Below are 72,089 nucleotides of genomic sequence, written 5' to 3' on the forward strand. Positions count from 1 at the left end.
AAAAAATGAATCTATGATTTCATTGGTGTGTATATGCTGTCTACTGATATAGACATAAACCTTTTCACATCTCCCTGTCCTGTATTATTCTTTCCCTTGTCAAATATACACATATATATGTACATATACACATACACACATGTATGCATATATATACACAGTATATATACATATATGTTATGTATATCTGGGGTTTGCTCTCCCAATTCCAACTCCATTGCAGATTGGGTTCCCAGATCAAGATTATATGTCTCAGGTTATATTCCAGGGATAACTTCAGTAGGACTTAGGATGCTCTAATGCTATATAGTTCTAAGCCCCCATTCCAGTGCTTTTTTCCAATCTTGGTCACCAGTCATTAGCACTCAAATATAATTCGCCAGAATCTATGTCTCTCTACTGTCCCCCATGGATAAATAATTAATATTAATTAGCTTTTAAAAAAGGGATATTTACTTAAGAAGATATAGCAAGAGGAGAAGCACAAACATATTCCTGGAACCAGAGGGTAGACTTTCTTCTCTACCCCCTTAGTCCCTGGAGAGAGTGGATTCAAGCTTAAAGTGACGGCTACAAAAATTCCTTTCATCAAGTTCATCTTTGAATGCATCAGTAAATGGCTAAGTCCCCTCTAGCTTCCATGATATGTCTCTTAGTTGCTGAATTCATTCACTGCTGGGCAGGGTTACAAGGACTACTCCTTGGGGCGGCACTGTCTATGGCCATCTCTGCTCTAGACCCCTGTCATTGAACCTCTGGTTATTCTCCTGCCCTTTTGAAACTCATAAAACCATTCCATCTCCCAAATTCCTTCATTTAAACTTAAGAAAAAATTAATGCCCCAGGGACAGAAGAAACTGTAGCAATATAAATTCATAGGCCACATGGCAGCTTATGGGGGAGATAAGGCAGTTGCAATAGAACCCGTTGCTTACTTTGATGCCTCTGCTCTCCCTACTGGAAGTTCATAACATTTCCTTCTTTTCACTAAAAATAAGAGAGGGGAAGGAGGGAAAAAGGGAGAGAGGGAGAGGGAAAGAGAAAGAGAGAGACAGAGAGAGAGAGACACAGAGAGAGAAACAGAGAGAGACAGAGACAGACAGACAAAGAGAGACAGAGAGACAGAGAGAGTGACAGAGACATAAATTCAGAGACAGACTTAGAGATAGAAAGAAACAGGGAGAGATACAGAAACATAGAGAGACAGAGATATAGAAAGGCAGAGATGAAGAGAGAGACAGAGACAGATGGAGACAGACAGACAGAGACAGTCAATGAAAAAGACAGAGAGCGAGTGCAGAGACAGGGAGACAGACAAAGAGAGATAGAAAAAGAGAAAGAGACAGAGAGGTATTGAGACAGAGACAGTAAGACAGAAAAACAGTGAGATAAAGACAGAGAGACACACATAGAGATAGACAGAGACAGAGAGACACAGAGAAAGAGAAATAAAAGTTTGCAGAGCCTTTTGTATGCATCCTCAGTTCAGACTCAGCAGCCAATTAAAAGACTTTGCTTTACCATGCATTGGCATACAGTAAAAAGTCACAAAGTTCATGCTCTAAATTGAGGACAGCTCCCTCTATTACTTGCCATTCTGCATTTCTAGAAGCAGCCTCATCGAATCCCTTACATAGACTGGTAACAGGCAAAGCATACTGCATGTGTTATGAAAACTGGTCCTCATTGGCCACTCTTGCTATACTTGTTACCCAATAAATTCTCCATAGAAGATGTACTTAACATACTGGAGGTATTCCTCTCTCCTTCCTTCCTTCCTTCCTTCCTTCCTTCCTTCCTTCCTTCCTTCCTTCCTTCCTTCCTTCCTTCCTTCCTTCCTTCCTTCCTTCCTTCCGATTATGATGATTATTGGAGGAGTGGCAGTGTCCCACTTGTGCCATCCATCTGCTATCTCTTATTTTCATTCTTTGATTAGCCCACTTCCTTTTCCTGTCATACATACTCTTGGATATTCTCTAGAAGGTAAAATGTTCCTACTCAGCTGATACAATTCAATGAAACAACACTGGACTAGATCTAATTTCAGTTTTTTCATCCCTCCTAGTACAGGCACTGACACAGCATGAGTCATGAATCTGGACCAATCCAGACATCCATGAGTGGCCCCATATTCTACACTGACAACATAAAGGAAGGGGATTACCATGTTCTCTCATACCCACAATTAGCCCCTTTCCACCTAGCACCAAATTCCTATATACCAGACCCCTTTCTACTTTCTGTCATCTGGTTTTGTTCTCAGCTTGGTGCTATAACTAATAAGCTATTGGAATCTTTATATAGTGGTGAGCAAATTAACTAGGACAAAATAAAATAATTAAATTTATTGACTTACACAATAACCCTCCCCCCTTTACATTTGTAGAAAACTTTTAATAAGCAATATGTTCTTCTTGTGTCACTGGTTTAATAGGATTTGGCCTTAAATTTAAATACATCTTGGCACATATTCTTTAATTCTCTATTATGGAACCACACTTTAGTCACATTAGATATTATGTATGCCTTTGAAGAAAAGTCCATTTTTCTAAGTCTATGCTTGATCCTAGACCATAGGTTTTCAAGAGAGTTTACATCACATGAATTCCCAAGCCACTGAAACATGTTTATCATCATTTATCATTTCTTGGTTACTTTTCTTAATGCTTCCTGATGTGTGTCATGATTCAAGGTTGGATCATGTTGCAGGGTTCCATCATGCTTCAGGAATTTTTATTATTCCAAAACAATTATGCTACTCAATTTATCAACACTTTGATCAGAGTTCATCATTCCCTAACTTGGGACAAGATTTTCAGACTGATTGGAAGTAAAAGAATCCATCAAACTGTTGTTTTTTTTTTTTGAGTGTGGTTTTTAGAGTCTGGTGAAGATGTCTAGATCTTACAAGCTCACTGGGATTTCTTATGACAATGGTTTTTGCTATAACCTGGAGTAAAAAAGTGAGTTTTATCTGTGGAAATTACCTTTTCACAATCTTCAGTATTTCAGTCTTAGCGTTGCCTTGCCCGTGACAATCATTTTTTTCTTTATAACAATGGCTAGTAGTTTATTCATTTTTATTGGTCTTTTTGTTGTTCTTCCAACTTCAAGAAGCTTATGCTGAACTGAAGAATTGATAACAATCCCTCTCCCCCAGCTGCTAGTTTCCTTGTAGATTTATTTTCTGATGATTAATTGAGTCATTTTGTAGGAATGGTTTGTCAGTTCTTGGAATTGTTTTTTTTATTTTTGATCATACTTTCCCTTAGTGTTTAATGTGATGGATCCTGTTGAACTGTGGGATTGAATTATTCTTGAAAGGCTTGACTTCCTCACACCAATAGGTTCGGAAATATCTCTACAGTCATTTAGTGTGCTTTTTAAGGATGGTAATTTTTGCATGTTACCTTGGAATAACATTTATTCTTAAAAACTAGATTTAAAAAAACAACAAAAGAGAGTGATGAACCAAGTATATGGCACAAAATCCAGTCCTGAACTTATTGAGAACTTACAGAAGAAGGTGAGGAAACCAGCCTAATATGGTTTTATCTGATCTATTTCAGATGTTCTGAGTTATTTTACTATCAGTAGAAGAAAACATACATTACTATCGCTGTTACAAAATTATATATATGCATACATACATACATATATGTATATATAAATATGAATTATTGCTTGCACATAATTTGTACATCACACTGATAAGGAGAAAGCATGGGGAGAATTGGAGTCTCTCTGGTCAATCTGTGATTCCCAGGGTTTGGGTAGAACACTGATGCATGAGGAGCTGCTGTTGTCTTCTGGGCCTTCCTTGTTTAGCTGCTTACTCATCAATGTTCATGAATCATCACCTTTCCCTTTTGCTTTATTCTATTATGTCAAGTAGACAAAAAGAAGTGTAGCGATTTTAACATAGTCCTCTTGTTCTCAGAATCAGACTGCTACATTCCCCTTTAGGGTTCCACAGGGTAACCTGTTGGGTTTGGGTATAATTCTTTTTCTGCCTTAGGCTTGAGTCCCCACTGGATGTGTTCCATTTATCATTTAGGGATAAATGACTAGTTCTCCAGTTCCACTTAACTACTTAACATTATGTTATTTTTACAAAAAGATTTTTACTTCAAAGGTATATAGCAAGGTGTATTAGGAAGCACCCTAGCATACCCAGGATGGCCTGCTACCATGTTTCCCCGATAATAAGACACTATCTTATTAAATTTTTTGGACAGAAAAACACCAGAGGGCTTATTTTCAGGGGAGGGCTTATTTTAATGAACATTGACAGCAATTTTAATAAACAGATAAATGTGAACAAAAAAATGTACCTTTATTCAATAATGAATTCAATAAAGAACAGGATGACGTGCTCACTGCTGCAGCTCTGATTGGATGCAGCTCAGAGCACGGCGTGCGTTTCACGGTGGGGGGAGACGGTGCATACAGAGGGTACTGTAATGTAGCGTGTAGCGCAGGGGATCACCTTCACTACAGTAGCAATCTCAATAGGGCTTATTTTTGGGGAAGGGCTTATTTTAGAGGAATCTTACACAGTAAGGGGAGGGCTTATTTTCGGGATAGGTCTTATTATCGGGGAAACACGGTAGCACAGGTTCTTTGATCTGCTTTTCTAAAGGAAAGACAGTTTTTGACCTCCTCAAAGAGGTCAGCAATCTTTAATTAAAAATATATGTCATTCACTAATTTGGGGAAGGGGCAGCACCCTGAACATGGAGAAAATACAAGCAGAGAAACATGGAGAAATTAGCACAGAGATCCAAAAGACAGGGCTCCAACTGTCTAAACAAAGTAATAGATACATAATCACTGGACCAGGGAGCACCAGCATCTGGGTTCTCAAAGCTGGGGGGCTCCTTAACCATGGCTCTCCAGAGTCTTGTCTGGCCAAATCACAAAGAGACATTTTTCTCATGAGTGAGCACCCAAATAAAACACCTACCTCCCAGTATATATAGTTTTCAACTAACAGGCTCAAAACCAGAAGGCATCACAACCTACAGGACTCAGCATAGCTGCGAATTACAAGGGTTCAAAAAAGATCGATCTGTCAGATGTTTATAATTTAGCATGAGCCTGGGAAACTGAACTCCAGAAAGAAAAACAACAAAATTCCACCTTACTTACAGAAGGAAAGCAAAAGATTTCCTTCCAATCGCTCAGAGGTATATTCTTCCCTACTCAGTCTCATTCCCTAGAGAAAGTAGGCTGAACTTATTTCCATTCCTACATAACATTAATCCTGCCAAATAGATGTTCAGACTACCAGATGAGTCCTCATTGCAGCTTCCATTGAATGGGGTTCCAAAGTTCATTCTTGAAGGTGCCATGTGCCAAAGGGCATCCATGCTGCACTGGGCCAATAACCTATACTCTTGAATGTTGGGATACTGAGGGGGATCTTTCAAAACTCACAAGTTGGTATAGGCACTACTTCTTCTACCCATAATAAAAAAGAACAAAAATGGCCCATGCTGATAGGCCTTTTTGAGTGTCTCCGTAGCCAATTCAGAAGCTTCCTCATCAATAATTGGTTAGCCAATGAAAACTCATCACAGAGTGTTCACAAATGCTCAAGCCTCTCCTAGGTACTCCCCTTCCAAGTCATTCTCTTTTAAAAACATGCGTTTTAGCTGCTGAGACTTCAAATTAGCCAAGCAAGTTGATGGGTACGTGTCTCCACGCCACGTTTACACAGCTCTCTCTTTTCTGTGGGTCATCTGGGTGTCCGAAGGATTAGCAAAGCAATGTTTGGGAGCCTCTTCCAGAAGCAGCTAGTAATGAATCAAATGTTAGGATATATTTTGAATGACAAGATTCTTTACTCCCCAAACAGCATTCAGACTCCTCCCTTATAATTTCTGAATGTCACTCTCACTCCATTAAGACAGTACCACAAGGGGAGTTATATGAATATGGGGGGTGCATCGTTACTCCTGACCTCATCTTCCAGTGGTCAGTGATGATAAACAAGGAAAAGGGATTTCCAAGGGGGAGGGCATTAATAGGGTAAGATTTCAAAATTAATTTTTCAAGTTAATTAAAATGTCCAAAAGCACAATAAAACTGTGGAAAATCTGGCAAGGGAATGGCAGCAAGGCTGATTAATGCAAGTCAACTGTCTTTGGAGGGTAATAGTAATAATGATGAGATTATGGATATGGAAGAATCTGCTAAAGAGAAATGTGATGCATGTGGAATACAAACTGTGTCCCAGTTACTATTTTATGGTGCACAATGGATCTTATTAAGGAGGAATAGCTACAAGAATTACCACCGAATTGCTCAATAAAAGTATTGTGTAATTAACAGTGCTACTGCGGCAGCTGGAGCAGTGCCTCCTATTGATATTCCACGACCTTCATTTACTTCTGGTTTACTAAGGGGTAGGTTTGAGTAGGCTGCAGTTTAATGAAGAGCTGTGCATGAGAAAGGGCAGAAAAATACCATCAAAGAGATGTGGGAGCAGAGAAGGAGGTGGGCTGGTCATGTAAGGAGACTGCGGAAGAGCCAGCAGATAACCAGAATGCTTCTGTGGTGTTCCTCCGTACTAGGGGTGACCTCACATCACAAGTTTATAGTAACAGCAATTCTATTTTTAAATGGGGATTTAATGTATGTATATGTGCATTAAAGGCACAGGCTCTCCACCATGCCATTTGAAAGCTTGTTTCCCAAGTCCTGACTCCATCCTAACATGAGAAAAGATGTTTAAAAATTTTTTTTATTTCCTCTGATCTAACCTCTGATGGGAGTCCCAATCAGAGAATGTTTATGACATAAGAGAAGTGAGGATACAATATGGTGCTCCTTAGGCATGCATAGAACATCTTCAGAGTACCTGAAAAGAACAGACTGTATCATCTTTGTACAATTTGTTCCAAGAAGAGAGACTAAAAGTTGGATCAAGCTTTTTTCTTTGAAGTTTATATACTGATGCATGCATACTGGGAGGAGCACATCCATGATGTCTCTGACCTAGAACTTTGCTTTACAGGCACCCACAAGATCATTTCCTGATCTCTCTCCCCCAGAACTGGCGAAGGTGATTCCTTGTCTCTTTCTCTTTCTGGTTGGACATATTTCCACAACCCAGAAGCCTTTTCTCCTGGCAGAAATAATGGGCACAGAAGCTGCTTTAGTTTGGAAGCCAGTTGATTTTCCAGAATTGCAATGAAAGCAATTTATGGAATTGAAGGTGAAGAATTGCCAAGAAGCTTCTGTCCAGGAGAGAGAGCGGTCTGCAGTCTGTAGAGTGCCAGACTGGGCTCATCACTGGCTTTGGCCCTTTGTCCCCTTTGCCTACTATATTTGATCCATCTCTAACTTTTGCTATTTCTTTCTTTGTATTATTTCTTCATTTGGGTGCACTTAATGACCTCAGACTTCTCCCTGAAACCAGTGCCCATTTTTTAAACATCAGTATTCTTCTAATAATCCTGTAGTGCTGTGAGAAATGTAATACCAATATCTCTGAGGAACTACATGTGCATGTTACCCAAAAGACAATGAAAAAATGTACAGTGAAAGCGAAGAGGCTGTAACATTTCCATGAGCAGTTATGTAGGAGAAGCAACGTAAAGGATGACAAAGGAGAGGAGGATGACCAGAAAGGAAGTAGGGCCAGTCCATGGGATAGTCAATGCACAAACTGGATGCCCCATTGAGATAAACAAGATGTCTAGAGATCAAGAAGAAAGCCCACAGCATAATGAGTGGAGGATTTATAGGACTTTGACAGTCACAGAGGGTGAGAAGGCATGGATCAATTATGATCTGCGGCATAGATTCTATGCTATTGGAAAGAGTACCCATATTGTTGAGGTCATAGATCAATAGAAAAATTGGCTTGTATTTCTTAGGGCTGCCTCTGTCTCCCTACTTCTGTAGTTATGATGCTGGTTTCGACCCAGATCATATAGGTGCTTAGCGCAGCTCCTGGAACATAGTAGGCACTTAATATGTGTTGCTGATTTATTGATCATGCGGGCATTCTGGCAATGGTCTCTGAACTGACTCTAATGGCTTCTGCTTTCCCTGCTCCAAACTGTCTTACATATGGTGATACAAATTATTTTCAATCTGGTCCCTTCTCAGAGGGCAAAAAATATTTTCAATGGACTTCAGGAAAAAAACCCTAAAATCCTAATCATGGACTCCCCTCAAAAAAGCCTTTTCATTTGCCTTTATTTCCTGATATGTTTCAACTCATACCCTCTATTCTAGCGGAGTAAATATATTTACTATTTCCTGAGCATAATTTATTCGCTCTTGTCTCTGAGATATATCCCATGCTGGTCTTTCTGCCTAGAATGCCCTTCCCTTTCTTCTTTATCATTTCATGTTCCTTCCCTCTTTTAAAGTACTACCTAGGATTTACCTCCTCCAGGAGCTCTTCCTTGTTTAACCCCTTCTGTTCTCAGTCACTTCTATCACGTGAGTGATCACACATTACTAATAGTCTGCCTATTTGACCCCTCCTTACATTCCTACTCTTTGGAGTGATATCAGGAAGGTCTTAATATTAGTGGCAGTGCTTCCATTCAGACGCCTGCCCTTGGGCCCCTGATCTCCTAATTAGTGAATGCTTAACCTGACCCATTATTTCAGGAGGGACCCTAGTCTTCCTTCCTTTGCCAACTTCTGGACAGATGCTTTGTTTCCATGTGGGTACGCTCTGCCCTCACCCCATTTCCAGTTCTGGAATCATAATATAATAAAATCAGTACTATCATTGATTCTGATAAGATATTCCCCTATAGCTCCACTTACCGCTCCTGTAACTTTCCACAACAAAATACCTCCCCCTGGCCACCACTCTTTATGTGTTTCTGTCTGTCCCCTGGACCTGGGACGCTCTCTCTACTCTGACTACGGACCTCCCTGGCTTCCTTATATCTCAACTAAAATTCCACCTTCGACAGGAAAACTTGCCCAACTCCTCTTAATTCTAGTGCCCTCCCTCGGTTAATTATTTCCTGTTCATCCTGCATTTAGCTTTGTCTATATTCGTTTGTGTGCAAACTCCTTGGGGGCAAAGACTTTTTGCCTCTTTTTGTATCCTCAGTGGTTGGCACAGTGCTAGGCACATGGTAGGCATTTAATGAATGTTTATTGATTGTTGTCTCTTCCTAGTAGAATGGAAGTTTCTTGAAGTCAAGGACTCTCTTGCATTTTGTATTTGTATCTTCAGCATTTAGCAGTGACTGGCACATACTGAGAGCTTAATAAATGCTTTTTCATTCATTCATTCAATTTCATGCAGAACTAAAAGACTGGGAAAACGGAAGGACACTTCTAGGTGGGTGATTGAATCAGAGAGATGGGACAGGTCATTCCTTACCTTCTTGACTGAAGTATACCCCAATATCTGGTCCAAATCTGGAAATCAGCTTGGAGTGTAGAGGATATAATATAATTTTAACCTCAAGCTTCCAGACATCATTTAGCAGAGTCAGATCACATCCCATAGGTGATATAGTTAGAATGGGAACATGGCTTTGTCATGGGTGCTCAACATCTGTATTACAACCCAGGTCATATCTTGGATTCAGGCATGCATATATACATTGGAGAAGTACTGTCTTCTTCCTGTCTTTCTCTCAGACTGTGACCCAGGTGGTCTCATTTCTTTGCTCCCAATCTCCCTTTTACTTCTTAAAAATAGTAGCCTTAAGTCATGTATGCTCTTCTATTTTCTCTCCTTTGGGATGTTCCATGGCAGAGCAGCTGCAGATTCAGGCTACTCTGACCTGGTCCTTTTCACCCTGTGTCTTTATATTCTTCTTCCTGAACTGCAGCTTGGCTTGTCATGAATGCTCCTTCTCTGCCTCTTCCTCTCTTTGGCATGGGTCTGAATTTCTAGACCTGATATTGGATGCTGACTATAATTAACTGGTCCCATTTTGTCTGTGTGCATATATATAGCTGGATTTGTAAGGATTGTAAGCTCATAGAACTTTAAACTAGGGACTTCAGGTCTCATTTGAAAGATAAGAAAATCGAGGTCCAGGAAATTAAAGTAATTTGCCCAACTTCACATCGATAAGTATCAAAGGCAGTGTTAGAAATCATTTTCTTGGAGCTGTCCAGGGTAAGGAAGTATCTGGAAAAGGGAGGTTCATGGTCCTAGCTTGGAGACTTAAGAGTCTTTTCCCCCAACTCTGACAAATGGTCTCTTGATGATCTGCATGATTTGGCCCAGTTTGGTTAAACCTCTGACATGACCCAGGGCTTCTGACTCTAGAGTCATTTTACTTTCCATTATAGAAAGCATATTCTTTGTTATATTCCATTATATTTTAAAATCCTGAATGTTCTTGTATATACACAGGTATACATGCACATATATGTACACATGTATGCATATATAGATATATATGTGTGTATTTTTTGAGGTAATCAAGGTTACACAGCTAGTAAGTGTCTGAGACCACATTTGAACTCATGTCTTCCTGACTCCAGGGCTCAGGTGCTCTATCCACTGCTCTACCTAGCTGCTCCCTTCTCCTTGTCTTTCAAAGAGATTCATGTAGGCATGTGGTCTATTTGGAGTCTGTGGTGGAGCAAAGAGGCTTGGGGAAAAGAAGGATGTCTATTTGAAATGTCCTTTCTCTGTTTAAGATCCCAGGGTGGAGACCATTGCCAGACTTGCTCCAAAGGAGGAAAGGAAATGAATGAGATAATAATTGCAAAGGGCTTAGCACCGTGCCTGGCACCTAGTAAGGGCTATTTAATAGATAATAGCTATTATATAATAATAATAGTTAACATTTATAGAATGCTTACTAGGTGTCAGGCACTGTGCTAAGTGCTTTTACAATTGTTATTTCATTTAATCCTCACAATAAATTTAGAAGGTAGCTGCTATAATTTTCCCATTTTTACAGATGAGGGAAATGAGGCAAACAGAGTTTAAGTGACTTGCCCTAAAACTAGTAAGAATCTGAGGCTGGAATTGAACTCAGATTTTCCTGATTCTAAGCCCAGCACTCTGTCCACTGAGCTGCCTATCTGTCTATATAAATGTTAGTTATTATGATATTTATGGTTAGATATTATGATTGTTGTTATTACAATTGGGGTAATGTCCCACTCTGAATAGTCTTTAAAAGGATATCCACTGTGTGTGAATATTCTTCTACAGCTGAAACTGGTGTTGGAATTTGGGAGAGGGGAGGTAGAAGGAGGGATGCCGCCTCATTTTCATGGAAGAAATACTAAAAGCACCATATTCCTGCTTATTGAGCTGTCCTGCAAAGAATTAGTTCATTAAGAAAGCATTCTGTTTCCCTCTTCTTCTTCTAAGCTTATTAGCCACAGTGTATCCTGTAGGAAATGTCTGATTCATTGAGAATCGATCTTGGAGCCCATGGAGCCCAGCCTTCAGAAGACTTTAGATCAGAATGGGCTTTCAGGGAGTGTGGAAACACTCACCTGATTGTTGGCAGGAGGCTTTCAGGAGAATGATGGGAATGTGTCTAGAGCCATCCAAAGCTGATATATTTTCAGAGTGATGCCCACTCCATCTGGTGTAACCGTTTCTTTTTGATTTGGAGTAGGATCGATAAGCATAGCTTTGCCATCCAAGCCCAGGAATGGAAGCAAGAACCCCTTTGAGTAATGGAAAGAACACAAGACTGGGAGCCAGGCAGCACCGGGTTCTAGACTCAGCTCTTTATCTACCTGGGCCTCAGGTTTCTCATCTATATAACTAGGAGGTTGGACTAGAATGTCTCTAAGGGAAATCCCATACTATGATCCAATGTATGAGAAGGACATGGAATATTACCAGAAACAAGGATTTCTGGGGCAAGAAATGCTGCTTCTTTGTGCTCACCTCTTCCCAGGTAACCGGTCCTTTGCCCCTCCCTGACACTACTGGATATCATTTGGCTCATTCTCCCCTCTCCTAAAGGCAGCTAGGTGCTTTAGTCAGTAGAGCCCTGGACCTGGAATCAGGAGGACCTGAGTTCAGATCTAGCCTTAGATACTTACTAGCTGTGGCACCCTGGGGAAGTCACTTAATTTTGTTGTAAAATGAGGATAATAATAACATCTGCCTCCCAGGGTTGTTGTGAGTATCAAATGGGATAATATTTGTAAAGTACTTAGCTCAGTACCTGGAACATGATAGGTTCTTAATAAATGTTTGTTTCCTTTCTGACACTGGGATTGAAAGCAAATATCCCTAGGGAATAGAGCTTTAACTAGGGCATGGCAATTAGGGATTTGTCGCAGGGCATGGAATTTAGAAGACACTGATAGGACTTGAAAAATTCCTTTAGTAGGCATTAAGCTTAGCACTTCATTAGCAAAAAAAAAATATTTAAAATAGAAAGCATTTAAAATAATTTATATATTGCATAATTAAATAATTACATAAAATTATTTAAAATCATTGAATTATTTAAAATCTCCTCAGACAACATCCTCCTGTTCTCCCACTTTTCACTCCCTACCCTAGCAGACTTCACAGAAATATTATCCTGGCATCCCAGGTCTCTGTCTCCCCATGGTGGGGATGTGTTCCTGGATCTCTCCAACCACCTTATTTTATTTTTATTTTTGGAGGAAATTGGGTTAAGTGACTTGGCCAGGGTCACATGGCTAGTAAAAGTCTGAAGCTGGATTTTAATTCAGGTCCTCCTGACTCTAGGCCCAGCTCTCCATCCATTGCTCCACCTAGATGCCCCAATTCCATTTCTTTTTTAAAAGTTGTTTAATGTTTTGCTCTGGACACAAAAATTACTCTGCCAGGGGGAGATGAGAAGGGAGGAGCAGAGTCCTATATGGTGAAATGCCAACCTCCTCATGAACCTGAATGCTTTACAGGTAGAGTATGGCCAATTTTCTGTGACCTGCTCAGTTCAAATTTGTACTGGACCTCCTCCCATCCAGGAAGAAAGAAACTGAGAACTACTTTACTTTATCCTTTGGATAACTCTGCTAATTCAGCATGGAATTTCAGAGGGAAGGCTGAAATAAGTATGTGTAATTCAGGTAAGGGATTTCAAGAGAATCCAATGACAGTCTTTATAAATATTGGAGGGGATTAAATACCAAGAAGGAAGAAGAATCCTCCACGGTGGCACAGTGAGGTGTGAATGGAATAAATGGGTAGGTTTAAGAGAAAGAAAATTTAGGTTGTATGTGGCAGATAATTTTTCTGACAGAAGTCCTGGAGAGTGAGATGGAAATCTTTTGATTGAAGGATCAGGCACTTTGGCAGCCCTAGCAGGGAACATACAATGAAGGGAATATTTGTGCACTTGTAGGGGGTAGAGAAGTCTTTCAGCTGAAATTTTTTCTTTAGCTCAATATAATACTCATAAAGTGGCACTGACGAAGTTTCAGGTGAATTGTCTTGTCATCTAGAGGAATCAAGGACCACTCCAGAGGAGAGGGGAACAATTGCAAGCAAGAACTATTTAAAGCTATTTGAGGTCCCTTTCAAGAGCTAATTAACCCCCCCTTTTTTTTTCTCAATTTATCTCTTTTCATGGAAAGGAAGAGTATCTATTATATTCCCACCCATAAATATGTTTATCAAGAAGCCTGTGGCATGGGTGAGCATTTCTCCATTTATTAAGAGGAACATGGCTGTATTTGAGACAGTGTCAAGCTGGTCTCTGACCTTGAATGGACCATTTGGAAACACATAAATAAGGGGTAAGATAAAGGCCAAAATGACACCTTCCATTTCTTGCACAAAGCATTGACTAAATGGATAAAGTTTGGGTTAGCATTGTCTGATATATTATATAATTAAATAATATATAATTAATATGTTAATATTAATAACATACAATTAAATAATTATATAAAATTATTTAAAATAATTTAATTATTCAAAATCTTTAGGTTAAGCCTGAAGAGCCTGAATGGGTGAGTATAAATCAGTATTGATGAAAATAGTAGGAAAAATTTGGTGAGAGTTATGAATCACAGCCTAGTAAGTGAATAGACATGGCCCCTTGTAGGTATCAGTGACAGTCCTCAGACGGCAGCATAGATTGCATAAAAATTTAGGAGTCTCTCAAGAGAGATGGCTCTGGAGCCCTCCTGCCTTCTAGTTGCTTTGAATTCCAGGCTCTGCTTGGAAGAGTTAAAAATCACCATCATCATCAACATCACCCATTCAAAGTCTATACCAGGAGGAGGAGGAATGATAAAGTAAGGGAATGAAGCCAGAGTGATGTATAGTGAGACTTTGGGGGCTCTATGACTGTTGAAGTAGTTATGAAAGTCTGGAAAGAACAAGGTTGTTGTTGTTAAGTCATTCAGTCAAGTTTGACTCTTTGGTACTCTACATACCAGCACATTGTAATGGGAATGCAAATTTTTAAGATCTTCCCTGCCCCTAGGCTAAAGTGCACCTGGAGCCTGGGGTGGGGGAGGCTTGTTTTTCAGTAGATACTTCTTGATTGGCCAGTGAGTCAATAAGGTTGTTACATTCTCTGAGCCAGGAGAAGGCTATATAAGTCCTGAGATGTAGCTTTGTTTTGGGGCTCACTTTGAGAAGTGTTCTGTGATTTGATCTGGATTCTGGGAAGCCGTTTTTGAGAGCCCCCCCTCAGCTTTGAAAAACCCAGACGTTGAAACCCAGATGTTGATTGGGTATGGATGTAATGGTTAGACAGTTTGAAATCTGTCTACTTGATCTGTTTCTCTGACTTGATAATTCTGCCTGTATATTCTGAAGTTCGGGGTGCTGACCTCTTTCCCCTGAACTAGGTTAATGATACATGTTTGACTGATTAAAGTAAGCTTGTTAACCCATTTTGAGTTGCTTTCCTTTATCAAAGCAGATCCAAGAACCTGTGTTGGCAGAAAACCCTGAGGATGCTTGGGGTGCTTGCTGCTACACACATGGGGCATTTTATCCTTGACTATCTCTCTAAGTCTAAGTTCATGTTTGCTGTTCCCATGACACTGGTAATATGGTCAAATGGTCAATGGCAATACCATCAAATGGGTTAGCTCACCAGCCAGTGCAATGCAACTGCTTCTAGAAGTCAAAGAAATAGCAGGATTAAAGGCTGGATATATCTGAAAGTGTTGTGATGAATGATCAGCTTGGCACCAAAGATAGTGGAGAGAACAATAGTCCATTGTATTTTGGAGCCACAAAAAGACAAGATGATCCAAGGCATATTGGAAACACCAAGACTTCATTTCCTGAAATGCTTCAGTACCAGAAGGGTGGATCCCTAATGCAGACAAACCTCTGACTGAAATGGACTGAAGACATGAATACTTTCAATGTGCCCTAGTGCCGTATCATAGCAAACTTGGGAACAACTTTTACCACTTCTAGCCAAGGACTTCCTAGGGATTTTTGTCAGCAGTGCCTTGAGTTACAAGTCACACAACAGATTGACAATGAGCACAAGGTAATAGCAAGACCTAACTTTGTTCCTACCTCTAGATTAGATAAAATTAAAGATGGAATTGAGGAAAACCTAAAGAGAAAGGATAATCATTCAAGATTGGATCATCACTAGCAGAAATTACAAAAGGCTTGTCCAGAAAGAATTCACACTTAGTGATGAATACAAGGAATTGTTGGAAACTGGAACCTAGAACCTCAGGTCACAAAAATTAAGCACCTATTGAATACCTAGCAAGACATGACCTAGTGGCTAGAATAGAAGTTTGTTATTTCTTGTGGACAGATAGATAACAGATCAATTCTTCTACTACAAATATGAGCCTTAAAAGATTTTTGGGAAATGGACCAATAAAGAATAATGGAACTATTGTCCTGACATGACACTGAACCACAAAAACTTATGAACAATACTTTGAATACATGTCACCTTACCAATACTCACAATCTTAAAGTAATGAGGAATTAAAAAGTCTTCAAAATGTAGAGACCAAGGAGTGGCTAGGTGGTTCAGTGAACAGAGCAGTGGCCCTGGAATCAGGAGTACCTGAGTTCAAATCTGACCTCAGACACTTAACACTTCCTAGCCATGTGACCTTGGGCAAAAAAAAAAAAAAAAGAAATGTAGACACCAAGCAAAGGAGATTAAAACCATGTAAGTACATGAAGGATATCTAATAACTAAATCTATGTCTATATTTATGGGCAGCTAGGTGACACAATGGATAGAGCACTGGGCTTGGAATCAGGAAGACTCACCTTCCTGAGTTCAAATCTGGCCTTAGACACTTAGTAGCTGTGTGACCTGGGCAAATCACTTGAGCCTGTTCACCTCAGTTTCCTCTTCTGTAAAATGATCTGGAAAAGGCAATGACAAACCACTCTTTACCAAGAAAATCCCAAATGGGGTTACAAAGAGTTGAACAAAACTGAAACAACTAGACAAAAACAATACTCTATACTCATATCCATACACATGCATATATGTATATATGCACGTGTATACATGTATGTGTATGTATACGTGTGTGTATATGTGCATATATATGTATATGCATCTATCTCCTGTCATCCTTAGTATAGTTATTCTGTACTAAGGATGTTTTCATTGAGTCTGTAGTAGATAACCATGGGTAATATTTTTATTCAGTGAGCGTCACCTTATCCACCTGTGCAATAGTCTAGAATATTATATATGAACGAATAATAGTCTGATAGTGACTTGTTCCAGGACCATTTCTGAACTCCATTGACCAAGAAGAAAAGACTGAAATAATACCATGCTGATGCTAATAATAATCTGGCATTTACATAGTACTTTAAAGTTTATAAAATGCTTTGCCTAAATCACCTCATTTCAGATTCATGACAACCCTGTCAGGCAGATATTACAGACCAAGATCTGTTTTCCCTTCTAACCTATGGCCTTCCTTGGTTCTGATGCTTCTACCTTGGCCACTATTTGGTCCCAGTTCTCAGGTTCAATTCGCTCTCTTTCTCTCTTTTTCTTCCTTCTGTTGGCTTGGGGAGGCTATAAGCACATGGCTATGACAGGTGGCACAGACTTGAGAAGGAGAGAACAGCCTGAAGGACCACTTTCTATTACATAAATATCCCGATGAAGGTTAATTTTGAAAAGCTGAAGTGGGGCCGACCTTGGAAACAGAGTTTGGCTTCTCAATTCTGGGACATCTGGCGACCTCAGATCGAGCTCAGCAAAAGCTCCCTCTGGCCTTTTTTGGGGTTGGGCATGGGGATGGGGCATGAGATACAACAGGCAGTTAAAAAAACACACCCACTTATGCTTCACCAAACTGGCTTGGATTTCTTCCTTTTATGAGATATTACTCAAATGGCAAAGTATCTCCACTCAAAGTTTTGTGGGTTTTGGTCATGAGTTCATTTCTTTCTTTTAAGTGGGAAAGGAGAGGACCAGGGTAGTTAATTCTTACGTTTAAAGAGTTGACCCTTCTTTCAGGAGAAATAACTTGACACACTTGCATTTATTTATTTATTTACCCATTCATCCATGTATTTCTTTCTTTCTTTATTTGTTGTATAAGGTAATAGCTTATGCTACTTACAGAGAGCCAGCTGTTTGCAGGATGCCAAGAGCAGGTGGTCTGGGAGGCCTCTGATGAATTGCAAAAGACACTCACCAGCTGCCGTCACTGTGTGTAATGAGCAAACCTGCAAAAATCTTTATTTTCAATTGGATTGTACCTTTAAGTAAGCAAGGGAGACAGCCAGTATAACTACAGACCATGACCAACAACCCACATAAACAGTGTGCAAACACAAGTGATTAATGTACCAGTATTTCAAAACATCTAAAGCTAATGAGTCAGATTTACTAGGTTGCACAAGAGATGGGGAGAGAGATGTGGGGGAGGAGGGAACAACTTAATGGGCCTTAATGGCCTTTATCCTATGCCTAAGAATTCTCATGCCTTCATTCCATCGTGCCATCAGAACTGGTAAACAAATACCCTGTTGGCCTATCAATGACATTTTGTTTCTTGCCATTCCATGGGGCGTTCCAGTTTCAGGGTAGCATTAGGGGAGTGAGCCAGTGACCACTACATCCTCCAGTGATCACTGATGATATGCGGGGATAATGGGTTACAAAGACAGACATTAATAAGGTAAGATAAGAGGGGGGAGGTTTATTAATTTTTCAAGTAAGTTAGGATGCCCCAGGGCATGGTAAAACTGTAAAGAATCTGGTGAGGGATGAGGGGCTTGGCTGATTAATGCAAGTCAGCTGTCCTCAGAGGGCGATAGCAATAATGATGAGATTATGGAAGAACCTACTGAAGACAAATGAGATGCATGTGGAATAAAAACTAAGTGTCCCAGTTACTCTTTTGGAGTGCATGGTGGATTTTTATTAAGGAGGAACAGGGGTATGAATGACTGTCAGAGGAGATACCAGGACTGGAAAACGGACTTTGCTTCATTCAAATGCTCTTCTCTAAAGTCTAGTCAGATTTCCAGGGGGCCTATCTACCCCACCTCCCACCTCCAAGAGGTTCTGAACAACAGGTTTGTTGTTCCGGGAACCCTTTCCCCATAGTCAGATGAAACACAGGACCTGATTCCTCCCCTTTGTACTTAAATATTCCATCTTCTTTCCTGCTCTCTCTCCCTCCTCCCTTCTCCTTCTGCCATTTCCTCTGGGATGTGGGGGGATTTGGGCTGGCTCCATTGTTCATTCATTTCCTCCTTTGGCACTTCTGATCCATGAACTATTAGTTCAAAGGAAAAGAGCTTTTAAATCTTTTTGTTTTTCTTTTCCTTAAATTTCTTGTCTTTTTTTTTTGTTCTTTCCATTGGCCTTTTTGTGCAGGTATTTTTACTTCTTGGCATGTACATTTTTTTTATTCTCCCCTGTGTTGCCTCTGTATATTTTTTCCTTTCTTTCTTTCTTTCTTTCTTTCTTTCTTTCTTTCTTTCTTTCTTTCTTTCTTTCTTTCTTTCTTTCTTTCTTTCCTTCCTCCCTCCCTCCCTCCCTCCCTCCCTCCCTCCCTTCCTTCCTTCCTTCCTTCCTTCCTTCCTTCCTTCCTTCCTTCCTTCCTTTCTTCCTTCCTTCCATCTCCACTTTGGTGGAAACAACACCATACACTGGGAGTCAGGAATCCCAGATTCTGGTCTTGGCTCTGCCATAAGCCATATGATGGAACCCAGGAAAAATACTTTACTTCTAAAAGGCTGTTTCTTCACCTGAAAAATGGATGGGGGGGGGGGAAGAATTTGGATTTGCTAAAAGACTCCTGGTATTATAATGATTTCTTTTTACCCTCTAACTGCTTTAAAGATGTATGTACATAAAATATACACCTCTCCCCATAGATACACACATATGTGTTTGTATTTACATATACACATACATATTCCCAGAGTTAGCCAAAATAATCTTAAGAAGTAACACTTAGTTTGGTGGTGTGAGTAGAAATGACAAAAGGGTACAAAAGAACTGGAAATTACAGGGATGCCCATCCATTGGGGAATGGCTGAACAAGTTGTGATATGTGATTGGGATAGAATATCACTGTGCTATATGGAAAAGAGATTTCAGGGGTGGAATTGATAGGATTAGGTAACTTATGGTATAAGAGATGAGGATTGGAAAGTACAAGGTGAGAAAGTAAAACCTGGGGAGAGCAAACTGGGATGGGGATGTGAGTGGGGAAGGAGGGAGAAGCCTGATAACAGGATGAGAGTATTTAAGTCTACTCATTTCTGCCCCTTAAGGTTCCTATATTCCTTCTGGACTCAAGTTAAGTGCTATCTTCTGCGTAAAGCCTTTCCTGAGCCCAATAGCTGCTAGTCTAATATTACTCCTCACGTAATTACCTTATATTTACTTTTGCGTATACAGTCTTAATTTGAGGGTAGGAGATAGAGGATGAACCAGCAAAGGAAACTGAGGAATGGTCAGAAAGATATAGAGAGAACAAGGTGAGAATGATGTCTTAGAAGCCACCGGAGGTGAGAATATCTGGGAGAAGGAAGTGGTCAGCAGTGTTAGGAGGGGCAGAGAAGTGGAGAATAAGGGGAAGGAGAGACAAGGGAAGGGAGAAAGCACTTATTGAGTGTTCACTATATGCCAGACACTGTGCCAACAATTTTATAAATGTTATCGCATTTGATCTTTACAGCAACCTTGGGAGATAGATGCTATTAAGATGCTCATTTTACAGTTGAGGAAACTGAGGCAGGCATAGGTTAAGTGACTTGGCCAGGGTCATACAACAAGAAAATGTTTAAGGCTGTATTTGAACCCAAGTCTTTCTGATTCTAGGCCCTTCTCTTGATCCACTGTGCTTCCTAGTTGCCTAGGATGAGGACGTAGGTAAGGTATATAAAGCAAGTTTACCTTCATAATGTGATTGCATCTATATCAATATTGAGATAGCACCACCCCACCCCTTAACCTTGCCTTGGGATTCATCTTGTACTTGCAGGTTAGGTCTTCCAGAGGGACGACTCTCCCCTTCCCATCCCCAGATACTAGGTACTCTGTGGTTCCACCCTCCTGAAATTAACTCGTAAGCTCCTGCTGGTACATTTGGTTTTAATAATCAGCCAGAGGATATTCATAATAAGATACTATAAGAAAAACAGTGCAAAAATATTCTCTCCATTAACCCAGGGTGAAATCTTCCGTATCACCCTGAGCCAATGGGAAGACGAGGCACGAACAATGGATCGTGTAAGCCACGTACCACCCAATCCAATTACACCTCCAGAGGAGGCACTTGACGTCCCCTACCTTCTTGTATTCTCAAGCTGCTTCCTCTGGACATGGCCATCTCTGCAAGCCTCTATGGGTTTATTTCCCTCTGTAACTTAATTCCCAACGATGACCAGGTCTGACTCTCTTCTCATCTCATGGAGTTGTTTACTGCCTAGACTTCTGGGTCTCTTTCCTGCTGGGCATGGTGTCTCCTATTACTAGGCAAATGGATTCACTGAAGAAAGATATGGATGATTGGGGGTGAGGAGAAAGAGAACCCACAGCCCTCTTTCCCACTGAGGATTGAGGAACAATCCCTCCTCAAGGTCTGGGTTCTTCTTCCATAGCTGGCACCCTTCTCAACTGCCAGAGCTCCTACTTGGCTCACTCCCTAGAGTGTGTGTCTTATTTTTAAAGGGTCAACATAGGAATGACCAACCCTCTGATCAGCCAATGGTAGAGGCTTTTTAATTCCATCAAATCTGGTTGAAGAATTTCTTTACACCTCACAATAAGGTAACTGAGTATTAACACTTTTATATTTAAGACCTCAATATATCTTGTCTTTGTTACCTGACCCTTACGTTCTGTAATTTTATCAACAGGGCTAAAATAAATTTATTAAGGATCCCCGGATCGATCCTTATGCTACCACTTTATCTTTATACTGGAAAGAAAAGCCCCTGTAGGCACAGACAAAGAGTCAGGAAGGGCAAGGGGAAGAAGTGTACGATGGAAGGAGTGTTTTTCTGATACCAGCACTCTATAAACCTTAAAGTGTATTAGTCCTTTTTTTTTTTCTTAATGAAAATGAAAGCCATAGAAAAGGTTAAGTTTAGGGTAAATGGAAAAATATTGTGAACTTAGGCTGTGAGAGGGAAAAAAAGAAGGGAAACAGGAGAAAAAGAGCAAGAATTCATAGATAGTAGAAGCAGCAGGATAATATTTAAATACCATCACTGAAATAATCTATGAAGTGTGCGTTGGCAGTCTGTTTGACTTGATTTCCCTGCTTAGGAAGCAGCTATTCTGATATGACTCTGTCTTGGTGATCCATTGAGGCCCTTCCATGCATTGGCACCTCACACAGGTGTAAGCTCGACTGCTTCCACCCTCTCTGCTCTCTATGGTCTCCTGCCTCTTCTCAGACTCTCTTCTACCTTGCCCCCCTCCCCCCAGAGTCCCCCCCAAGGCCTAACCATCCAAGGAGAACAAACTTTGATTTTTCTTAGATTCACACTCTGCATACTAAGCCCCTCTTGCCACTTCACTGGCTTCTCTCCACTTCCAAACACCCCCTTATCTCTATGGTAACCAGAGGTACAGCCATCACCCTGGTTGCTGCTAGGAGAATGGATCTGTCCCTGAAACTCCTTCTTGAAGCATCCATTAGTAAAGCTGAGATGCAAGAAGGGAATAGCTTCCTCAGACAGAATGGCCTCCAGATGTGGGGCATTTGGCAAGTCTGGACTGAATTGCTCCATGAAAATATTGCGTAATTAACAATGCCTCAGCAGCTGGAACAATTCAGTGCCTCACATTGATTTTCCATGTCTCCTACTTACTTTCAGTTCATTCACTGTCTGCAATGACAGGAAATCAAAGAAATATAACTGTCCACTAGTGCCATTGTGCTGGGCCAGCACTTCCAAGACAAGCCCTATCTTTAATGAATTTTCTGTAACTCAATCATCCCGTTTTACTCCTAGATTAAACCTACCCAAAAAGGAGGATGACAGACAAAAAATTATTTCTGCATGGTTAAAAAAAGATCAATTAGAACATTAAAATTCTAGGAGCATTAAAAAAAACCCAACATCCATCCAATGAGGCATGTTAGTTCTTTTAAAGAACCAGGTTTTACCTTTAGGCCTCAGAGTGATATTTAGCTGGTTTGGATGCTTTGCCACATTCTTTCTTGGCCACTTACTTCCTGTGTGATCTTGAGCATGTTACTTAACTTCTCTGGGTCTCAGTTTCCTTATCTGGAAAATGATGGGGATTTGAACTTTAAGCTTCCTTCCAATTCTAGCACTATTATCCTATCATTCATTGTAGAAGCACTGTTTCCACTCACTTCATAATATTAACAATTGTTATTTACATAGCTCATCATGGGTTGCAAAGAATTTTACATAGATTCTTATTTGGACTTTACAACAACTCCCCCTTCCCTTGCTTCTCTTCCCCTCTACAAATATTAATATCTCCATTGTACACGTGAAGAAACTGAAGCTCAAAGCTTAGGTGACTGATGTTCCTTTAAACATTAATCTTGGAAAGTCATATGCACTAAAGCAATATAGTAATGAATCATATGTTGAACACTTAGCACAAAGCCAATGAGCTGGGTGTGTAATTAGTACCAATGTAAGACTTCATTCATATTCCTATCATTGATATAGACCCGAATAGCAGTATCCAAATCAATACAAGTGATACAATGCAAAGTACCAGTGTAGTAGCTGTTGATCACAAGATTCCTGATCAATTAATTTTCTTCAGGCTAATCAATGAAATATGAGTGGCAAGTAACAGAATATATTTACGTATTATACAAATATACAAAAGAATATAAGGGACAATTAACACAAACAATGAGGCAGGTCACTGGGGATAATGATATAATTAAAAATCATACTTGAGTACATAGCGATAAATATAGATATAAATATAGGATTTTTGTAATGTTCAAATGAAATAAAATACATAAAATACTCTGTAAGCCTTAGAGCATTATATAAATGTTTAACAAAAAACAACCAACCAACAATTTTTTAAAAATCCTATGCTAAGTTCTTAAATTCAAGAAAGTGTCTATTTGTGGTCATCTTTCACAAGGTGTGAAATTCTTCAGTCAAGTTTGATGGAATTAGATGGTGGCTAGTTGTTGGTGACTTAAGGATCAATCAAAGCCTCTGGTGGCTCTTTAAAAATCATGACACTCTGTAAGAAGCAAGCTGAACCTAGAGACAGTTCTGAGGAGCGTGGGCTCTGTGTCTTATAGGTATATTCTCAGCAAAACACATACTCATTGTATTATTAGCAACATTGAATAGTCAATTGACTTTTCTATTTACATTTATGACATAAATGCAGCAGATTGATTGTGTGAGAGAGAAATGCTCATGGGAGACAAGAACAGATCCAAAACAAAATAAGACAAAAATTTTGAAACAAGACTTCAAAAAGGAGCATGACTTTCTTTCTTTTATTTAAAAAGGATGTTTTTATTTTCCTCAATTGCATGTAAAAACAATTTTAACATTCATTTTTAAAAATAATTTTTAAGTTCCAATTCCCTCCCTTCCTCCCCTCCCCCTCCTTGAGAAGGCAAACACAAATATAGATTATACATGTGCAGTCTTGAAAATCATATTTCTATATTAGCCATGTTGAAAAAAGAATACAGACAAAAATAGAAAGAAAGAAAGCAAGAAAAATAAAGAGAGTAAAAAAACATGCTTCAATCTGCATTTGGACTCAATCAGTTCTTCCCCTGGAGATGGACAGCATTTTTCATCCTAACTCCTTTGGAATTGTCTTAGATCACTGTATTGCTGAGTCATTCACAGTTAATTGTTACACGATATTGCCGTTAATGCATACAAAGTTCTGGTTTTGTTCACTTCACTTTGCATCAGTTCATGTAAATCTTCCCAGGTTTTTCAGAAAAAATTCTTTTCATCATTTCTTATAGCACAGTAGTATTCTATCACAATCATATACCACAGCTTATTTAGTCATTCTCCTATTAATGGGCATCCCTTCAATTTCTAATTCTTTGACACCACAAAAAGAGCTGCTTATAAATATTTTGTGCATATAGGACCTTTTCCTTTTTCTTTGATCTCTTTGGGATACAGGCCTAGTAGTGGTATTGCTGGGTCAAAGAGTATACATAATTTTATAGTCCTTTGGGCATGGTTCCAAATTGCTCTCCAAAATGGTTGGATCATTTCACAACTCCACCAATAGTGCATTAGTGTTCCGATATCTCCAATCCCCTCCAACATTTATCCTTCTCTGTTATATTAGTCAATCTGGCAAGTGTGAGGTGGTTCCACAGAGCTGTATTAATTTGCATTTCTCTAATCAATTGTGATTTAGAACTTTTTTCATATGACTATAGATAGCTTTCATGGATTCATCTGAAAACTGCCTATTCATATCCTTTGACCATTTAACAATTGGGGAATGAGTCATAGTCTTGTAAATTTGATTCACTTCTCCACATATTTGAGAATTATTTTTTATTGAAAAATTTTTTTATTAGAGAAACTTGCTATACATCCACCTTCCCCCCTTCAGTTTTCTGTTTTCTTTCTAGTCTTGGCTGCATTGGTTTTGCAAAAACATTTGAATTTATCGTAACCAAAATTATCCATTATACATCCCATAATACTCTCTTTTTTGCTCATAATTTCTTTCCTTATCCATAGATCTGACAGGGAAAGTATTCCATGCTCCCCTGATTTGCTTATGATATTACCCTTTATTTCTAAATCATGTGCCCATTTTGACCTTATCTTACTATATGGTTGTAAAGCCAAGCACGAACAGCTTTTCGGAGGACTGCTGCTGTGAACAGCTTTCAAGATTCTGATTACACAGTATAGTAAATTCTCTATTTATTCAGTAACAAACTAAGACAAAATATTCAAAGAAAATCAAGGTACAGCATTCACAATTTTACAACTTATCACTAAAATAGCCACATAGTTTTCACCAAAGTTGTCACATAGTTTTAAGCAAAGTACATTCATTTAGTCGATCACAGACCTTAATTCAATCACAAAGTACAAAAGTCAAAGTCCTCCACCCATGGAATGCAATTAAGTTACAATTTCATCATTCACTACTCAGTACCCTCTTAAGGGGTAGTGGAAAGTACAAAGGCCATCCACCCCTAGGTCACAAGTAAGTTACAATCTCATCTGTCAGCATTAAATACCCAAGGAGAGGTCTTTTTATCTTGACTTGAGGCAGGCTCTCAGCTTCCATGGTTCCTCTTCCATGGTCCTGGCTCCTACCTGAATCCACCAAACTGTCACCTGGGTTCAAAGGCAGGCAGCTCCCACTTCCTTGTTCAGCTCACCATGCAGTTCTTGTTCAGTACTGAAGCTCACAGTATCCAAACCTCCATAGTTTCTGTTTCTGGGGAGACAAAGCTTAACAAAGCCACAGACAGACAGAGTACTGACACCATAGTCATGTATAGCGGCAAGCATCCCAGCATCCCCAGGGTGGCTGCCAACACAGGTTCTTAGATCTGCTTTGCTAAAGGAAAGCAACTCAAAATGGGTTAACAAGCTTACTTTAATCAATCAAACATATATAGTTTACCTAGTTCAGGGGGAAAAGGTCAGCACCCCGAACTTCAGTGTATACAGAGGTTACAAGCATAAGTTACAAGAACATTTCAACAGACAGACCTCCAGACTGTCCAGACATTACATCCATACCAAATCAGTTACCAGAGAGGGAAGCATCAATATCTGGGTTTTTCAAAGCCGGGGGACTCTTGATGGCTTCCCAGAGTCTCATCTGGTCAAATCACACAACACTTCTCAAAGTGAGCCCCAAAGCAAAGCCTCACATCAGGGATTATATAGACTTCTCCTGGCTCAGAGAATATAACAACCTTCTTGACCCACTGCCCAATCACAAAGTATCAAAGTGTGGGCGTTCCTGAAAAACAAGCCTCCCACCACAGGCTCCAGGTGCATTTAAGCCTAGGGGCAGGGAAGATCTTAAAAATTTACATTCCCATTACATTGTTCCTGTTCAGTATTGAAGCTCACAGTATCCAGTCCGCTTCAAGTCTTCCACAGTCTCTGTTCCTGGGAAGACAAAGCTTAACAAAGCCACAGACAGACAGAGTACTGACACCATAGCCATGCTTCCTCTGGCAGCTCTGGCTGGCCCTTGGAAGTCTTTGGCAGCTCTGTCTGGCCCTTGGAAGAAGTTCTGCCACCACAAGTTCTATTCTCAAAATCAAAATCACTTTCTACAGCCTGGGCCTCTCCTTCCCAGCCACCAGCTGCTTTCTCCAAGAAGTTCTGTTCTCAGTTCTCATTTCTCTTCTCAGTTCTTCTCAATTCTCAGTTCAGTCCTCAGTCCAGCAGTAGAATCCCAGCCTCCAGATGCTTGCTGAGAGAAGTTCTGGCCTCTCAGCTTGGGCTCTTCTTTATATAAAGTATTAGCTCCTCCTTGTTTTACCCCTCCTGTTACAACAGGAAGTTCCTCCCACTGTGGGATTCACAAGTTCTAGATCTAATACTTGATACAATCACACTTGAAACACAGTCCTAAGTGCTTGCCAATACAAGGGGATCTTCAAATTACATTACTATTACATTAGTGTGAGATGTTTGTCTATACCTAGTTTCTGCCAAACCACTTGCCAGTTTTCCCAGCTATTTTTGTCAAATAGTGAATTCTTTTTCTCAAAGCTTGAATCTTTGCATTTATCAAACGTTAGATAACTATTGTAATTTACTACTATTTATTACTATTCATGATTTTCTTTCAGACCTAACATACACATTGTTATGGACATTATTGTGCTATAAGAAATGATGAGCAGGATGATTTTAGAAAAACCTGGAAAGACTTATATTAGCTGATGCAAAATGAAATGAGCAGAACCAGGAGAACACTGTATGTAATAACAGCAATATTGTATGATGATCAACTGTGAATGACTTAGCTAATATCAGCAATACAATGATCTAAGACAATTCTGAAGGATTTATGATGAAAAATGCTATCCATCTCAAGAGAAAGAGCTGATGGAGTCTGAATGAAGATTGAAGCATACTTTCCCCTCTACTTTATTTTTCCTTGTGTCTTCTTTTACAACATGATTAACACGGAAATATGCACATGTATAACCGATATCAAATTTCTTGCCTTCTTAATGACTAGGGGAGGGAAAGGAGGAAGGGAGAGAACTTAGAAATAAAAAAAAATTAAAAAAATGAATGTTAAAATTGTTTTTACATGTAATTGGAGAAAAATAAAAAATTAAAAAAACAAACCTAACATCCAAAAATGACTATTCCATCACCCTCCCTTGCCGAATCACCTCAAGGGTTCATCTTTCATGTCTCGGGAATAGGAACCTGGAAATTGCATTTCCCCCTTCTAATTCACATAAATAAGAAGCTCAAAAACATGGCTACTTTTTAAGTGGAAAAAATATAGATTGAGGTCTTGGAGTGGGGATGAAGCCCTTGAGGGAAATGAATCCTATGAGAACAATAAAGCCTGTGAGGATAGAGAGGAAAATGGACTATTGTGGGTACAGGTTAAAGTGGTAAGGTTCTGGAGGACAGTGAGGTCAGTATGGGAAAAAGAGAAGTGAAGCATGGGAATACATGTGAATGTGAATGAGGGTGTTAAAGTTTGTGAAGAAATAACCTAGTCTAAGAATGAGAAATTTAATAAGTCATCCTTAAACTCCAAAAAAAGAAACTGAGAGAGCAAACATTAATGAAACAACAAAATTATTACTGTGTATAGATGATGCATCATGGCTTACCAGAAGAACCCTAGAGATTCAGCTAAATTTAATTGACACAATAATTTCAGTAAAGTAGCATGATCTAAAATAAACCCTAGAGAACCACCAATCCTTCTGCGTGAGAGGCAGCGCACCAGGGAGAATTCCAAGAACAGAAATGAGAACATTTCGCCCACCCCCGAACCCCAACTGGGTGAAACAAATGAAGAAATGACATTTCATATCTACTCAAGTCTAGGACACATGCCAACTCCCTTGCAAGGAATCTATACTCCTCCCCACCCCCATCTAGGGAAGTGCCAGTGGGAAGGATCAAGGATGCCCAAGGAGCTAGAAGGACAGAGTTATCATTGGGACTGATCTGCTACACCTATCCAAAGGAGAGGACAGAAAAAAGGATACCAGGGGTAGGCAGCTGGTGGTACACTGGATAGAGCCCTGGGACCTGGACCAGGAAGACCTGAGTGCAAATCTGTCCTCAGAAACTTACTAGTTGTATGACATTGGACAAGTCATTTAATTCCTGCCTGCATAAAAATTGGAGAAAGAATGGTAAAGCACTCCAGTATCTTTGCCAAGAAAACCCCATGGACGTTGGCCCACGGGGTCATGAACTGACTGAACACTAATGACAACCAGGGAAGGGAGTCAGAAGGATCCAAGGGATGAGGGAATAATACCACTTGTCCTTTCTATAATCCTCTCCTGGGTCTCCAGGTATGTCTGGAGCCAAGCAGGATATTCCCTTTGTACAAATGCTATAGTCAGCTTCATTTGCACCTTCTCCTCCGAGGTCTCCTTCAGTTTCCAGGCTTCAGTCTGGGCTGCTGTCTAGTTGAAGGGCTGAGAATGGAAGATGAGGAAGACCTGCCCATTGTGTTCAGAAGCCCTTGGTGGTGCTGTTTTGCTGTAGCTCCCAGGCCAGTCTGACCTGGAGGGGGTGAAACTCTCAGTCCCTGCTCCTATCAGGTACCAGTACTTTGCTTTGATTCTTCTTGTGGACCTTATTCCATGGCTACACTTAGTCTTCTTCTGTCTGTGTTGATCCATGATCTTCTGAAGGAAAGCTCTAAACTTCCTGCTCTTTGTTCTTCAGGAACCAGGTCTCTTCAGACCTCTTCAGAATTCCTGGAGCTCCTCTTTGTGACTTCTGCTGTCATAGCACAAGAAGATGTTTTTTCTTAGAGGCAGGCAACTAGCTAGTGCAGTACATAGAGCAATGGGCCTGGAATCAGGAAGACTTGAGTTCAAATCCAGCCTCAGATACTTTCTCGCCGTGTGACGCTGGAAAAATAACTGACATCTGCTTATAAAATAAAGATAATAGTAGCACTTACCTCAAGAGGTGTGTTGTGAGGATCAAATGAGATAATAGCTTGGCCTGGAATATAGTAGGTGCTTAGTTAATGCTTATACTAGCAAAGAGCTTGGTGGAGGGTTAGCTGAAGCAAGAAAATGACACCTGGGGGAAGTTGTAGTGAAACAGATGAGATCCTGGGAGAAAAGGAGACATTCCTGTCCTGTCAGACCTTTCATCAGAAGCCCAAACCCAGCCCTCCTTTCCTCTCAGCTTCACCTCATGCACCAGACACATTTTCATGATCTAATCCTTCCTTCTTGCCCCGCTTTATACACATTCCAGATCACCAAGAATCTCTCATATTTAGCCCATTCTGTTTTTCTCCCATCCTAAATTATGTACTTTGTTTGGAAGTAATTTTTTTCCAGACAAACGTCCCTTATTCATACCATCCAGCTAGCTTTGGTTATTGATTCAGGGCTAGAGAAATGACCATCTCTGTATGTCTGTGCATAGTGAAAAAGATATGAGAGTTCTGGGGTGAGGAAGGCATAGTCTGAGTTTTTATTTTTTTAAGAAAGAGAATGAAGTTTACAAACCATAGCTTAGTAAACTTGACTTTAATTTCTTGCAAACTTAAAAATATTATAAAAAAGTTGGCTAGTGAACAGTTAGAAAAACAAGCAATGATCACAAAGAGCCAGTTTGGCTTCAAAGAGAACCGGTTATGCCAGATCAATCTTATTTAATTTTTGACAGGACGACCAGACCGATGCTTAAGGAGAATATCACAGAGAGAGTTTGCCCAGATATTATAAAAGTGTTTGACAGAGTTTTTCATACTATTATAGAAAAGGTAGAGAGATGTGGGCTGGTTAGTGGCAAAATTAGATGGATTTTGGGTCTATTTGAATAGCTGAGTACAAAGGCTAGTCATGAGTAGCCAAGGTCATCTTGGAAGGAGGTCTGCAGTAGAGTCTCTACGACATCTGTGCTCTGTCTCATGCTATTTAACAGAGGTGTCAAAGAAGTGGCAGGACCACAATGCTCCTGAGAGCGGTCAGAACCAGATTAAAATGTAATTGGGAAATATTTAGCAAACTAAATAAAAATACAATAAAACATAGATAATATTACATTTTAATACTAGGTGAATATGCAACCAGCAGGAATCTTTATGTACAGGTTAGCAGCCCTTGTTTTTATTTGTGTTTGACACCATGGTTGTTTAATATTTTTATTAGTGACTAGGATAAATAAATATATATATATATCTTTATCAATATATCTACTATATATACACACACATATATATATATATATTCAAAGAGATGTGGGAGGAGAAGAAGGTGCAAATGAAGTTGACTATAGCATTTGTACAAAGGGAATACATATCAATATAAAAATTATATATATATATCTTTATTTATCTATCACATTCTTATAAAATTTTCTGATAAATCAAAGGTGAAAGGGATAGCTAACATGCTAGGTGACCAAAAGGAACCCAAAAGATATTGGCAATTTAGAAAATTGGAGCAAAGTATAATAAGATTAAATTTAGTAGGAATAAATGTGGAATCTTTCACTTAGGTTATAAAATTTAACTTCACAGGTATAAGAGGAATGATTAGAATGTAGTTTATCTGAAAGAGATCTGGAGAGAAACCCAGGGATGGCAAGTTCAATATGAATCAAATGTGTTAAATGGCAGCCAGATTTAGCTAATGTGATCTTTCACTGCATTAGCAGAAGTAGACTGTTCAGAAGGTCCACTGCACTCTGTCATGCTTGGAATATCGTGTTCCCTTATGAGTGCCATATTTTAGGAAGGATGATGAAAAGGATAATGAACTGAGGTCAACTAAGATAAGTCCTACAATCACAGTTCTAAAACTAGAAGGGACCTTGGAGGCCATTGAGTCAAACCTCCTCCTTTTTACACATGAAGAAACCGAGGCCTGGGGGTTTTAAGTGAATTGCTCAAGATCCCACACTTAGTAAGCATCAAAGTGGATTTGAAGCCGGGTTTTCTGGCACCAAGGCCAGCATTCTATATACTCTTCACCATGGGAACACTTCTTAAATTTGCTTTTCTTATCCTTAGCTTTCCTCCTCAATCGGAGCTCACTCTAAGTTTTAGCACTTTATCACTAGATCGTGTGGAAAAAAAGTTTTGTTTTTTTTAAAACACATTCTATCTTTTTTTTTTTTTTAGTTCTAGAGGGTGCAATTGAAAACATTGGGCAATTTCCCGAAAACAGTCCAGTTTACTCTCTTCTTCCTGTTAAGCTCTGAGTAAAATTCACTGTCCATCCTCAGTGTCTAAGACATAGGTATGCATGAACCAGTTCCCTATCCAAACACTCTATATTTGTTGTGTTTAGTTATTTTTCAGTCATGTCTGATTCTTTATGACTCCATTTTGGAGTTTTCTTGGCAAAGATACTAGAGTGATTTGCCCTTTCCTTCTCCAGCTCATTTTACAGATGGAGAAACCTAGGCAAACAGGTTTAAGTGACTTGCCCAGGGTCATACAGCTAGGATGTGTCTGAAGACAGATTTGAACTCATGAAGATGAGTCTTCCTGACTCCAGGCCCAGCACTCTGTGCACTATGGCACCACCTATTGCTGCATATTACAGACTCCATGATGTATTCATCCACTTGTTTTTTTTCCTGGGTGGATAGTGAGACAGAGCTCTTTTAAGAGACTCTGGACTTCATTTAGGAGGCTCTGGAATACTCTGGGACTTGACAACCATGATAATAAGAGCTCATATTTACTAGCATTTAAAACTATTTCCAGACTTGAGAGAGTGAAAAAGAAAGGCTAGAAATATAGGGTGCTGTAATGAGGAAAAATATCTGTACGTGAAATCTCTGTTAGGTCTAGTCATGGTTTTAGGAGATCTGCTCAGGATTATTTCACATTTTTTTTTCTAGCTGATGTGGCTGGCAGAATTTATGCACTGGATCTATGCAGCAAGGATTTAGGTTTTAAAGGGATATTTTTATCCCTCAGTAAATATTCAGTGCTGTGAGCACTTATGTTCACACAGTTTGGCAGATAACCAAGAGACTAACATCCTGGAATTGAAAAGGTATCCCAAAGCTCACTTAATCAACATTCCACAGACTTCATTCTACATAGATTTCTACACATACAGTAAAGTTGGAATTCCTTGCCAGTCTTTAATGTTCTACCACATCAACTCTCATAGAGTTAATTTGGGTCAAACCTACACATCTCTCTTCCTTCTCTCCCTCCCTACACACATTCTGAGGACAGCATGGATTTATCTCCCATGTTGCATAGGATTTGGTGTCTATTCCCCTGCAAGGAGTAACACCTTTTGAAAAATAAGAAAATAAAGAGAGGCAAGAAAGTACATTTTGGGGAGGGGGGTGAGAGGGGGAAAGAATAAGAACCCAATGAGATTGAGTGAGAATTGTACCACAGAGTCCCAACAGCAGATGTTTTGAGTGTTGAAACTCCCATCAGAACAGCTGCAGAAATGTAGAATCACATCTGGGTTTGTGACGTGGCTGCATCATTACCTACAGACAGCAAAGCAGCCAGATGCTTCCAATTCATTTTAAGGACCAAGCTTTGGATCTGAACCTGTGAATGTCCCCTCTCCTCCAACAACGACTTATCAATTTCTGCCGCAGTTCATGAAAACACAGCAGTGTGGATACCTTGGGGGAGTAACCTCACTTCTAGCAGGTACGGGGAGCAGCAGTTGAAACTCATCAAAATCCATTGCAGCTGCATTATTGCTGTCTGGTTAAAGAGGGAGGCAAGGCAGGCAAGAAGTCTCCGTGTAAGGGTCTCCTGAAGGGTCTCTTTTTGTGTGGCTTGGTGGAGGGGGTGACTTGGACTCAGGCAGACCAGCATTTGGATCCTACCTGTGTGACTTAGTAACTATTACAGGCAAGGCTCAGATCTGGGGCAAGGAAGCTCTCAGAGGCCAAACAAACAAGTGGTTGCTTTACTGACATATATATGTATACACACATGTACATATACATACATACATATCTATGTGTTATATATATTCCAAGTAACTGTAAAGAATATATGCTGGCTATAGTTTCCTGTTCCTGTTCTATTGAGAAGACCTGTTCGGTGACCCCATGTTAGGGGTTCCAATAGAAACCAGTAAAATGTAAGATCCACTCCCAGACCTTAAGACATTCACCTGGGGGAAGCTTCTTATTGGTTCCTGCCATTCGTGCCAGGTTTACTGTCCAACTGTACCACAGCTGTGTGACCGAGGGAAAGTCACTTAACCCTCTGAGCCTGAATTTTCTTATCTGGAAAATGGAGATGGAGATATATTCTGGCATAACAGATAGAGAGTTGGATTTAGAGTTCACATCTCTTGATATATAATGGCACATGTGACTCTGGGAAAATTAATCTCTCTGTACTAGGCAACTCTCAGATAATGAACTTCAGAGGAGTTGCAAAATGCATTGCTAAGAGTTTTCAGAGTGGGTGTTCTTACTTCAGTGAACTCATAGGTCCTGGGGATAAGAATACTGGCTATTTTCTACCTGGATCATAGGAGATAATCTATGTAAATTGCTTTGGAAACCTTAAAGCATTATACATGCATCAGCTAATATGATTTCTCATTACATATAACTCCTTCTGCTTTGCTGTTCATACTCTCCAATCTATGACTTTTCTGACAAACTTAATGAATGACTGAGTTGTTATTGTAGTAATGCATAGCACTCATGACACAATGGAGAGTCAAAAGGCCTGGGTTCACATCCTGTCTCTGCTACTTGCTGCCTGGGTCTTGGATGAGTCACGTCATCTCTGTGGGCCTTGCTTTCCTTATTTGTAAGATGATGGGCTAAGCCAGGCTGAGGGTAACTGACAGACCTCAAGCCCTTTGAGGAGTTAAGGGGATGTCTACTCCAAGTATATGAAGACTATCCCCAGGGGAATGAGTGGAGGAGAACAATTTGTTCCAGCAGTCATGAAGGCAGCAGAAGCAGGCACTTAGAACTTGGTCAGACATCCAGATCCCGGGGTCATCTTCCGTATCCTGAGCCATCACTAGTCATCTTGACTTTTGCCCTGTCACTAGACGTTGATGACTCAGGAACAGAGAGTGACGCTGCCTCACTTACATCCAATTCACAAGCAAGCCAAGACCTCACCTGGTGCTCTTCAAAAATGAAGGACAAACAGCACTCTGGATGCTCCCTCCTTTCACAGACTATCTTTGGAAGAGATGGTCCTCTTCTGTTGAGTTCTTATACTCTATCCAAGCAGATTGAATATCCTTCATACAGTGGAAAGAACACTGACTTTGGAGTCTGAGGATCTGGCTTCAAATCCTATCTCTTATATTTATCCTCTGTTTGATTACAGGTGAATCACTTAATCTCCCTGTGACTCAGTTTCCTCATCTGTAAGATAAGGGGGTTGGGCTAGATCCCCTCTGAAATCCCTTCCAGTTCTAGAGCAGTGATCCTATGAGTCTTAGCAGACTGCTTCATGAACTATTTGTGGCCCCAAATTTTCATCATTTAGGAGTCAAACTTCTGGTGACCTACTTTTCTCAATCTGGAGCTAGTCTGGTTCTTGTCTGTTCAATATGCTGACAATCTTTACACGTTGGGAGGGGCTATCAGAGCTGGCACCTCCCTGGCATAGCCCCAAAGGACCCAGGGTCATCTCCATGCCATGATCAGAAGACAGAGGAGCACATTAGTGGAGGACTCGTAATCTAAAGAAGAAGGAAATGGAATCAGTTTTAGATTTTTTAAGGGAAAGTAAAGCAAGAGAGAAAGATCAGGTTTTTCTTTTTCTTTTCTTTTTTTTTTTTGCTTCACAAAGAAGGCATGAGGGAGATAAGGTTCCAAGCTTTTTCGAGTACATTGACCCACTTCTCCATAGAACACTTGCACTTCTTTCCCTGGAGAAACATTAAATTTATTATAGGAAGTACTTTTTCCCTCTAAACGTTGGCATCAAAATACTTTATGGATAGCTTCCCAAAGAGGGAAGGATAAAGAGGTTGTCTTCTCTTCCTGATTGCAATTAGAAGTCAAGTCTATGTTTTAAATTCAGGGTCAAGTACAACACTCCATAAACAGGAAGAATTGGAAAATATCCTAGTGGAATGGGAAAGGAAGAAATGCCACTGAAGGTGTGTCCCAAGAAGTAAGATGAGAATTGGGATAGGGGTAAGTCCTGGTACTCTAAATTGTGGGGTGATGAAGAAAAAGAGGGTGATCAAGAAAAGGAGATACTCTTCTATGACCAAGTCCCTGCCAAGGTCAAGGAGAGGAAGACTGAAGCTAAAATGAGATCATTTATTCAGCAAAGTTAATTATGGGTGTGGGACGAAGAGAAGACATTGTCTATATTATCTTTGGAAAGTGTGACTCTCTCTTCCTGAGATAACTAACATTTTATAACTAAATCAAACCTAAATCAAGTCAACAGGTATTTGTTGTAAGCCTAAAACATTCTTACTGTACTAAATATTATAGAAAAAGAAGTTCAAGTCACAGTCCCTACCCCTAAGGAATTTGTGATTTGTTTCCTAATCTAGATTATAAATATGTGATAAATTAAATGATAATAAGAGATTTCAATGACAATTTGAGAAAACAACATAAAATGTTAAAAGTTCATATGTCTCACTGGTTAAATAGTTATGTAAAAATAATTACTATAGGTTTTCAGAGGAATGGTTAGGGACCGCTTCAGAGCAGGACAAAGAAATGAGATTTGTGCTGAGTCAAAGGGTGGATAAGTTCCCAGAAGTCTTGATGGTATTCCAAGTGGGTGAATATGAATACAGAAATGGAAAATTGCAGTGTGTTGGATTAGAACATAAATCTCCTAGTAAGCAAGCTGAAAGAAGCCAAGGAAACTAGAAGACAGGTGAGGAGGGAGAATACTCTAGGCTTGGGGGTCAGCCACTGGAAAGTCATGGAGATGACAAACGGAGTACTACCCAAGACAATCTTACTTAACTGTAGGGAGCCACTGGAAGTTTATTGAGTAGGGTGGGAGAGGCATATAGTCAGACCTGCGTTTTAGGAAAATCACTTTCTTAACTGCATAGAAGATGAATTAGCATGCTGAGAAACTTGAAGCAGGGAGACGACTGAGAAGACGATTGCAATATTCCAGGTGAAAGTTGATGAGGGCCCATCCTAGAGTGGTGGCTATGTGAATGGAGGGAATATTCAAGAAATTTTATGAAGGTAGAATCATCAAGATTTTACAACTGATTGGATATAAGGATTGAGTGAGAGTAAGGAATCAGTGATGGCATTGGGTGACTGGGAGGGTGGTGATGTCCTTGACCCAATAGGGAAGTTTAAAAGAAAGAAGAGTTTTGGAGAAAATATAATGAGCTCTGTTGTTTAGTTTGAGATGTCTAGGGGACATCCATTTTGAGATGTTTGAGGGGTAACTAGGTGGTGCAGTGGAGAGAGCACTGACTCTTGAGTCAGGAGGACCTGAGTTCAAATGTGACTTCTGACACTTACTAGCTATGTGACCCTGGGCAAGTCCCCCAAAAAACAAAACAAAAAAAGAGATGTTTGAAAAGAAAGATGGCAATGTGGGACTATAGTTTGGGAGAAAATGGATATATAGACCTGGAATCATCTTTATAGAGTTTCTAACTGAACCCATGGGAGCTGATGAAGTTCCCAAACAAGTGTTGGGAATGAGTCATCTCTGTGCATGTGTGGGAATGGTCTTGTTATATGGGGCATTGGGGGTGACCCATTATTTTGGGGTATGACAAAAACCAGCAAAGTATAAAAAACCAGGAAAGGAGACAGAGAAAGGAGTCAGATAGGAGGAGGACTGAGAGAGAGAGAGAGAGAGAGAGAGAGAGAGAGAGAGAGAGAGAGAGAGAGAGCAGCAGCAGCAGCAGCAGCATCCATCGGGGAGAGCATATGAAGGAGGAAATAATGATCAACATTGTTCAATGCAGCAGAGAGATCAAGAAGGAGAATTGAAAAGATGCCATTAGATTTGGTCATTAGGAGCTTATTGGTAACTTTGTGGAGAGTGGTTTTATTGAATCAAATTTGGGTTTGATATGAGGTCATAAGTCAAACTGAAGAAGATCTAGAAGGAAGTGAGGGGAGAGGAAGCAAAGATCTCTAGTGCAGGAAGTTTTTTCAAGGAGTTTGGCTATAGAAGGGAGGAGAAATAAAGGATGATAGTTAGCAGGGATGGTCAGATCAAGTGAGTATTTTTAAGGGTGGGACAGGACACGGGTGTATTTTTAGACATTATGGAAGGAGTAAGTATATATAAGGAGATTGAAGTTAAGAGTCAAAGTATGGATGATAATAGGAGGAAATCCACTAGAGAAGATGGGAGGGCATGGGATCAAGCACATAGATAGGGGTTAATCTTAGCTAGGAGAAGAGCCACCTCTTCATCTGAGACATAGAGGAAGAGAGATAGTGAGGGAAGATGTCTGGAAGATGTGAGATGGAGAGGTGGGGAGAAGGGAGAACTCCTGGGGAATGGTCTTTTTTTTTTTTGTATGTGTGAAGTACGAGGTGAGGTCTTTAGCTGCAGAAAGGGGGAAAGGGGTCCTGAGGGAAGTTTGAGGAAAGACGAGGTCTTGGACAGCAATTTTCTGAATTGATTAGAGAGACATGGAATGATTGCCTTGCTACAGTTAGGGCCCAATTGAGATTGGATAACACAAATTTATTGTGGATCCAGTCGGTATAGTTTCATGATTTCATCTAACTCTATTCAACAGCACAGTAAATAGGAATAAAGGGGGCAGGTGGTGGAAGCAATCTAGGGTTGGGATTTGGCAAGGCAGAACCAGCAATCATACAAGGAGATAAGGGATTGGAAAATAGTAAAATATAGTGCATATATTGAGTTGGTTCACATAGCTTCAAAATAGGAAAGGGAGGAAAGCATGGCCAATTCAGTGATGACACCTGGAAAAAGAATGAGGGATTGAGAGATTGGAGATCAAAGTGAGATTGAAGAACAGAATCTGGGATTGCCAGGCATAATAAGAAAATATGAAATTCAATTCATTAGAAGACAATTCAGTTCAGTTCAACAAACATTTATTCAATTTAATTGGTCAGTCAACAAGCATTTAGTAAGTGCCTATTATATGCAAGGCAATTGAGTTACAAAGATAAATAGAATGTGGGCTTTGCTCTCAGGGAGGGAAATTTAGTTGAGATATGAAGTCTTATTGGTTGGCACCCACAATACCATTGGGACCTGGAAGAAATCAATTTGTCAGAGTCCTTTAGCTTCTTGTGCAAGGAGCTATCTAGATGGTTGAGTCCCTTCCCTTTGAGCAATTTCTGCAATAAATATTGAATAACAACAATAAAAAAGGAAAAACTGTCTTGTGGGGAACCTAAAACACAGCCACCCACATCCACACACGCACAGAGAAGACTCAATAATATTCCTGAAATGTGAGGGAAGAGTGTGCTCAGAAGTGATTGAATTTCAAGCTCTTTTAAAGATTTATTTGAAATTGACTTTTTGCTGTAATCCTTTTTTTTTTTTTTGCTCTTCGAGGTTCATTAAATGTCATTGTCACCTTGTGAAGATTGTTATAGCATTACAGAGAAATTGAAAAAAGAGACTTAAGGGCCCTTTTCTTTTTCCCCCGAGGCAAAGTTTTCCAGAAAACAAAATTTTTTCTAAGAGGGCAAAGAATTAGAATGCAGAGAATTCCTCACTAACCCAAGACCTCTGCCCTACATAGTTTGATTTGGAGTTTGGAGGAAGCATCTGCCCAAATGGCAGAGACCTGAGACCATGAAAAGCCTTAGCTAGAGAATAGGCAAAAATCAAATCAGAGAAGTGGGAAAGACCTTGGCAGAGTTGTCTTGATGTCAATCAATCATTCATAGGATATAGAGCTGGAAGAGACCTTGTAGATTGTACACTCCCAGAGGTGAGGAAATTGATGCCCAGTAGAGGTTATTAAGTGACTTGCACAAGGTTTTTCAGTTAATAAATAGCATAGCTAGTGTTTGAACACAGGTCTTCAAACTCCAATTTCACTACTTTCCCTTCTATGATTATCAGAGATTCCCTTCCCTTCCCTTCCCTTCCCTTCCCTTCCCTTTCCTTCCAAAGGTATTGGGTGGGTGGGGGAAGAATGTGTATATAAAGCTGATGTGCCTAATAGGGAGGATATTGAGGAAATTAGAGTTTAAAGTCATAGAATCAGAATGCAAAAGCTGCAAGAAGCCTAAGAGATCATTGTAATGTAATGCCAAGCAAAAGCAACTTCCCAGGTTCAAAATACCAGCATAGGTGCTCTCTATTTTATTCAGTGACAAACCAAGAACAGAGAAGATCAAAACATGACATCATTCCAAATACAGCATTTACTAAGTGTGATTAAATAATCTCCAAGTACTACCCCACCCCAGGACCTTCCAATCATTCAATCAGTTACAAAGTCCCTGTTCTAAATACTACTCCACCCCTAGGCTATACCTTAATTAAGTCCACCACAAAACCCCTCTTCTCAAATGGAGATTAGTTTCCAAACATAGGTAAAGTACCTTCATTTGTCAACCACAGAGCACATATAAGGTCAAAAGTTCCCCACCCCTGGATCACTATTGAATCTACACCAGAGTTACATCAAGTTTAAACACAGCACTTAATACCCAAATGGAGATCTTTTCTTCATCTTGACACGAGGCAAGTTCTCAGCAATCTTAGTTCCTGGGGAGACAAGGCTTAGCAAGGCCATAAGATACATTGCCAGTCCCTTCATGAATTTATCCTCTGTCTGTAGAACAGTCCTAGAACCCCTGAACACATTAGCAAAGCCCTCTCCCAGGATTTCTGTAAACATACAACAAGAAAATCCTTCTTCAGGGCTTCTGAACCAACAGAAAGGCTCCCAGACCCCTGCAACAACAGCATTGGCCTTCACCAGTGGACAGTATTCATTCTGTCTGCAGGACAGTCTCCAGACCCCTGCAACAACAGCACTGTCCCTCACCAGTGGACAGTATTCACTCTCTGTCTGCAGGACAGTCTTAGGGCTTCTTAGCGAACAGCCAGGTTCCAGGACTTCTTCAACAAAAGGACTGTCTTTCACCAGTGGACAAATCTGGCAAAACAACATCAAAACAGACAGACAAAGTACCAGCAAAACAGCCATGTCTCCTCAGTCCTTGGCAGCTCAGGGGGCAGGTCTCAAAAGTCCAGGGCAATCCAAAGCGGCCACCAGCAATTCTCTTAGTCTCTCTCCCTCCACGAGGTGCTGCTTCCAAAAAAGATCTTCCGCCTCTGTCTAGTGTCTCTCCAAATCTACGTCACCAGCTCCTCCCAGTTCAGGACTTTCTTTTCACATCAACAAGCCCATCCCACAGGTGGGATTAACAAACTCTGGGCTTTAACACAATCAATTTGAAAACCAAGCCAATACAGGGGAATCTTTAATTGCCATTACTATCACAATCATCTAGCACACTTCCTGATTTTAGAAATGAGGAACATCAGAACTGGACAAATAATGTGATTTGCTCAAACTCACTGAGCTTACTAGTGGCAGAACTCAGACTAGTGTCAACAGTGTTCTGGCAAATGTTTAACAATCAGATCTCCAGAAAAAAACAAAATGTATTCGAACATACTTTCAAGTTTAATCTACACTATGAATATTTTCCTACAACTTTCTTTAATCTGAACAATCAGCATATACTAAATAAAATCCTGATTTGTTAATTTTGGCGATGTAGATGTTCACACTGAAAATTTAACAATTGACTCTCCTGAGCCTTACAGGCTGACTCCAGCTCACCTTGACAAGCACTACCTCTTTCAACTGTGTCCGTGTCCAAGCAGACAGAATGAAAGACTGACTATCCCTATCTGTTATTTCCCATGTCTCCACATGGTACATGATGTCATACTAAGCATAAAGGCATTTACACGTTTTTGGTTAGGTCATGTCTCTACTCTCAAAGAGCTTACCATCTACAAGGAAGACCGTATGTGTGCACAAAGCTCCAAGCAGGTAAAGCAGATGGAATGGATCAATGTCAGAAGTGTAGAGAATGAATCACCGGGCAGCTAGTGGCGCACTGGGTATAGTGCTGGGCTTGGAGTCATCTTCCTGAGTTAAAATCAGACCTCAGAAGCTTACCAGCTGCGTGACCCTGGGCAAGCCACTTAACCCTGTTTGCCTCAGTTTCCTCATCTGTAAAATGAGCTGAAGAAGGAAATGAAAAACCAGTCCAGTATCTTTGACCAAAAAACCCCAAATCGGTTGATGAAGGGTTGGACACAACTGAACAAAAGTAAGGGCAAAAAGAGAATGCATCATTCCAACCTACCTTTCTAGTTATACTTCCATTACTCCCCTTTGTGCATTCCAGGTGCCCTCCAAGCAGGCCTTCTTGCTCCTCACCTGCAGTCCTCTGTCTACCACCTCCGTGGCTCTCCGCTGGCTGAAACTCCATGCCTGGAATGTGCTCCTCCTTCGCCTCCACCTACTCTTAGAAGCCCTAGTTTCCTAAGTGCCACCTTCTAAAGCAACTTTTCTTGCCTCGAATCACTATTTTCCTCACTGGATCATGGTGTGACTACCTGCACTCAGCTAGAAAAGGTTAGCCTCGATCTATATTACTTACTTAGCATAGTTCCCTATACATATTAGGCAGCCACATATTTGTTGAATGAATGAGTGAATAAAAAATTAAAAAAAGAAAGGCTGGAAGAAAAAAGGAGAAAAGGGGGGGAAAAGTGATACTGTTTATAGTAGAAGGGGAAAATGATGGATTTGGCTCTGACTTCCATCCAGACACCTATTTATCACTGTATGACCTTGGATAAGTCTCTTGATCTTTTGGGGCCTTGGTTTCTTTGTCTGTAAAGTGAGAGAAATGAATGATGACCTGTAAGATCCCTTCTAGCTATAAATCTGTGATCCATGAGAACCTAGTGGGATCTTGACCCATTCCAGACCTTTCTCCAGTTTGAACATTCTAATGAAAGAAAACCTGTGAATGTTTTCCAGTACAATCTGGTTTAAAATAGATGTCCTGTAAAGCCCCTGAAGTGGAACATAAAGAATGGGAAGACTGAGTTAACCTTTTTAATTTTCAGTTAAATAGGTGGAATATGCCTGAGATTCAGTCATGGGAAACGGATGCCTAATTCAGGCAGAAGAATCAAATGAAGGACTTAAATCTGGGGGAGGTGAATGAGGCGAGGGGCAGAGAACATTCAATCTTCATAAATGGGTCTTTATTGTGAGAGCACTGTTTTTTCTACAGTGCTTGTTAAATACCGCATTTATGCTGTGTATTTGTATACAGTGGGATTAAGGGACTGAGTTGAATTACTGATGATGACTGCTTGAAGGGGTGTTTGACTAGGAGATTTACACATCGTTCTTAATAATCTTTTTTATTTATTTATAGAATGTTATAATTCCAAACGTACAGTGCAGCTCTCCCTTAGGAAAGATGCTTTCTGTTTGAAAACCTCCAGCTCTGAATGTTGATTTGAAAAGAGATAAAAGAGCGTCTGGCCACTGTGGTAAAAAGCAGCCCAGTCTCTCCTTCTTCATTATGCAAAGAGCTGATGCAATTTTTGCTTCTTTGCTATTTATACAAATAAAGGGAACGATTTGGGAAATATGTCATGCTGGCATTAAACATCACTACCCTTGCTGGGTTGAAATGTACACGTTCCATTAACAACAATTATATTGTATAATTAAGGTTTCAGTCCCTCATGTCTGGCTCTGAAGCCTCCTCAAATACCAATGGGTTTATCTTAGACTTGTTAAAATAAACAGCCCCCTCCCCTCTTTTCCCTTCCCCTCCCCTCCCCCAAAGTGCATGACTGGCAACAGTGACAGTGTCTCTGTCTACAAGAAGTATGGTGTGAAAGTGCCCTCTAGTGTAAGATGGGGTTGAGATTAATATGGAGAAAGACACGATATCTTTAAAAGGCAGAAGCCCAAGGGCAGCATCTTCATCATAGAACAGCCTCATGTCGACTGCAGAAGGACACAAAAAAGTCAGTCTGCCAGGCATTAGAGGGACTTGGCTGACTAGAAATGATTTTGAATAACCATTAAGGATGGGTCTGTCTTGGGGCTGAAGAAGGTAGGAGGCTCAGGTGTGGAAACCCCAGATATTTCTTCTCCATATTCCCAGGCATCAGTCTGTGCAAACTCACTTTTCCCCAGGAAGATCTTTCTGCTAATAATCAGATTCCCATGGTGCCAATGAACTGGATTGGTCCTTTGGTGAACTGTATCTGCAGACACTAGTTCATCCTCAATACTTTAGTCATGTCCCACTTGTACTAGAGGTTGAGACTTAGAGAATGAATACTTCAGTACCTCAGAGCCTTCCTACAATGCTTCCCTTCCCTTAGGATAAAGAGAAGGGCAATAGATTCAGCATGGTGCTTAGCATAGTGCTTGTAGGTACTTAATAAATGTTGATTGATGAATTGGTAGAGAGATGCATTCATAATAGTAGGTCTCTTTATCATCAGTTTTCTCTCTTTCTTGAGGTGAGTGAGTAAGAGATGGTTAGGTGGGACACATAATTTATCTGGGAATGAGTCTAAAGTGAACTTGGTCCAGGTTAACAGATGAGGGCTTTGTTTTGGTATTGATGGTATGTCTTTAATGGGGCATTAGTTATGTTTTTTGTGAGTACAGCCTTATTTAAACCATATTAAGTTTAATTAATTCATACTCTACTCCTGAACAGCAGGCTATATCCTTTTAAGGGGGGAGCTGCAGAAATGGAGAAAACCAGAGATGAACTATGCAGAAAGAAGAGTGGCTACACAGAAACTCAGACTTGGTTCCCTCATAGCACCTTGCAAATGTGTAGACTTTCCTTCAAAAGAGTCACGCATTTCCAGAGATAATAGTGGATAAAGGCAAAAATAGAATTAGTGAGAAATCATCATGCTAGTATAAGAATTCTGCCGCCAACGCTCCTAGGCACAGAGAAAGAATTCCTGGACAACCTTAAGTTCTAAAACCAACCAAGATCTTAAAGTCAAGGAGTAGCAAGGGAGAAGGTCACAATTTGGAGAAAAAACCCCAATCTTTCCACCACTAGTATTGTGAGTGATGGCGGGGGGGGTGGGTGGGAAGGAGTAGACTGGGAGGTAGAATGAAGTAGTTGGGAGGTAGATGGTGAGTCTTACAGCATCCTGGATAGTCACTCATCCTGTGTTCTTCTTGTCCTTGTAGTGCCCTCCATCTTGGGCAGATTCCAAAGTACAGTTATCCCTTCCACGTCACAGGGGTTAGGGGTACGGTGCTACCGGAAAATTTGCGTAAAAAATTTTTGGCTCTCTCTTTGTGCTAGAGAAGAAGTCTTCTGACTTTGTAGTTTTCCTTCTCTTTTTTTCTTGATATTATACAATACTATGCATATATCTTTGGATTTTTGAGTTTCTAAACTTTTTTTGAGTTTCCTAAACTCATCTGTAGCTTCTGCAAAACTCCCCCCAAACTCCCATTTTGATTTCTTATGCCAACCCATAATGAATTGAAACTGTGATGGGGAAAGGCAGAATGTGGAAGGGATAACTGTGTATCCCCTGAATCCTTGTGCAAGTCTGTTTATACTAGATGGGAAAGATGAATCCAGGAGATCCTAGTCTTACTGTTGAGTGATTACAACCAGCACACCCATAGAATCCAGGGTGCTTGAAATTGTCACAAGGTCAAGTGCTTTCTCTTCACTTCAACCTTATTCCTTGACCTTGGAAAAGATGGACAGTTATCAGAGAGGCAAAGGGGGCTGTCTTTAAGACTACAGTGCTTTAAAGTTTGCAAAGAACTTTACAAATATTATCTGATTTTATCCTCACAAAAACTCTGATAGGTAGAAATTTTTTATAGAGTTAAATAAAACCTATCTTCCATGTATTATTATGAGTCCTTGCCTGAGAGCTGGAGTGCCTTTTCTCCCTTTTCTTTAGAGTCCTAAACACAAACTAAATTCCAATATTCCTAGGGAAAACCTTGGATGGGGACAAAATGAGCTAAATTCTATGTTCCCTGGCGGGGAAGCTCTGGGTGTGGCATGAGTCAAGCTTGTGCTCAGATTCTGCCATCTAAACAGAGAATTTTATTGAAACAGGAAACAATAGACACATTTTGGAGTTTGCCCAAGGTGGTGAGTGCTAGAAGGATAACTCACAGTTGTTTATGCTATTTTTTATTATTACATATCTTTTATAAATTCAGTCCTCTACCTTATAGTCCAGCCATCAGCTTTAAACCACATCATCTCCACTCTGGTCCTCATCTCTGCTTTCTTAGTCTTATAAGATCCCCTTGGAAGCTTTCCCTTTGTGGATTCTCTCCAATTTATCTTGTATATCATCTTGTTGAACATAATCATCTGCATGTTGTCTCCTCCCTTAGAAACTGTGAGCTCTTTGAGAACAGGGACTGTCTTTGACCTTTCTTTATATCCCCAGCTCTTAGCCTAGTGCTTGGCACGTAGTAGGTGCCTAAGGAAAGCTTGTGGACTGATCAGTGTAGAGGGTTGATCAGAGTTATAAACACCCTTCATTCTTGTCCATCTATATACAAATGTCTTTCTTCCTGCCCCTGCCTAGGACATCCCCATCTCTCAGTCACACAGAAGGATCCCTACTCATTCTTGTTTTACGATTAATTCACTTGACTGCAGGGTAGATTATAGTCTCTCTACTTCATTCCCTTTCTATATAATGAGGTTATCTTTTTGCACAAAGGAATATGCCTGGGCAAATAGTGTTAAACAAAGCAAGACAAACCACAGAGCTTCCGTGTTTGTTAATGGGCTTGGTTATTTTTGTCCTTCTTTCAATTCCATGTACATTTCTTAAGGTCTGGTCCTTTATATTAATAATAATAACAATAATAATAGCTAGCTAACATCTGTTGAACACTTTAAGGTTGGCAAAGTGCTTTATAAATATTACCTCATTTGATCATCACTACAACCCTGAAAGAGTGATACTATTATTTTTCCTATTTTACAGATAAGGAGATTGAGGCAGACAGAGGTAAAATGACTTGCTCAGGGTCACACAGCTAACAAACATCTGAGGCTGAATTTGAACTCAGTTCTACCTGACCCCAGGTCCAGGGCTCATTCCAATATGCTACCTAGTTGTAGAAACCATTTTGTAGGCTGCTTCTTATACATGAATTGTTTTGGAAGGATATTGATAATCATGAAATGTGGCTCTCACTATTTGATTGGAGAGTTCTTCATTTAAGATAAAAAAAATATATTTAATGTGTTGTGTATGGTCAGGAGATATGGCAAGGCACTGGATGGGGATTGAGGAGACCCAAACTTGGGTTGAACAACCTCAGGAAAGTCACTGGACCTTGGTTTCCTCATTAATAAAATGAGAGGGCTGGGCTAGATGATTTGTTAGGTCCCTTCCTTTAGGGTCCTAAAAAGAAAATTCATCTAATATGAAATTTTGTAATCCTAAGGTATGGGATGATGATAATGAAATGTGGACTTGGGAAGTGAGACTGTGGCATCATGGACTTGTATTTATGAAGACCTGAATTCAATACTAGCCTCATATACTTAACTGATTTGGTGATTCTGGGCAAGTTACCTAAACTCAGTTTCCTCAACTATAAAATGGGGATAATAATAGCACCTCTCGAATTTGTTGGGAAGATACAATGAGATAATATTTTTAAGGTGTTTTGCAAACTTTAATGAACCATAAAAATTCTAGTTATTCTTTTATTTTTAAACTTTTGACCTTGACCTTTGACCTTTAAAATTTTTTACCTATTTCTTGACCTTGTAGACCAGTTCCTCCTAAATCTTTCTGTAAACGGTTTTTCTGATCTTTGTCTGGTCATTACCATAGCAGTGATAGCACACTGTGATAGTAGACATAGTTCATAGTAGACACTTCAATATTAATGGCTTCTGCTGTAGGTAAAAGGGAATTTTCAATTAGAGATAGAGAGTGGATTGGCAATTTCATTGATATAGCACAGTACCTGGCACATAGTAAGTCTTTAATACATATTTGTTGTTGTTCAGTCATTTTTCAGTTGTTTCAGTCATTTTTTAGACTTTTCATGACCTCATTTGTTTGGGTTTTTTTTTTGGGTAAAGATACCAGAGTGTTATGTCATTTCCTTCTCTAGCTCATTTTACAGATGAGGAAACTGAGGTGAATAGCGTTAAGTAACTTGCCCAGGGTCTCACAGCTTATAAGTGTCCACGGTCAGATTTGAACTCAGGAAGATGAGTCTTCCTGATTCCAGGCCCAACACTCTTTCCATTGCACCCCCTTATTGCCCCAAATACTTGTTAAATGATCAATTTAGGGAACTTTCAGATGTAGAAAGCAGGATGGATGGTACAGTCATTTAGTATAAGAGAAATTAAATGACTTGTTTTTGTGTCTGAACTTTGTTAAATGTTTCCCAATTACATTTTAATTTGGTCCAAACCACATTCAGGAATGTTGTGGGCCTGCTGCTATGGCCCATTTGGAGCATGCTTGACCCTTCTTGTTTCTCTACAGTCGCCTCTTAAAGAGAATGTGGCCTGTGACTCAGAGGAGAAGCAGCAGCTGGACGGCTACCATCAGAGGCGAGGTTTGAGCTCAAGTCTTCCTGACTCCAGGTCCACCATTCTATCTGCTCTGGCATGCTGCCTCTCATAAATGATGGATTATAGTACTCCATCATGTCGGTGTTTTAAACTTTGATGAATTCTTGATTATCAATAATGTTTCAAAAGCTAAATACTACTTTTGTACTTGTTGAAGATGCTGTAGAGGAGCCATAGATCCCTGCCAGGAGAATGTGCTGACCCAGGCCTAAAACAAAATAAGGAGATGAATTTAGTGAGCATAATCAGTGGGCCTCATGGGAAAATGAATATATTGAATATATTGCTTCTTTCTTTTTTAATTTCCTTTTCACTTTTCCCCTGTCATTAGGCCCAAAGGTAGACCAAGTATCTGTGGAGAAGCTCTGATTGCATTTGCTGCAGTCAGATTTTGTTACACTAACGATTTGGGGAACGTGAAGTAGGTGGTGACAGATTGACCAATTTGTTGATAGAGGTGCTAAGTAAAAATTTGGTGGATCATTGTTCCTTTTTTCAAGGATGGGTGAAGTGTGGGTGTGCTAGGACTGTTTTTCCTGATGAGGTTAGGTTGTTTTTTTTCCCTTCCCATCAAGTTGGAATTTTGGAAGATGTAGTTCTAAGATGTCACCACAAGTGGAGCAAGGACTGTACACAATGGCTTTTGAACGTCTCTAGGAGAAAGGTAGCTCAGTTTAGACCTGGGAATCTGCTTAGGAATCTGGGAGATGGGCAAATGTGGCATGGGGGGATTATCTAGCAGATCATAGCATCATGGAATCTCAAAGGTAAAAGGATCCTTAGATGTCACCTATTATAGGCATATGCTATGGGAATGGGAATTTAAGATCTTCCTGCCCCTAGGCCCTTTAAGTGCACCTGGAGCCTGTGGTGGGAGACTTGTTTCTCAGGAGATACTTTGTGATTGGGCAGTGGATCAAGAAGGTTGTGACATTCTCTGAGCCAGGAGAAGGCTATATAATCCCTGATGTGAGACTTTGCTTTGGGGCTCACTTTGAGAAGAGTTGTGTGATTTGACCAGATGAGACTCTGGACAGCCGTTGTTGAGAGCCCCCCAGCTTTGAAAATCCAGATGTTGGTGCTTCTCTCTCTGGTAACTAACTAGGTATGGATGTAATGGTCAGACAGTTGGAGGCCTGTCTGCTGATGTTTCTCTGTATTTGTTGTCTGCTTGTAACCCTTTGTATTCTCTGAAGTTTGGGGTGCTGATTTTTCCCCCTGAACTAAGTAAATGATATGTTTTATTGATTAAAGCAAGATTGTTAGCCCATTTTGAGTTCCTTTCCTTTAGAAAAGCAGATCTAAGAACCTATATTGGCAGCTATCCTGGGAATGCTGGAGTGTTTGCTGCTACAGCATAGTACCATAGACTAAGGAAATGAGAAGGATGAATGGGAGTAATTAAAATGTATGAGGGTCCACTCATACAGAAGGTTAATACTTAGTACATATATACATTTGGGCTATTTGAAGCAAAGGAAAACTACTTTTGGCTTATTGACTTGGATTGTTCCATAATTCTTTTGTGGAAAAAAGCCCAGGTTGATTTAAAGGAGATTCTGTGCCTTTATAAGGACTATCATTGTGTTAAAATACTAAATGAGTTTGTGGCCTTGTTAAAGAATATCTATTTAAGCCACTAATTATATCTGACAATAGAAGTAAGTATAAAGTGATCCTAATTGATATATTAGCTAAAAATTGATCCCCATTTAAAGGTATTAGTACAAATTGAGTTTTTAACCAAGGCATATGTATGCACCCTATAAGGTAAAAAAGGTAGAATAAATAATATGTACTCCATGACCCAGTGGATTTGTGATCTCACCGGTGTGGATATTTCCACCTAGCGGGGGCAGCTAGATGACTTAGTGCACAGAGCATCATTAGGCCTGTAGTCAGGAAAGATCTGAGGTCAAATCCAGCCTCAGACAATCACTAGTTATGTGACCCTGGGCAAATCACTTAACCCTTGACTCAGTTTCCTCACCTGTTATATGTGGATGATCATAGCACCTGCCTTCTAGGGTTGTTGTGAGAATCAAATGAGATAATAATTGTGAAGCGATACACAGTACCTGGCACATAGTAAGCATTATATAAATGTTAGCTATTAGTATTACTAGTAGTCATAATGCAGATAGAAATCCATACATATGAGTCTTTCCTATGTAACTCTTTTCCTTTTTCTGATAGTTTAGCAAATATAAGCATATATTGTACAAATATGTATGCACATACATATGTATATATATATATGTACATTCTGTATTTGCTGAATTTTATTTTGAAAATAAAAAGTAAGAAAATCTAAATGTAGAGAAATCCTTAAGTAGAGAATTCTAGTTAGATATAAACACCAATACATATATATACATATACTCGCACATATGTATATATGCATACATGCATACATACACGCATACTTGTGTGTGTATATATGTATATATAAATTATAACACCAGAGCTGTAACCAGTGTTGAGCAAATGGAGCTTTATCCCAATATGTCAACTCCCCATGGGTGAGGGAGCACTTGCTTCTCATGACAACAGCTGTTTCTATGCCACTGTGTGGTACACATGTCACTGGGCCACCCCAGACCCTCCAGGGACCTAGTATTCCTCTCTTGGGACTTTCTTTCCACTTCAACTCATGTAGCGATGTAAGCATGATTCCCAACCCTGCCTCCTTTCCTGGTACCCACAGTCAGACTGCCTTCTGTTGTGCTATCACCACCCTCCTTCCTGACAGTCATCTGTACCACTCTTCCTTCCCCTAAACCTCTAGCCTCATTTAGTCATATTTATCCTTAGTAAAAAAATCCCTACTTATAGTTCTGTATAGCATTGACATATAAGAGTACACATTATTACCATTTAAGTATGTTCCCTTTAAAAATTTATATCTATGCTAAATGAATAACACACTATGAAGACTGAGCAAATAGGAATGGTATGGTATTATAATCAAATAAAACTTAAAGTTCATCTTGTTGATATTTGTGCATGTCTATATATCTATATATAATTACTCTACTGTACCATAGGTCTGAGGTGGTGTTTTTACTTGGTGTCCTGGAATACTGGAGTGAGCATAGTCTACTTCTCTGGTGATAGACCCAAGGTTGACCCTGGATTGGGAAAGAGTCAGATTTGGGAATTGGTAGTATTTAGCAGAGAAGGGTCAATTGAGATTAGTTGAACTTAGTTGAAGCATATTAGTAGTTATAATCTGCATATTAGAGTGAATCCATTAATTTATCATTCAATCAATTAATAAACACTTATTAAGTACTTACTATGTGCCAGACATTGTACTAAGCACTGGGGATACAAAAAGCAAAGGATAGGCCTTGTCCTCAAGGAGCTTTCAATCTAATGGGGATATGCAAAGAAATTTTCACAAAGCAAGTTGTATACATGATAAATACGAAATAATTATTAGCGGGAAGGCACTAGAATGAAGAGAGTTTGGATAAGGCTTCCTGTAGAAAGTGAGGTTTTCGTTGGGACTTAAAGGAAGCCAGGGAGTGTTCCTGACATGGGGGACCACCAGAGAGAATGCTTGGAGCTGAGAAATAGAATGTTGTTTTGGCGGAACAGCCAGAAAGCCAGTGTTACTTGATCAAAGAATACATTTAGGGATATAAAGTGTAAGAACACTGGAAAGGTAGAAGAAGATTGGGTTTGATCCTAGATGCAACAGGTAGCCACTGGAGTTTATTGAATAGAGGGTGGAATTAGGAAAATCATTTTGGTGGCTGGCTGGAGGATGGAGGGGAGTGGGGAGAGACTTGAGGTAGGCAGACTCACCAGTAATAATCAGTGTGATGTGATGAGGGTCTACACCTAGAGCAGAGGCGATATCAAAGGAGAGAAGGAGGTGTTTTTGAAAGATTTATCAAAGGTGAAATTGGCAGGCTTTGGCAATAGCTTGCATAGGGGTGGGTTAGGTTGAGAGATAATGAGGAATCTAAGATGATTCCTTGGTTGGGAGCCAGAGAGACTGGGAAGATGGTGTTACCCCTACAGTAATAGGGAAGGTAGGAGAGGGGCAAAGTTTATAGTGAAAGATAATGAATTCCATTTTTTAAGTTTAAGATGTCTATTGGACATCCAGTTTGAGATGTCTGAAAGGCAGTTGGAGGTGTGAAATTGGAAGTCATTCATTTGTAGTCATGATGTATCAGAGGTGGGGAGCCTATGGTCTCAAGGCCTTCTAGGTCCTTGGACACTGTCTTCTGACTGGGTCCAAGTTTTACAGAATAAATCTTTTTATTAAAAGGATTTGTTCTGTGACATTTAGATTTGGTCAAAGGGCCACACTTGAGGACTGAAAATGTGTCCTTGAGGACTCAGTTTCCCCATCCCTGATCTAGGTGTTAAAGGTTATATTTTTGTCTAAGGGTTACCCAGGAGCTCATCTGCTTAGGAGCTCAATCTACCCTCAGACCAAGTAGGGCCTAGGTAAAACTCTGGTTGTAGGGGTCATTCTTGCTCTGTGATGAATGAAGGAACAGTTTTACTTCTACCTACAACTGCTTTTGCCAATGTCAAATGGAGAAGCTCACCATGAAAATCTATCCTATAGTTTTCTTCAGCTCCTAGGTCAGTAATGATATATATTTATATTTTTGGACCTTACATTATTTCTTCCTTCCTTCCTTCTTCCCTCCCTCCCTTTCTTCCTCCCTCCCTCCCTCCCTTCTCCCTTCCTTTCTTCCCTCTCTCCTTCCCTTTCTCCCTCCCTCCCTCCTTCCTTCCTCCCTTTCTCTCTCCCTTCTTCCCTCTCTCCTTCCTTCCTTCCTTCCTTCCTTCCTTCCTTCCTTCCTTCCTTCCTTCCTTCCTTCCTTCCTTCCTTCCTTCCTTCCTTCCTTCCTTCCTTCCATCCCTTCTCTGAATTCCTCCCATTCTTTCTTACAAGATTCCATTATATTTCTGTACAAATACTTGTTTAGATACTCCTCAGTCAACAGGCATTTACTTTATTTCCAGTTCTTTGCCACTACAAAAAGTGTCCCCTGAATGGGGGTATATGGCAGTGGTGTCAAACTCAAACAGAAAAGGAACATTTAAATAGTACTTGGGGATCCTTGTATGCTGCACATTGACTTAGAGAACCACCTATTAACATTACCTATGTTCTGACACAGTGTTCATGACATGTCAATCAGTCCAGTTCAATTGAATAAAAATAAAAAATCTGACTATATTGTGTTCCTTACAAGTCTGAGAAGTAGGTGGTATTATTATCCCCACTTTACAAATGAGGAAACTGAGGCTGAGAAAAGCTAAGTGACTTGGCCAGGGCTATATTCACTTGCACCATTCATGATCCTGTGCCACTAGTTCAGAATTTCCAAGCATGTTACTATTCATTTCCCACTAGAGCTGAGACAAGGCATTTGTGTGTCCCAGGTAAGTTTTGAAGAAGTGGACACTCCCTATATGATACTGTCCACTGGAGCTTTGAGCCTTCACTAGAACACAGATGGCTTCACAAAAGAAATACCTATATGCCTCAGGAGACAGGATTTTCTGTCCTAAAATAAAGATGCATTTATAAGAAGGTTCTTTTATAAAATTAAAATGGGGAAGGTATGTAAGCTTCCTTAGCTTCAGTTTACTTATCTGTAGGGCGAGCCTGGCATTGTGTTAAGTTCTGGGGATACTCGCCTATCACCTCTTTCAAGTGGAGGAAACATGACTACTTTTCAGGTTGTCCTATGATGGAGATCCCTTTGGGGGATAGGTTGGACTAGATCAGTGTAGCATCAAGCACCTAGCATGCCCAGGATGGCTGCTATCAGAAGTTCTTAGATCTGCTTTTCTAAAGGGAAGCAACTCAAAATGGGTTAACAATCTTGCTTTAATCAAACATGCCATTTACCTAGTTCAGGGGAAAAAGTCAGCACCCCGAACTTCAGAGATACAAACAGAAGTTGCAACAGAAAATAACACAATTAAGCAGACAGGGCTTCCAGCTGTCTCACCATTACATCCTTACCTAGTTAGTTACCAAAGAGGGAAGCACCAGCATCTGGTTTTCAAAGCTAGGGGGCTCAACAGCTGCCCAGAGTCTCATCTGGCCAAATCCCACAACTCTTCCCAAAGTGAACCCCGAAACAAAGTCTCACATCAGGGTATATATAGACTTCTCCTGAGTCAGAGAATGTCACAACCCTCTTGACCCACTGCTCAATCACGAAGTAACAAGGTGTGGGTGTTCCTGAAAAACAAGCCTCCCGCCATAGGCTCCATTTGACCACATTCAGCCTATTAGGGGGCAGAGTATATTTTCAAATCAGGGAAGGTTCTCAGAGTCACTTAAGCCTATCAAGGGGTCAAGGGTCAGGGAAGATCTTCAGATTCCCATTATCATTACAGTCAACAATGTTAAACTCAAATAAAAATGGATCCTTTTGGGGTGACATTAACTTAGAAAACCACAAATGAACTATTTTATTTGTGTTGCATTTTATTTTTATTTATTTTGCTAAATATTTCCCAATTTCATTTTTTTTGACATTTTATAACTTTATTTAAATGAAGTTCAATTTAGTTTTCATCCACATTGACTGTCTGTAAACTTTTGAAAGTGGTGACAGGCACACACGTAACCAATCTATACAGCTTGTTTGGCGAATCTTCATCCTCATTGCGTTTCCTGGACAAATGCATTCCTTTGGCCCAAACAGCTTTGTTGAGTCTGTTGTCAATGCATACATCTGGAGTTCTCATTTCTTTCATGGCAAATTTGCGGATTTCCTTTAGAGCCCGGGGAGCTCGCTTTTTGAAGCCTATGCCGTGGCCCGCTTGTGGATGTTGATGGTGTACTCCCTGGTCACCACCTCGATGATGGCAGAAAGCCCCTTCTTCTCGTCACCCTTCTTCGCAGGAGCCATCCTGCCGGGGACCAGGTCGAAAAGGAACTCCTAATTTCATTTTAGTCTGATGCCCACCACACTCTGGAGTTTTAGTGTGATGAGTTTGATACTTCCTGACTATATGGTTGCTGAGATCTCTTCCAACTCTAAAATCCTATAAGTCTCTAAGGTTCCTAAAGAGTGTCCCCATTGGTCAAGTTCTAGTCTTATCGTTAGAATGTGAACTCTTTGAGGGCAGGGACCATGATTTTGCCTTTCTTTGTACCCTCAGAACTCAACACGCTGCCAGGCTCATCATAAGCACTTAATAAATGCTTGTTGACTGACTGACTGATTGGGGGAAGGAGTTTTGTAGCTTCTCCGGGTTCCCACAGGTTTGTTAGCAGCAAGGAAGTAAAGAAAGGACTCGGAGGCATGTAACTTCCCCAATTCCTTACCACAAATGTAGTTCCCTTAGCACTCAAGTTTTTTTTTCTTACCTACTTTAGATGAAGTTGGCCTATTCCCTCTCCTGTCACTAACTGTTCCCTGGAATACAGTGCCCTATCTTCAGTTTGCTCCCATCTTCAGAGGGGATTTATCTTGCACTGCATCACTGCCTCAGTACTGTCCAGCAATTCCCTGCCATCTCTATCTACTTCTCTTGCATCCCTGTGTTCAAGACCTTAGTTTTATCTAATAGTAAGGGGAATGAGTGGGCTGAATAGTCTGTACCCCATAATGTAGCATTTAATGATATATTAACATACTGTCATAGTTCTTCAAATAGATGATAAGCCCCTTGAGGCCAGGGTTGGGTCTCATACTTCCTTTGTATCCCCCTACAGTGTCTAGTTTAGTGCTGGACATCCAGAAGGTCATTTGTTATGGGGAGTGACAGTGTTGTGTAATGGAAAGAACTCTGGAATCAGAGGGACTTCATTAGAATCCTGGCTACCTATGAGACATTAGCTCCTCTCTGGACTGAATTTTGTCCTCTGTAAAATGAAAGAGGGTTGGATTAAATGACATGTAAGGTCCCATTTGGCTCTATATCCTGACTCAATTAGTAGTTACTGACTGACCAATTTAAGATGGAGTAAAGACTTTGATCCTCTATGTGGCCTTCTAATTCATGAATGTGGAGCCACAATTTGTAGCTGCCAACCCTTGGTGGTGGGGGCAGGGATTGAGGGAGTGGAATCAGAGAGACAGAGTTCTTGAAGATTGTACCACATGATGAAGTTAGAAGACCTGCTTTCAAAGACTGCTTCTTGTTTTCTTCTAGAATATCAAAAGGGAATTTCACATTGAATAGGGGACATCTCTTGCTTAGGAAGAAAATACCCAAGGAAATAGTGTGACAGAAGTTTCCTGAATGAGAGATGTCATTTTTGAGAGACGCCTTTAAAGTGACTGATAGACAAAGATTTGCATGAACTGAATCAGAGGGAAGAAAGAACCGGAACAACGCAACACTCGGCAACCCTAATGGAAAAGAAAAGAATGTTGAAAGCTAGCAGGATTCAGATCGTATGTAGTGGTCTAATCTCGATTCCAGGATGGATGATGAAACACATTGCCTTTCTCTTGGTAGGGAGGCAGTGAATTAGCTAGTTCAGATTGTTGCATAAGCCAACAGTCATCACCTCAGTTTGATCATTTTGTTTGACTACTTTTCTTTGTCATGAGAGGTGAGTTATTGAGGGATGGCTATTGGGAATGTGAAAAAGCACCAATGTGACATAAAAAGTTAGAAAAAATTGGAATATAGTTTTCTAATGCCCTTTGTTTTTACATCACCTACTTTTTAAAAATTTTTTTTAGCATTTTCCTTTCTTCCTCCAGCAAAGGACAGAAAAGAGGGGGAAAACAACTGAACAAGAACTAGCCAACACTAGAAAAAGTCTGACATAAAATGCAGTGAAATAAAGTTAAAACAATATCTTTATTAAAAATAAATTGACCCGAACATGATGATTCATTATGCTCTCCTGGGAAAATGAGACCACACACCATCAGAGAGCAATCTGTGTGAACAGGGAAAGAGCAAGATAAAGACTCCAATTTGCCACATTAAGAGACACAGCCTTGATGCTGTGATTTGCTCTGGATTAGTGAGTCTCATTGATTGAGCCTAGAAGAAGGCAATTGGATTGGAAGCTTCCTTTAAGATTTACTAATCAGATTATCGAAGAACTGGCACATTTCCTCTCCTCTTGTGAGTCCCAGGGTCGGATATGCATTCTCTAATTGAGATCCCCTAGAAAGCAAATATTTTCAGTTGTTTAATTGAAGGCCTTTCCAGACAGAGCTGTCAGGTTGGTTCTAAATAGGCATGCTGGAAGCAGACCAATGCCTCTGATCGTTTCAAGGGGTCTCCCTTCAGTTTAACAAGGCAGATCAGCAGAATGGCATTTCCCTGTGTAATAATTCCACTGGCACTGACAAAGCTGAATGCATTTTCCAGCTGCCATGCATCTCTGCCCAAATGGATCACAATCAGGTGGTGATTGTCTGAAGAGTTCTTTCTACTCTTAAGGAAGCCTTAATAATGAGAGGTTGAGAGTGACAGTGCTTACAATTGAACATATCTCTCCCTAACCAGAATGACTAACACCGGTATGATGCCATGGAAATGGATGTTGATGGCTGACCAGATCAATTCTGTCAGGAAATTCATAGCATCACTCTGGGCCCACAGATCCACAAGCCTTAAAGGCTTAAGCAAGACACACAGTAGCCTGTGTACTGAAGGAGATTGATTGGAAGTGGCGAGAACACCCAGAATGCTGATGTTTCAACCCATCACGAACTTTATCAAGATAGATGGGCTGAAATGTGAGTTTTCCGTGTGTTCCAGCTGCTCCTTGGGAGTCTTTTTGGATTGAAGGGAGATGACTGAGCTGGAATTCTTTTTGCCAGGCACATCCTGCTGTGTATGCTTTTGGCTCCTTTGCTGGGTTGTTGTGGGGTACTTCAGGGGGTCAGAGGATTTTGAATTCTGACAAGACCTTAGAAAACATCTATTTTAAGTCCTCATTTTACTGATGAAGAAAGTGAAGCCCAGAGAAGGGAAATGTATTAGTTTAAAGGAGATTTTAAAAGAAAATGAAGATCAAAATTTGAATGAGAGGCCATCACACTGCTAAGTCCTACTATTTAGATATGTATAGCTCCAAAATACAGTGGCTAGTGTTCCTGACCCAGGAGACTTTTGAATTTTTCGCATTTTTTTACCGTGTTTCCAGCTACTAGTTAGGATCATGATGATAGTTATTACATATAGAATTCTTATCTTATTGTCTCAAAAGTATTTTACATATTTTCCTCATTTGATCTTTACAACCACTCTTCAAGTTAGAAATGAGGAAACTGAGGTCAATGGCTTATCCAAGTTCGCTTAGCTGGCATGTGAACCAAACCAGGACTCAAATCCAGGTCTTCTAGTGTCAAGTATTTATGGCTTCCATGACTTGGCCCCCTCCAAAAAAAATAAAAACAAACAAAAAACCCACTCCTCTATAAAATGCGATGAATCATTTATTCTTATCAATAATGTCAGCATACAAAAATTACATATTATAAAAATTTTTAAATAATTCCCTTTAATCAACAATTATAGTTTTGGAATCAGAATCACAGCATCTCAGAGGTGGAAAGGAACTAAGAGGCCATCTAGTCAGACCCATCTCTGGACAAAAATCCCCTCTATAACATACTCTGAAAGCAGCCAGGTGGAGCAGTGGATCGAGCTTGAAAGTCACTTAACCCTGTTTGCTGCCTCAGTTTTCTCATCTGTAAAATGAGCTGGAGAAGGAAATGGCAAACTACTCCAGTATCTTTGCCAAGAAAACCCCAAATGGGGTCACAAAGAGTTGGACTTGACTGAAATAACTGAACAACAAGAAGAAGCTGACATTAAGGCTTTTGGGTGCTGTATTTAACTGTTGGCTCATTTTGCTTGTAGCCACTAGATCCCCAAGATCTTACTCAGATGAACTCCTGTGCAGACATGCTTTCTACATCTTGTGCTCATGATATTGATTTGTTAAATATAACTGTAACACTTTTAAATGAATCCCTTTATTAAACTTCTTCATATTTGATGCACTTCTACATTTTAGACCAGAGTTGTCAAAGCCCACTGGCTGCATGCAGCCTGTAACATACTCCCAAGTGTGATGAATCAGATTAAAATGTAATTGAGAAATTTTATCAAAATAATAAAAATACAACAAAATATAGAAAATGTTAAAATGTGGTTTTATAAGTCACTGTGTGACACAGGCATCCTTATATATTGTCTATATCTAGTAGGAGTCTAGTGGCCACCATTTCTACTTGAGTTTGGCACCATCATTTTAGATTATCAAGATTTTTGGGACCCATACATCCAAGGTGTGAGCCAGCCCTCTCCTTCCAGTTTGCCCCATTTCCTAAGTGCATTATATATGCCCTTTGCAAGTCACTGATAAAATGTTAATCTAGGCCCAAGCACAGAGCACATTAGAGATCTGCTTTGGTATGAAAACATGATTTTTTGACTGTTCATTCAACCAGTTGCAAATCCACGTAACTGTAGGATTTAAGCTAGAATCTCTACTTGTCTTCCATAAGAATAGTATGAGCAACTCTGTCAAACACTCTGCTGATATCTAGGTGAGTTGTATCTAGAGCTTGGTTGGATACTTAACCAAGTGATAAAACCTATGAATAGTGTCTAACATGGTTGAGTGTCTCAGGACATCTCCAGTTACTCAGATTCCACACAGAGGCTAAAGCAGCAGGAGTGTCAAAGACTAAACATCTTTAGTTATTTTAGTCTCTGGGAGCCATCCCAAGACCAGAGCCATTTTAGGTAATATGATATAGTGGAAAGACTGCTAGATTTAGAGTAAGGAAACCTGGGTTCAAATCTTGACTCCTGGAATCAGAAAACCTAATCTTCATTTCAAATCCAGCCTCAGACACTACCTAAAGAACCATGGACAAGTCATTTAAACTCCCAGAGAATGACTTAGTTCATTTGTAAAACTGAAATAATAGTATTTTTATAATCTACTTCATAGGGTGATCCTGAGGAAAATTATTTGTAGACTTCGATGTGCCCTGTAAATATGAATTACTATCATCTGGATAACGGCTGATATTCATTCTTACTCCAGGACAAGAGCTAGCAAAGACCTTTTCATGTAAGTGTTAGTTATATCAGGTAGGAAGGGAACACACCCAGACACATGTAGAGACAAACAACTTTGAGACCATGTCACTGTCCTACTCAAACTCCTGTGGCTCCTTGTTGCCTCCTGGATCAAATATAAACACTTCTTTTGTTTAAAAAAATTTATAGTATTTTATTTTTTCCAATTACACATAAAGACAATTTTCAACATTCAATTTTTGAGAGATTTTGAGTTTCAGTTTTTTTTCTCTCCCTCCATCCTTGCTCCCCTTACCCAAGATGGCAAGTAATCTGATATAGGTTATACATGCACAATAATGTAAAAAATACTTCCACATTAGTCATGCTGTGCAAGGAGACAGGAATAAAAGGGGAAAAAGGAAAAAATACATGCCCCCCCAAAGTGAAAATAATATGTTTTGATTTGCATTCAGACTCCATAGTTCTTTCTCTGGATGTGGGTAGCATTATCTATCATGAATCTCTTGGAACTGTTTTGGATCATTGTATTACTGAGAAGAACTAAGTCTATCACAGTTGACTATGCACAAATGTTGCTGTTGCTGTGCACAGTGTTCTCCTGGTTCTGTTCACTCAGCATCAGTTCATGTAAGTCCATGAAATCTGTCTGCCCATCATTTCTTATAGCACAATAGTTTTCCATTAAATTCATATAATACAACTTGTTCATTGATTCATTGATGGGCATCCCCTCAATTTTCAACTCTTTGCCACCACAAAAAGAGCTGCTATATTAAACTCTCCTTTTTGAAATTTAAAGCCTTTCATAACCTGACTCTTTTTTCACATTAATCCTCCCATACACTCTGTGATCCAACTACACTGCCCTATTTGCAGTTATTCAAACATGACTCCCTCTTCCATCTCTATGCCTTTACACTGGCTACCCTTCTCCCAAAGTCCCATGCTTGGAATGTTTTCTCTCTTCACATCTCACCCCTTTGAGATGATCTCTCACATTTATTTATCTTTTTTTTTTTTTTTTGCTTTTTGGAGGGCAATTGGGATTAAGTATCTTGCCCAAGGTCACATGGCTAGCTTTTTTTTTGGTCTTGTGTGTGTGTGTGTGTGTGTGTGTGTGTGTGTGTGTGTGTATGTGTGTGTTGTGTCTGAGGCCACATCCAAACTCAGGTCCTCCTGACTTCGGGGCCGGCACTCTACATCTATTTATCTTTTATGGGTCTAATTATTTATATGTTGGATCTCACATTCAAGTGTTATCTTCTTGAGGGCAGAGACTATATTTTTGCCCTTTTTCTTATCTTCAGAGTATGGCGCACAGTACCTGATACAGAGTAAGTACTAAAGAAATGATTGTTGATGACAATTTGAGAACCATAAAAATCAGTGTTCCATTGGATGCAGCAATTTCAAGGAGTGGAAGGTTTTGCATTACATGCCCTCAATTAAGTGGCTACTTTCAGGACTGGCTTATGAATATAGGTAGAATTGGCAATCAAGGGTACCAGTCACATCCTGTTTCCACCACAGTATGGACCCTGAAATTATATCATTAGAACTTTGTTCCCTTAGCTTTAAATTTTTATGTAGACTAAAATGAACTGTTCCCAAAGTGTGACCCAGTACCCAATCAGTCTAACTGACAAACCCCTGTAGTCTAGGGGAGGCTGGTTTGAAAAGGGGTTTGGTTGAGGTACTGTGTGAACATTTAAAGCATATGTATGGTTTTATCTCCACAGAACCCCACTGAGACCCACTGACTTCCCATGTTTCTTGGACCTTTCTAGCATTTATATAGTGTTTTAAGGTTTGCGAATCACTTTCCATAAATTATTTCATTGGATCCTCATAAGAACCCTGTGATAGGTTCTATTACTTCATTCTATAGATGACAAAGCCAAGTGACAGAGAGGCTAAACAATATTGTTTATTGTTGGTTTGGTATATTGTTTATTATATTAAAATACAATATATAATATGTAATATATTATATTATTAAATTGCTAATAATTATAATATATGATATTATGAACAATAAGGTTACTTAGCTAGTATGTGTCAGGTGTGGTGCTTGAAAAATCTTCTTGTCTTCCAGGTTACTGTCTAATAACAGTAGCTCACGTTTATTTAGTGCTTTTTGATTCACAATGTGCTTTCTTAAAAATCCTCAGACATTGGTAGTCAAGTACCTGATTACATTGGTGGAAGAGAAATTATCATAGATTTAGGACTGGTGGAGAATTTTGAGGTCATCTAATCCAACAGTCTCTTCCCCTCAGTTTTCCAAATAAGAAAACTGTGGTCTAGAGAAGTGAAATGACTTGCTCAAAATCACACAAGAAATAAATGGCTGAACTGGGATTTCAGTCCCTGACTCCAAATCCATCTTTCTTGATGCTTCCTATAAATTCTATTCTTAGAGAGTTACCCAAGACTCAGAGAGGTTAAATGATTTACCCAGGGTTGAAAAACTAGTGTCAGAGGCAGTATATACTACACTATAGTATTATGATATCCATTTTACAGTTTAGAAAACTGAGGCTTATAGAGGTTTATTAATCTATGCTTCTTCACATAGCTTGTGTGTCAGCAATGTGAAGGTGGTAAAGCAGATAAAGTACCATGCTTAGAATCAGAAAGACTCATCTTTATGAGTTCAAATCTGGCCTCAGGCACTAGCTGTATGACCCTGGGCAAGTCACTTAATCCTGTTTGTTTCAGTTTCTTCATCTATAAAATAAGCTGGAGAAGGAAACGGTAAGCAACTCCAGGATCTTTGCCAAAAAAAACAAAACACAAATGAGGTCATGAAGTGTTAGACATGATGAAACAATTGAATGACTACAATACCTGATAATGAGCTCATCTCCATTACGTCTAATGGCAGCTAGGTCCTAATTAATGCAAATGATGAATCCTGTGAAGTACTGACATTATTTGAATGCTGACTATGTATTTCCATTAGACTGGAATCAATTATTATATGTTACATAATTATAACTTCAATAGTGTGAATCTGAATACATGCAACCACTTCATGAAATTCATCATTTGCACTGAGTGGGACCTAGCTGTAGATGTTGGTTTAATTGCACTGAACATATTCAGCTACTGACTTTTACTAAATCATCTCAGACTCATTTTATAGATAAGCAAATTGAGTTTAATGACTCTTGCCTTCCGAGTCCCTGAGCCCTGGATTATATTACAGAAGGGTTCTTAACCTCTTTTGGGTCTTGAACCCTTTTGTCAATCTGATGAAGCCTGTAGACCTCTTCTGAGAAGAATGTTTTTAAACAAATAAAATATATAAGATTGTAAAGGAAATCAATTATCTTAAAATAATTACACACTATATCTATATTTCTCTCTCTCTCTCTCTCTCTCTCTCTCTTTTGATTTCAAATCAAAGTGAATTATCTGTTCCTTGAATGATCTATTCCCTGAATCTTTAGGGAAGGCGTTTTGGAAGCAAACTCCTTAGGGACTCCCTGAGAAATTGTGTTACTGAGGACAGATCTCTGCCGGCCACAGAACTGACCACTTTTGGGTTGATTGTCAAGTAATTGATAAGAGCTAACAGACCTCACGGGGCAGTTTCCATATCAAGCATCCTGAATGTCACTGTTCTACTGTGGAAACTTCACTCAGGTCAGCACAGGGCTTGGGAAACTCTTTGGAAGTAACCTCAGGCTAATGGGGATGCTTGCTGGCAAAGAATGCTTAATGCACTGACTGTGAAGGCATTGAGTTATCATGGGCTTTCATGGCAAGAGAGACCAGTAGAAGTAGTCTATCTGGTTTCCTCTCCCTCCCTTTACGTCCCACCCCTAGTCCCACAAAAAGTTTTGAGAAGCATCTATTTTCAGCTTTTTACAACATGCAGAAGATATCATGCCATTTATCATCTTTCTTACTTTCTGCAAATGTCACACAGTCTAGAGTAAGAACAGGTTTTTTCTTTCTTTTTTTAAGGGAAAGGAATGAATGATTAAATGATATTTCCACTGTGTTTAATTGGGAAGTTCAGCAAGACATTTTTTTCCAGTTGAAAGGCAGCCTATCTTTTCAGATACAATTTTGAGTGAATGATATGTATTTCTTCTTTCCATGTGGTATTGACAAGGGTTATCTGGAAAGTGGGAGGTAGGGAGAATGACTGAACTAATGAGTGCCAAACTAAAGGGTCATAGTATCATAGATCTAGAAACTGAAGTGACCTCAGTGGTCATCTAAGCAACCCTCTTGTTTTACAGATGAGGAAACTTTGGCCCATGGAGGTTAAGTGACTTGCCCAAAGTTTAATAGGTAGTGTCAGAGGTGGGATTTGAACTAAGATGCTCTGATTCCAGAGCCAGTGACTTTTCCACCATGTTTTTATAGTCTCTCTTCAGGAAACTCTGTAAGAACCTTTTAAATATAAAAGTCGGTAAAATGTGAAAACAGAAAAGAGTAATTTGGGGCTTGTTAAAAGGGAATATTTGGGTGAGAAAAAGTGGGTGGTATGTCTCCAGCGTTATTTGTGGGACATTCAGTACAGACCAACCGATAGGAATATATGAGCATTTGGAGTAGGCCTGAGGTAATTTCCAACATTTAAGACTTTTGGACCAACAAAGGATATTTCTGGACAAAGAAAGCCTTGTTTAAAATATATGTTCCTTAGAAATCTATCTTGCCCTACTAGAAAGGGGGTTTATGGGGGAGGATATAAGAGAGAACAGACTGAGGGAAGGGTATTCAGTAGGCTTGCTATTTTGGGGTGAGGGTAGGGGAAAGATGGAGAGAAAAAATTGTAACTCAAAATCTTGTGGAAATGAATGTTGAAAACAAAAATAAATAAGTAAAATTTTAAAAAATTTTAAAAATTATATATTCTTGGGGAGTTCCCACTTCTGAGAACCAAGATGGTGGAGTAAGAAGTAAGTCACTTGCACCCTCCCTTATCGACCTCTGAAAGCACAGAAAATATCGCCCCAGGAAAAATCCTGGAACAGCTAAGCCAGGAGAAAGATGGGATGCAGCAGTCTTGTAGCCCAGGAAGCTTGGGAGATTAATGGGAAAGGCCCCTCTCACTCTGGGGGAGGGAGAGCAGTATAGGACAGGAGGCATTGCAGCAAGTCAGAGGCAAGCCCCACCTCAGCAAACCAGGTGGAGATCCTGAGCCCCAGGGTGTCGGAGCAGACAAGTGCCAATACCAGGGCCCCTGAGTGCCTCAGCACAGGCAGGGGAACTGGTCGACACCAACTTGGAAAACCACCATGTGAGTCAGCATTCCTCAGCAGCCAAATCTCTTGGTGCTTCAGCCCAACTTCAGGAAGCACAGCTCTGGGAGGCACAACTGAAGGCTGGTAGACATCTTCCAGCAGCCAAACATTTGAGTGCAAGTCCAGGCAATCAGGTATCCCCCAGGAATCAGGCTCCCCACCCTGAGAGCTCCATTGTTGCTGACCTCAGCTCAGTACTAGGTAAGCGGCCAGACCTCTACAGCCTCTAGCTGACAGCACACAAAAGTCAGTGATCAGGTTCTGGGCTCCCAGCACAAGACGCTTGGGTCAGTGCCCCCTGAACTCTAGCAAGAGAACTCTACTCTAAAAGCCAGTAGTTAGGGAAATACCATGAGCAGAAAGTAGAAATGGACAAGGACCATGGATTTTTATTATGGGGACAAGAAAGATCAAGGCATGAATTCATAAGAGAATGATACATCCACGCCCAAAATCTCAAAGAGGAATATGAACTTGTCTCAAGCCCCAAAAGCCTTCTTGGAAGAGCTCAAGAAGGATTTTAAAAGTCAAATAAGAGAGGTAGAACAAAAATTGGGAAAAGAAAAAAAATTGGGAAAGAGGTATGCAAGAGAGAGTCAGTAGCTTGGAAAAGGAAGGACAAAAATTGACTATAGAAAACAAGTCCTTAAAAAAATAGAATTAACCAGATGGGAAAGGAGGCACAAAAACTCACTGAAGAGAACTCCTTAAAAAGTAAAATGGGTCAAATGGAAAAGGAGGTACAAAATCTAATAGAAAAAAACAATTTGTTAAGAATTAGAATTGGGCAAGTAGAAACTAACGATTCTATGAGACATTAAGGATCAGTCAAACAGATACAAAAGAATGAAAAAAAATAGAAGAAAACATAAAATGCCTCGGTAAAATAACTGACCTGGAAAATAGATCCAGGAGAGACAATTTAAAAATTATTAGTCTACCTTTTTTTGATGAAAAAAAAAGAGGCTGGACAGCATTTTTCAGGAATCTTCAAGGAAAACTGTGGCGAGGTCCTAGAACTTGAAGGTAAAATAGTCATCAAAAGAATACAGCTCCTGAAAAAGATCTCAAATTGGTAATGACAAGGAATATTATCGCCGGATTCCAAAATTACCAGGTTAAAGAGAAAATACTGAAAACAGCCTGAAAGAAACAATTTAAATATCATGGACCACAGTCAGGATTACACAGGATCTTGTAGCTTCTACACTAAAAGATCAGAGGGCATGGAATACAATAGTCCATAAGGCAAAGAAACTTGGGTTACAACAAAGGATCAACTACCCAGAAAAAATAAGCATAATCTTTCAGAGGAGGAGATGGATATTCAGTGAAATAGGGGACTTCCAAACTTTCCTGATGAAAATACCAGAGTTCAACAGAAAATTTGATCTTCAAATACAAAACTCAAGAGAGTCATAAAAAGGTAAACGGGAAAGAAAAAAGCAACATGTTATAATAAGGGCAAACTGTTTACATCCCTACAAATGAAGGTGACACTTATAACTCTTGAGAACTGTAATATTATTAGGACATTTAAAAGGGGTATACAGAGAGTGGGTAAAAGTTGGCTTTGATATGATGATAAAAAATTCTAAGTGGTGAAAAGGGATTGTACTTGGGAGAAGAGGAAAGGAGGAGGCAGACAAGGGTAAATTACATCACATGGAAAGGCACAAAAACCTTTTACAGTAGAGGGAAAGAAGGGAAAGAGATGAGCATTATTTGAATCTTACTCTCATAGTCAGGTATAGAAGTCTAATTTACCCTATAGGAAGTGGGAGGGGAAAGGGGAAAGAAAAGGGAGAGAGGGGTGGATAGAAGGGAGGGAAGAAGTAGTAAAGGTAAAGGGGAAGAAAAGGGAGGGTGCTTATAGAAGAGAGGGCAGACTGAGGGAGGCAGTGGTTGAAAGCAAAATTCTAATGAAGAGGGAAAGGGAGAAAGGAGAGAGAAAAGCATAAATTGGGGGGGGGAATAGGATAGAGAGAAAGACACAGATAGTAATCATAACTGTGAATGTGAATGTGATGAACTCTGCCATAAAACAGAAGTGGATAACAGAGTGGATTAAAAGCCATAAGCCTACAATATGTTGTTTACAAGAAACACATTTGAAGCAGAGGGATACACACAGAGTAAAGGTAAAAGACTGGAGCAGATTATATTATGCTTCAGCTGAAGTAAAAAAAAAAAAGCAGTAGGAGCAATCCTTATCTCAGACAAAGCAAAAGCAAAAATAAATCTAATTAAAAGAGATAAGGAAGGAAACTATATCCTGATAAAAGGTACCATAGATAAAATTGTGCATAGCCTTTGACCCAGCAATACTACTTCTAGGTTTGTATCCCAAGGAGATCATCAAAATGGGAAGCGGACCCACATGTACAAAAATATTTTTATAGCTTTTTTTTTTTTAATAGCAGCTCTTTCTGTGGTAACAAAGAATTGGAGATTGAGGGGATGTCATCAATGGGAGAATGGCTGAACAAGTTGTGTTATATGAATGTAATGGAATATTATTGTGCTACAAGAAATGACGAGCAGGCAAACTTCAGAAAAACCTGGAAAGACTTATATGAACAGATGCTGAGTGAAATGAGCAGAACCAGGAGAATGTTGTACATGGTAACAGCCACAGTCTGTGATGACTGGCCTTGATAGACTTAGCTCTTCTCAGCAGTGCAAGGATCTAAGACAACTCCAAAAGATTTAGAATGGAAAATGCCGTCCACATCCAGAGAAAGAATTTTGGAGTCTGAACGCAGATGAAAGCATGCTATTTGCTCTTCTTTTCTTTTGTTGCTTTGTTTCTTCTTTCTCATGGTTCCTTCCATTAGTTCTAACTCTGCATCATAACTAATATGAAAATGTTTAATAAGAATGTATAAGTAGAGCCTATATAAGATTGCATGCTATCGTGGGGAGGGGGGGGAGAAAATTCAGAACTCAAAATCTTATGGAAATGGATTTTGAAAAATAAAGATTAATTAATTAATTATATATTAAAAAAGAAAATTAAAATAAGAAATTATATGTTCTTTCCTTCAAATTGGGGCTATCTCAGAAAATCTAAGAAATGTTCATCATACTTATCAGACAACTTTTGGATCGGGGATCTCTAAATTGGGGATAATAATTTTGTACCATCAACCTCAAAGGGTTTTTGTAAAGAAAGTGCTTTGTAAATTTTAAAACACCATTGAAATGAATTATTGTAAATATATTATATAATGTTATTGTTATCATTAATAATGATAATGTGGGTTTCTCAAGTAAGCTTATCTATTTGAGAGGGATAATTTCCATTGGAAGTTATTAAATTGGCTTTCTGTTACAAATCAGCCCCCTCTGAGTTTGGATAATACAAGCCAGTTTTCCCGAAGGTCCAAACCAGCTTAGATAAATTGGGTATCAGAGCTTCAGATTTGCAGATCTGGGAAACCAAATCCTGTAGTACACAGTCAATAGCTACTTGAGATCTTTGCCACATCAACCAGAGCCATAACCAGGGTAGAGGAATCTGGGCTTTGAAGAATTCAACTTATGGGCATGGAGAGAGTGGTTGACATCCTAGCCTGTGGGAAATGTCCCTGTTCTTCCAGGAGGTTACCAAAACACTGGCAGCTCAGTCATGTAGTGGGCTAGGAGGTGGCATCTTAGTGGAGTGGAGGCACAGCATTCCCAGAACACATCCAGCAGAGTCATTTCCATCACGTCCGTCTCCTCCCCACTGGACAATTGTGTCCCACTTCTGAAACCTCCCAGGTCCTTGATAGCTTAGCCTTGGATATATTTGCTCAGTTCGAGACCTCCATAGCACTCCCTGGATATCTCCAGCTACCTTTAGTATATCTCTCCTCACCTCACTTGTAGTTCCTCTATGTATCTTCTCCATTAGAATGTAAGCTCCTTGAGGATCCCTGTTCTATTTGTATTCCTGTACTTAGCACAATGCCTGGTACATAGTAAAAATAAAAAATAAAATATACTCTCTCTTTCTCATAGTTTACAAAATACTTTGCATATTACCTCCTTTTGAGATCAATAACAATGCTGAGAGGAAGGTGCCATTATTATTCTCACTTTACAAATGAGGAATCAGAGAAGTCAAGTAAGTAATTATTTTAGTCACACAGCTAATAAATGTCTGAGGCAGGATTTGAACTCAATTCTTTCTGAGTCTTAAGTCCTTTGATCTAATAACTGTATCATTCAACTGCCTCTATTATTCCCTACTCATGTTCCTTTCACAGTTTCTCACTGTGACAGACTTCCTGGAAGATCGGGTTGGTGGGGGGGGGGGTGATGGAAGGCTCTTGAGAATTTTATGGGGGCAGGAAAATAATGTGCTTTCTTTTGTCACCCTCTCTTTTCAGAGCAGGTGAGATAATCTAGGCATACACCTACTCCGCCTAGGACTAGTTTGTGGCTAAAATCACATGTCCTCTTCTTTTCCTACCTCTTCCCCCACTTTCTTAGTAGACTGAGGTAGTTTTTTTTTTTGGTGGTAAACCTATGCCTATCAATTAGGGAATGACAACAAATTGTGGTATATGAATGTCTATGGAATAGTATTGTACCATAAGATATGAGGAAATTTATGATTTAGAGACATGGAAAGACTGGTTTGAACTGATGCAGAGTGAAATAAACAGAATGAGAAGAGAAATTTATTCTATAACAACAGTATTATAAAAAAAAGGATTTAGACTATAACATCAATATTATAAAAACAATTTTTTTTCAGCCAAAGAAAAGCAAAGTTTCTTAAAGATCCACTATATTGGGGAGACTCTTAAGGAGCCTAAGCATTTGTGATTCTTATATTGATAAGCTGGCCAGATTGAATCTCAGCTTAGGTGAGTTAGGTTGAATTGGAGCCCAAACCAAACAATTTTCAGGGCTATTATTTCTTTAATTAAAAAAAAAAAAACTAAATTTTTTCCTAGAAGTGCAAAGAATTCTAAAGAAAATCCCTCCTGTCTGTTGGCTTTGAGGTGACCTAAAAAATACCAAAACCAAAACCCACATAAAAACCTACCGACCAATGTGCCATTTTTTATGAATTGAAAATACTTTTGAGAAATATCATGATAGACAACTTCCAGGTGTGTTACTGAGAAAAGTAACTTCCATAATTGAAGAAAGTCAATAAAATTGAGTTCAAACTCTTTTCATACACCTTCTGCCCCCAACCTAGACCTTTATATAGTGAACAAATGTATTTGATAAGCTGTAAAATATCCTTTTTTCTGACCACTCCTCTAAAGATATCTTCAGAATTTTAGGACTGTTGCCATGCATTCCTGTATTTTGCTGGAGTATGGATGAAAGATAACCTTTCATTTCCTTCTCGAAATTGTTATGTAGGAACATGTGTGAATATGTAAGTATTGTATGTTATGTATTTATAGTACCATATTGACTTTAAAAATGTTAAATAATTTATTTTTCACCTTTAAATATAGAAAAGGAAGAAAGAACCATTTCTTTATTAAGTAGTAAAATTGAGTGCATAAGTTCAACTGTGGTTAAATCCTAAGATGTAATAAGTCCTAAATGAGAACATCTAATAACTTACGATACTTCATATTAATAATAATGGAACAGAAGTGATCAAAGTAGTGGAAAGCATATAGCACTTGGAGTCAGGGGTCCTGGGTTGGACTTTTAGCTATGTGACTCTTGGTAAGACATTTAGTTTCTCTGAGTATCAGTTTCTCATAATCCAGCCATCTTCCTAACTTCCTTATTTATAAAAATATATTTTATTGAGAAATATGTCTCCATGACACAAGTATTTCAGTAGGAAAAACCTTCCCCCAATGAATATAAACCTTCCCTTGGGACAGTAAAAACCAAAACTTAAGTAAAAGCATCCAATGCAATGGTTCTGCCCTGCCTCTTCCATGAAGAGAAAGTTTTGTTTCATTATTCATTCACCAACATTATTTTTCAGTTGCTCGGTGTTCAACTTTTTTAGTGATCTTTTCATTTTTATTGTTGTAGTTCATATGTATATTGTTTCTTTGATTCTGATAAAAAAAATCTGATCAAAGTAAAATAACAATCCATTCAAATTTCTCCATGTTTCTCTGAATTCCTCATATTTATGACACAATAATATTCCATTATTCCAATATTTTTCCAGTAATTTTGAATCATTTCTCAAGTGTGATACCCACTTTGTTTCTAGTACTTTGTTACTAAAAAGAATGTTGCCATGGCTATTATAACATGTGTTAGGTCTTTGTCATCTTTGATTTCCTTGGGGGAATACACCCAATAGAAGGATAAGTAGGTCAACGGTTATGGACATTTAAGTTAAATAGTTCAAATTGATATGGAGAGTGACTGGACCAATGCACAGCTCCACCAATAATGTACTAGTGTTCCTATCTTCTCACATTTGCACTCATTTTTTTTTATCTCCTTGTACGTTCTCAGATCTATATATCCAGCCTTAGTCTCTCTGTGGAAAGAGAATGTTCCTCTCACCTGCAATACCAAATCACAAACTGCCTATTGGAGATTTTCAATTGAATATGCATATCCTGAATAGAACTCATTGTTTTTTTTCCCCCAAATTCTCAAACTCATGAAGGTCATGGATTCAAATATTGTCTCGCTACATACATACT

At 39.6% G+C, this 72,089-nt stretch overlaps 1 long non-coding RNA gene and 1 pseudogene across 1 annotated transcript; one reads left to right on the top strand and one right to left on the bottom strand.

Annotated features, from left to right (window-relative positions):
• The first annotated feature begins 17,963 nt into the window (after positions 1-17,963).
• LOC138170059 (uncharacterized) lies at positions 17,964-56,518 on the top strand. The gene is made up of 3 exons (XR_011170528.1): positions 17,964-18,060; positions 41,888-42,117; positions 56,303-56,518. It is a non-coding gene; the product is annotated as an uncharacterized lncRNA (long non-coding RNA).
• LOC138170058 (large ribosomal subunit protein eL31-like) lies at positions 54,707-55,155 on the bottom strand (annotated as a pseudogene).
• Positions 56,519-72,089: the final 15,571 nt, after the last annotated feature.

The sequence above is a fragment of the Petaurus breviceps genome, unplaced genomic scaffold (genome assembly GCF_028583685.1).
Source record: "Petaurus breviceps papuanus isolate PSGF00001 unplaced genomic scaffold, PetGlider_PUasm1.0 38, whole genome shotgun sequence".
NCBI lineage: Eukaryota > Metazoa > Chordata > Mammalia > Diprotodontia > Petauridae > Petaurus > Petaurus breviceps.